This window comes from Engystomops pustulosus, chromosome 10 (assembly GCF_040894005.1).
Source record: "Engystomops pustulosus chromosome 10, aEngPut4.maternal, whole genome shotgun sequence".
In the NCBI taxonomy this organism is placed as follows: domain Eukaryota; kingdom Metazoa; phylum Chordata; class Amphibia; order Anura; family Leptodactylidae; genus Engystomops; species Engystomops pustulosus.
Genome location: NC_092420.1, coordinates 6,329,293 through 6,391,395, shown reverse-complemented (window position 1 = coordinate 6,391,395; position 62,103 = coordinate 6,329,293). Strand labels below are relative to the sequence as shown.

The 62,103-nt window shown below is 49.7% G+C and overlaps 3 protein-coding genes across 5 annotated transcripts; all 3 read right to left on the bottom strand.

Annotated features, from left to right (window-relative positions):
• Positions 1 to 1,876: 1,876 nt before the first annotated feature.
• IRAK2 (interleukin 1 receptor associated kinase 2) lies at positions 1,877 to 21,238 on the bottom strand. Of its 3 annotated transcripts, none has more exons than XM_072128866.1 (14): positions 21,214 to 21,238; positions 20,153 to 20,302; positions 11,842 to 12,021; positions 11,559 to 11,663; positions 11,392 to 11,477; positions 8,880 to 9,068; positions 8,728 to 8,792; positions 8,402 to 8,513; positions 5,735 to 5,844; positions 5,251 to 5,443; positions 4,598 to 4,660; positions 4,322 to 4,522; positions 3,846 to 4,245; positions 1,877 to 2,497 (listed from the first exon to the last, which is right to left on the bottom strand). In XM_072128866.1, exons 2-14 carry the CDS (start codon positions 20,268 to 20,270, stop codon positions 2,379 to 2,381), a joined length of 1,941 nt encoding a protein of 646 aa, XP_071984967.1. In that variant the 5' UTR covers positions 20,271 to 20,302; positions 21,214 to 21,238; the 3' UTR covers positions 1,877 to 2,378. The 3 variants fall into 3 exon arrangements, with proteins under 3 accessions (XP_071984967.1, XP_071984965.1, XP_071984966.1); XM_072128864.1 differs by lacking the exon at positions 21,214 to 21,238 and adding an exon at positions 21,011 to 21,191; XM_072128865.1 differs by lacking the exon at positions 21,214 to 21,238 and adding an exon at positions 20,871 to 21,011.
• A 1,263-nt stretch (positions 21,239 to 22,501) lies between these two features.
• VHL (von Hippel-Lindau tumor suppressor) lies at positions 22,502 to 26,634 on the bottom strand. The gene is made up of 3 exons (XM_072128867.1): positions 26,341 to 26,634; positions 26,007 to 26,129; positions 22,502 to 23,311 (listed from the first exon to the last, which is right to left on the bottom strand). The coding sequence occupies exons 1-3, from the start codon at positions 26,534 to 26,536 to the stop codon at positions 23,130 to 23,132; spliced, it is 501 nt and encodes a 166-aa protein (XP_071984968.1). The 5' UTR covers positions 26,537 to 26,634; the 3' UTR covers positions 22,502 to 23,129.
• Positions 26,635 to 34,430: 7,796 nt separating this feature from the next.
• Positions 34,431 to 40,085, bottom strand: THUMPD3 (THUMP domain 3 tRNA guanosine methyltransferase). The gene is made up of 10 exons (XM_072128076.1): positions 39,936 to 40,085; positions 39,472 to 39,712; positions 39,210 to 39,287; positions 37,960 to 38,406; positions 37,758 to 37,888; positions 37,124 to 37,193; positions 36,939 to 37,054; positions 36,045 to 36,152; positions 35,845 to 35,968; positions 34,431 to 35,525 (listed from the first exon to the last, which is right to left on the bottom strand). The coding sequence occupies exons 2-10, from the start codon at positions 39,694 to 39,696 to the stop codon at positions 35,346 to 35,348; spliced, it is 1,479 nt and encodes a 492-aa protein (XP_071984177.1). The 5' UTR covers positions 39,697 to 39,712; positions 39,936 to 40,085; the 3' UTR covers positions 34,431 to 35,345.
• Between the last annotated feature and the right edge of the window lie 22,018 nt (positions 40,086 to 62,103).

The window sequence follows — 62,103 nt, the reverse complement described above, 5'->3', positions numbered from 1 at the left end:
TAGCTGAGCTTCACTGCTGAGCATGTACATAAAGTGCAGCCACATCCATCTGATATGTAGCTGAGTTTCACTGCTGAGCATGTACATAAAGTGCAGCCACATCCATCTGATATGTAGCTGAGCTTCACTGCTGAGCATGTACATAAAGTGCAGCCACATCCATCTGATATGTAGCTGAGCTTCACTGCTGAGCATGTACATAAAGTGCAGCCACATCCATCTGATATGTAGCTGAGCTTCACTGCTGAGCATGTACATAAAGTGCAGCCACATGCATCTCAACTAAAGGGGGATCAGAGCACAAGACACGCTGAGAGGCCACATGCGGCTTGTGAAGCCATGAGTTGTGGTCCTCACCAAGCAGACAGTCACAGTTCTATGAGAACTTCCATCACTGATGTAACATACGGTAACTGATGGCAGAGCATTGGTGGTCGGGGAGCGGAGAGAAGCTGAGAAGCTCTCGCTGCTCCCCGGTCCTCTCCTCAGAACACAGGCCTCGGTCTCTGAAGCCAGAGCGCATGCACATGCGCAGAACCCAGGTTCACAGACGAGTGAAGATGCATTGGTGGGCAGAACGTAAGAGGCTACTGGGGCATGGGGTAGCCGCGCCCTGTAGCCTTAGCTCCGCTTACTCCAGTAGCCTCTTTAGATAATTTGCATATTGGGCAAATTAAAGTTTATTACAGTTATCGGCCACAGAAGAATTAGCCCTAAAAAGGGCTCTAGAACTGTACATTAGAGGAACCTACCTTAATAGGTAGATCCGTGGTGGTAGGTTTCCTTTAATCACATGTGGAAGTAACACTGCGGTTTAGCAAATGCAATGGAAACGCAATGTTACTACAACATGTGATCCCTGAAGCCTCAGGAATGCGTCAAAAATGCATCAAAAAATGCATTGTGTAAATGCGCCCTCAATCACGTCCCAGACAGTCCTCACACACGCAAAACACCAAACAAGCACTGGTCTCAGCAGCCTTATGTCCTATACCATTGAGGCCAGTGATTGCCTGCAGCCAATACACCACACCTGACTGCTGAAGACAACCACTGGTCTCAGCAGCCTTATGTCATTTACCATTGAGGCCAGTGATTGCCTGCAGCCAATACACCGCAGCTGACTGCTGAAGACAACCACTGGTCTCAGCAGCCTTATGTCATATACCATTGAGGCCAGTGATTGCCTACAGCCAATACACCACACCTGACTGCTGAAGACAGCCACTGGTCTCAGCAGCCTTATGTCCTATACCATTGAGGCCAGTGATTGCCTGCAGCCAATACACCACACCTGACTGCTGAAGACAACCACTGGTCTCAGCAGCCTTATGTCATATACTATTGAGGCCAGTGATTGGCTACAGCCAATACACCACACCTGACTGCTGAAGACAACCACTGGTCTCTGCAGCCTTATGTCATTTACCATTGAGGCCGGTGATTGCCTGCAGCCAATACACCACACCTGACTGCTGAAGACAACAACTGGTCTCAGCAGTCTTATGTCATATACCATTGAGGCCAGTGATTGCCTGCAGCCAATACACCACACCTGACTGCTGAAGACAACAACTGGTCTCAGCAGCCTTATATTGTATGTCAGTGGTTATTGGTGCTCCTTATGAGAGGAGCAGCAGTGCTGAAATGATAGGGGACAAATCAGGTGAATATAGACTCTTTAGATACTTTATCTCAAGTCTCAAATTGCGCACATTTTGCATTAAAATGGACAATCCCTTTAAGTGGACACAACAGCAACTACTCTAAACAGTCTTACCGATCTCTCTGCTGAATGATGTGACCACCCCATAAACGTATTCCAGGAACCTTTGCTCTATGACTTGTATCTACACGATGATCCAGTCATGGCAGAGACATTTCATTTTCTTTATTGTTCACAATATATAAAACTAATGATTAGATTATAAAACAATATACATTTATTTAGTTTTACTTAAGAAATATTAAAAATTCTGGAATATATACAAATAGCTGCACTGTGAACAGATGTGACTTGTTGTCCAGGGGGCGTCCTGGTGTCTGTGTAGGATGAGGCCCAAGATTTACTTATCACAAGATGTGGTTGTCGGAGTGGCCCACCACAGTACCAGAGGATCCTCCGGTGGGCTCATGTTCTCACCCAAAACCAAGACAACCCAATTTAACAGCTACTAGGAGTTTATGGTGGGTCAAAGGAACCCTACAACACTGGTTCTGCCTGAGAGCCCCAGCACCGTCACCTATTCTCAGTTCATGGCTGACGTGGAGGTGGTCTCTGATGAGGTAGTAAACGCTTGTCCCCTGGAAGGTAGTAGTGTTTCCATAGGAATACGTGTAAGCCATCAGTGTAAGCAGGAGAGGGACACACTGTCAGCTCAAGACGAGTCAAACAGAACCGAACTGTCCACCCTGTTCTCTGCATAAAGTCCAATGTTCTCCATTAGCTTCAACTTGGCTTCATTTACTTCAATTCCCCAAGATGGTTCGTTACTTTCTGGTAAATGGAGTTTAACACAAGAGAAATAATTATTTACACCCTCATCTCAATGGAGAGAGATAGATGTGAGATAGATAGATGGATATGAGATAGATAGATAGATATGAGATGAATAGATGTGAGATAGATAGATAGATATGAGATGAATAGATGTGAGATAGAGAGATAGATAGGAGATAGATAGATAGGAGATAGATAGATAGATAGATAGGAGATAGATAGATAGATAGATAGGAGATAGATAGGAGATAGATAGATAGGAGATAGATAGATAGATAGATAGATAGATATGCGATAGGAGATAGATAGATATGAGATAGATAGATAGATAGATAGATAGATAGATAGATAGATAGATAGATAGGAGATAGAGAGATAGATAGGAGATAGATAGATAGGAGATAGATAGATAGATAGATAGATAGATAGATAGATAGGAGATAGGAGATAGATACATAGATACATAGATAGATAGATAGATAGATAGATAGATAGATATGCGATAGGAGATAGATAGATATGAGATAGATAGATAGGAGATAGATAGATAGATAGATAGATAGATAGGAGATAGATACATAGATAGATAGATAGGAGATAGATAGATAGATAGATAGATAGGAGATAGATAGATAGATAGATAGATAGGAGATAGATACATAGATAGATAGATAGGAGATAGATAGATAGATAGATAGATAGATAGATAGATAGGAGATAGATAGGAGATAGATAGATAGATAGATAGATAGATAGATAGGAGATAGATAGGAGATAGATAGATAGATAGATAGGAGATAGATAGATAGATAGATAGATAGATAGATAGATAGATAGATAGATAGAGAGATAGATAGATAGATAGATAGATATGAGATAGATAGATAGATAGATAGATATGAGATAGATAGATAGATATGAGATAGATAGGAGATAGATAGATAGATTGATAGATAGATAGGAGATAGATAGATAGATAGATAGGAGATAGATGGATGGATAGATAGATAGATAGATAGATAGATAGATAGATATGAGATAGATAGATAGATAGGAGATAGATAGATAGATAGATAGATAGATAGATAGATAGGAGATAGATAGATAGATAGATAGATAGATAGATAGATAGATAGATAGAGAGATAGATAGATAGATAGATAGATAGATAGGAGATAGATAGATAGATAGATAGATAGATAGATAGATAGATAGATAGATAGGAGATAGATAGATAGATAGGAGATAGATAGATAGATAGATAGATAGATAGATAGATAGAGAGATAGATAGATAGATAGATAGATAGATATGAGATAGATATAAGATAGATAGATGAGTTTACCTGTAGGAGAATGTGACACCTCCTGGGGAATGTTCCCTGTAGATGTATAAGACTTGGCCGGATATCCAGCAGATGATGCTGCGGCCTCAGAAGATGTCGGCTCGGCCAGGTACCAGCTGTCTCCAGGATAGACGTCGAAGCTTCCGGACTCGTCCAGCTCACACGGACTCTTTTTGAAGACTTGATTCCGCGCTGAGCTGTACGTAGTCTCTGGGACGGATACGCTGGTCATGGAACGGGCCGCATTACAGGAACTGCTGGGCAGCTCCTCCACTTCTCTATGGGTGTAACTGAGGGACAAGGACTCGTCGCTCTCCTCGGGGATGTTTACACTGGACGTCGCCTCCTTGAGTTCCTTATCTGTGAACGCCTCCTGAGCTTTCTCCATCATCGCCATCACCTGTTATTGGGAGGAGGGTTATTGCTGAGTGCACATATAATGCAGTATAATGTACAGGATACTATTATAAGGCTACCTCTGATAATAACACTCTCTTCTTGGTCAGACACAGGCAGACGGCAGACGCCCAGTGTACGGCGGAGCTTCTTCCCAATCTCTCGAGTCTCTGATCGGAGTATTTCTGGCTGATGTCTCTCGCACACAGAAGATCCACTGACTCTGCTCCATGATGGTTCTTTAATTTCACCTGCTCGACCTCCGAGAGGATCAGATCTTTCTGGAGGGAACAGACAGCGTCTTATTAGATCAGAACTAGAACCTGTAACATGGAGCTGGACACGGATGTCCTTACCAGGTAGGTGGGGTCTCTGTCCTTGTCGGTGGGCTTCAGTCCTGTCAGAAGTTCGGCTAAAACCTGTGATATCACATGGGAAAATCATGGGCAGATTGAGAAAAATCCCTGTAATTGCATCTGATGGCCTGATAATCCACCTTACAAGTAAACTTTAGAATACTTTATTCATTGGCCCATTCTCATGATTGGTGAGGGTCCTAGTGGGAAGACCCCATCAGCATGTTATGCCCAATCATGTGGATAAGGGAATAACATTGCATTATGGGCCCCCAGTGCAGTTTCATGGTACATTCAATATGAGGCTAAGAGCCTTTACTGTGACATTGTAGCAAAATGATTGACAGGCGAGGACTGTGCTGCTGGTGGATTCAGCATTTGTAGTACAGGAAGAGACTTTCATACAACAATCTCACAGCTGAGGCTTTGTTACAATCATATCCAGTATAACCTGAAAGCTAAACACACTAACGGTACAGATCCTCCTCCGCTGGTTCTGCAGGTTTGCTTCAATGTATCAGTGTTAGGATTCATTCACACAATCCTATGGGTTTTTTTCCTGTTCTGTATATACAGCTATAAATACAGCAGGCCTTATGCAGGGAAAAGACTTGTACTCTGTAAAGTTCAGGAAGCAGAGACATTGCACTCACTACACCACAGGAGAAGATGTCGGTGTGTGCGGTGAGCTGGCCACTCCTCAGGTAGCTATCGGGTAGGTACGGCTGGAATCTCTGCAGCTCCTGGGTTTTCACGATGGTGTAATTGGGCGATCGGTCAGGACCGGGACGAGCCGTTGCGTGGCCCAACCTTGCAGTAAAGTTCTCATCCAGCAAGACGTTAGAACTGAAATGGGAAGACAAGGGGTTAAGGTAAGAACGTAGCGTCCTGTATCTAACTGTGACCCTTCTGAGGCCGTGCTCAGCCATCGGGGTGTGTGCTCGCACTAAGAGGCTTATCCAAAGATTTGGTAATCAAAAGGTTAATTATGGAGGAACTATAAAAGAGGAACCAAGACTGGACACATATGGTGCAGGATGTAATAACCTCCAGTATTACAGGGAGATGTCTACACAGGAGACGGGGAAGTCACACACCGAGGACGTCACACATACTCCGCACATACAGCGCACTCACCTCTTAATGTTACCGTGAAATATTCCAGCCTTGTGCAAGTGATCAACAGCGTCCAACAGACTAATAGCCATAGAAAGTCTCTTCTCCCAACCCAGGACACAAGATCCAGCCTGAACATATACAGAACAGAGAATACATCAACATGGGGGTCACTGTACATACACATTACTTATCCTGTACTGATCCTGAGTTACATCCTGTATTATACTCCAGAGCTGCACTCACTATTCTGCTGCTGGTGTAGTCACTGTGTACATACATGACATTACTTATCCTGTACTGATCCTGAGTTACATCCTGTATTATACCCCAGAGCTGCACTCACTATTCTGCTGCTGGTGCAGTCACTGTGTACATACATGACATTACTTATCCTGTACTGATCCTGAGTTACATCCTGTATTATACCCCAGAGCTGCACTCACTATTCTGCTGCTGGTGCAGTCACTGTACATACATGACATTACTTATCCTGTACTGATCCTGAGTTACATCCTGTATTATACCCCAGAGCTGCACTCACTATTCTGCTGCTGGTGCAGTCACTGTGTACATACATGACATTACTTATCCTGTACTGATCCTGAGTTACATCCTGTATTATACTCCAGAGCTGCACTCACTATTCTGCTGCTGGTGCAGTCACTGTGTACATACATGACACTACTTATCCTGTACTGATCCTGAGTTACATCCTGTATTATACTCCAGAGCTGCACTCACTATTCTGCTGCTGGTGCAGTCACTGTGTACATACATGACATTACTTATCCTGTACTGATCCTGAGTTACATCCTGTATTATACTCCAGAGCTGCACTCACTATTCTGCTGCTGGTGCAGTCACTGTGTACATACATGACATTACTTATCCTGTACTGATCCTGAGTTACATCCTGTATTATACTCCAGAGCTGCACTCACTATTCTGCTGCTGGTGCAGTCACTGTGTACATACATGACATTACTTATCCTGTACTGATCCTGAGTTACATCCTGTATTATACCCCAGAGCTGCACTCACTATTCTGCTGCTGGTGCAGTCACTGTGTACATACATGACATTACTTATCCTGTACTGATCCTGAGTTACATCCTGTATTATACTCCAGAGCTGCACTCACTATTCTGCTGCTGGAGCAGTCACTGTGTACATACATGACATTACTTATCCTGTACTGATCCTGAGTTACATCCTGTATTATACCCCAGAGCTGCACTCACTATTCTGCTGCTGGAGCAGTCACTGTGTACATACATGACATTACTTATCCTGTACTGATCCTGAGTTACATCCTGTATTATACCCCAGAGCTGCACTCACTATTCTGCTGCTGGTGCAGTCACTGTGTACATACATGACATTACTTATCCTGTACTGATCCTGAGTTACATCCTGTATTATACTCCAGAGCTAGACTCACTATTCTGCTGCTGGTGCAGTCACTGTGTACATACATGACATTACTTATCCTGTACTGATCCTGAGTTACATCCTGTATTATACTCCAGAGCTGCACTCACTATTCTGCTGCTGGTGCAGTCACTGTGTACATACATGACATTACTTATCCTGTACTGATCCTGAGTTACATCCTGTATTATACTCCAGAGCTGCACTCACTATTCTGCTGCTGGTGCAGTCACTGTGTACATACATGACATTACTTATCCTGTACTGATCCTGAGTTACATCTTGTATTATACTCCAGAGCTAGACTCACTATTCTGCTGCTGGTGCAGTCACTGTGTACATACATGACATTACTTATCCTGTACTGATCCTGAGTTACATCCTGTATTATACTCCAGAGCTGCACTCACTATTCTGCTGCTGGTGTAGTCACTGTGTACATACATGACATTACTTATCCTGTACTGATCCTGAGTTACATCCTGTATTATACCCCAGAGCTGCACTTACTATTCTGCTGCTGGTGCAGTCACTGTGTACATACATGACATTACTTATCCTGTACTGATCCTGAGTTACATTCTGTATTATACTCCAGAGCTGCACTCACTATTCTGCTGCTGGTGCAGTCACTGTACATACATGGCATTACTTATCCTGTACTGATCCTGAGTTACATCCTGTATTATACTCCAGAGCTGCACTCACTATTCTGCTGCTGGTGCAGTCACTGTGTACATACATGACATTACTTATCCTGTACTGATCCTGAGTTACATCCTGTATTATACTCCAGAGCTGCACTCACTATTCTGCTGCTGGTGCAGTCACTGTGTACATACATGACATTACTTATCCTGTACTGATCCTGAGTTACATCCAGTATTATACCCCAGAGCTGCACTCACTATTCTGCTGCTGGTGCAGTCACTGTGTACATACATGACATTACTTATCCTGTACTGATCCTGAGTTACATCCTGTATTATACTCCAGAGCTGCACATCCTTTATGGCAGAACATTCATATTTATGGAAAATATTTTTTAAATAAGGTATTTCATGGAAGTTAAACTCAGGAAGAAGAACAGGATGTGATAATGGAAAGTCCATGAAGCCGTCAGTAAATCCATGGACTGGGGGAAGGGATGGGGGGTGCACAGGTATCATGTATATATGATGTATGATTTGTCACCATAGATGGGTCACCCCATAAAGAAGAAGGGGAATTCCCTTTGTCCTTTGGGATCCTTACTTTTTGTAACACCACGTCCAGTGACCCTCCCGTCATGAAGCGGTGGATGAGGTGGTGGTGTCCGTCCTCTGTACAGAATCCCAGCAGCTTCAGCAGATTGGGGTGATGACATCTGTATGTGGGGACAATACCGTGAGACAGTGTGTCAGTGCTGAGGGTGCAGGTACATGGGCTCAGCTGAGCGCAGATCTTTCCTCTGCCAGTATTTTGTCACAATGTGTCAGTGCAGGTAACATGTTTTGAAGTTGAATTTCTTAAATACCTAAAGGTATTTGCTAAACTAGATACAGAGAATTTATTTGCATGGAGGGATCTCCTGCACTTACCGAAACCCGATCTGTGCCTCTTTTTCATAGAATGATTCTGTCTTATCAGACGGCTCAGCTCGCACCTATAGAAAGCACAGGTATGAGAACAGCGCCCCCTGAGGTGATGCAGAGAATTACACAGCAGAGGAGACTCCTGTAATAATATTCACCTCTTTTACCCTCTTTATGGCGTATACACAGTCACCTCTCCGGCCCATGAAGACATCAGCGAACTGCCCCCTGTGTATCCTCCTGCTCGCACTGAACCCCTCTGTCGCCTCCTCCAGCTGTTGTATCGTCCAGTGCTGACACGTGGTGTTCAATGACAAACTGTTCTCCTGCTGCGGAGTACGTAATACCTTCCATCACAGAGGAGGACAGTGTAAGCCCATATCACTACATACATATATATACAGGAGATCCCCAGGTTATACCGGCTGTACATATATCATTATATACAGGAGATCTCCAGGTTATACCGGCTGTACATATATCATTATATACAGGAGATCTCCAGGTTATACCAACTGTACATATATCATTATATACAGGAGATCCCCAGGTTATACCGGCTGTACATATATCATTATATACAGGAGATCCCCAGGTTATACCAGCTGTACATATATCATTATATACAGGAGATCCCCAGGTTATACCAACTGTACATATATCATTATATACAGGAGATCCCCAGGTTATACCGGCTGTACATATATCATTATATACAGGAGATCCCCAGGTTATACCGGCTGTACATATATCATTATATACAGGAGATCCCCAGGTTATACCGGCTGTACATATATCATTATATACAGGAGACCCCCAGGTTATACCGGCTGTACATATATCATTATATACAGGAGATCCCCAGGTTATACCGGCTGTACATATATCATTATATACAGGAGATCCCCAGGTTATACCGGCTGTACATATATCATTATATACAGGAGATCCCCAGGTTATACCGGCTGTACATATATCATTATATACAGGAGATCCCCAGGTTATACCGGCTGTACATATATCATTATATACAGGAGATCCCCAGGTTATACTGGCTGTACATATATCATTATATACAGGAGATCCCCAGGTTATACCGGCTGTACATATATCATTATATACAGGAGATCCCCAGGTTATACCGGCTGTACATATATCATTATATACAGGAGATCCCCAGGTTATACCGGCTGTACATATATCATTATATACAGGAGATCCCCAGGTTATACCGGCTGTACATATATCATTATATACAGGAGATCCCCAGGTTATACCGGCTGTACATATATCATTATATACAGGAGATCCCCAGGTTATACCGGCTGTACATATATCATTATATACAGGAGATCCCCAGGTTATACCGGCTGTACATATATCATTATATACAGGAGATCCCCAGGTTATACCGGCTGTACATATATCATTATATACAGGAGATCCCCAGGTTATACCGGCTGTACATATATCATTATATACAGGAGATCCCCAGGTTATACCGGCTGTACATATATCATTATATACAGGAGATCCCCAGGTTATACCGGCTGTACATATATCATTATATACAGGAGATCTCCAGGTTATACCGGCTGTACATATATCATTATATACAGGAGATCCCCAGGTTATACCGGCTGTACATATATCATTATATACAGGAGATCCCCGGGTTATACCGGCTGTACATATATCATTATATACAGGAGATCCCCGGGTTATACCGGCTGTACATATATCATTATATACAGGAGATCCCCAGGTTATACCGGCTGTACATATATCATTATATACAGGAGATCCCCAGGTTATACCGGCTGTACATATATCATTATATACAGGAGATCCCCAGGTTATACCAGCTGTACATATATCATTATATACAGGAGATCCCCAGGTTATACCAGCTGTACATATATCATTATATACAGGAGATCCCCAGGTTATACCGGCTGTACATATATCATTATATACAGGAGATCCCCAGGTTATACCGGCTGTACATATATCATTATATACAGGAGATCCCCAGGTTATACCGGCTGTACATATACCATTATATACAGGAGATCCCCAGGTTATACCGGCTGTACATATATCATTATATACAGGAGATCCCCAGGTTATACCAGCTGTACATGTATCATTATATACAGGAGATCCCCAGGTTATACCAGCTGTACATATATCATTATATACAGGAGATCCCCAGGTTATACCGGCTGTACATATATCATTATATACAGGAGATCCCCAGGTTATACCGGCTGTACATATATCATTATATACAGGAGATCCCCAGGTTATACCGGCTGTACATATATCATTATATACAGGAGATCCCCAGGTTATACCGGCTGTACATATATCATTATATACAGGAGATCCCCAGGTTATACCGGCTGTACATATATCATTATATACAGGAGATCCCAAGGTTATACCAGCTGTACATATATCAATATATACAGGAGATCCCCAGGTTATACCGGCTGTACATATATCATTATATACAGGAGATCCCCAGGTTATACCGGCTGTACATATATCATTATATACAGGAGATCCCCAGGTTATACCGGCTGTACATATATCATTATATACAGGAGATCCCCAGGTTATACCGGCTGTACATATATCATTATATACAGGAGATGTATAACTTACTGGGTCGGGGTAGGAGTCTGTTGATAGTGACCTCAGCAGCTCTGATGGGGGTTGTGGTGGGGAGGGGAGTGACGGAGCTTTAAAGTCTGTGACAGAGAGGACATAGTTAGTCCCGGCTGCTCCCCACATCACAGTCAGTATAATACATCACTCTCCATAGTTATTACCCGGCTCCTTTCTTGTGAGGCCGTTGTAGGTCCCGCAGTTTCTTTCTGCTCCTCCAGAATCCTGAGGATTACCCCTCCGCTCATCAGTCACAGGACTACAGGGGTCTGTGTGATACATTGTAATTGTCTTATTATTATTGTAAACATCACTTCTTATATTATATCAGCCTCCAAAACTTCTCTTTACTATGGATCTTATGAATCTAACGCCAGAGCTGCAGATAAGACTGACTGCTCTGTAATGGTAATGAATATACACCAAGACAGACAAATCACAACTTACACTGCCCCAGAATCTCCAGGGCGCGGAGGAGCTCCAGCTTCTGAAGAATGACCTCCAGGTCCTGCACAGTGGCCAACTTCTGCCCCCAGCTCCACAGCAGCTCCCGCGTGACGTAATCCCCTGATCGACGCCTCATATAGAAACGCTGTAGAGTTGTCTGGTCATTCATAACATGTGATGCTGATAACAGGGAATAGCAAATGCACAATAGTGAGTGCAGCTCTGGAGTATAATACAGGATGTAACTCAGGATCAGTACAGGATAAGTAATGTCATGTATGTACACAGTGACTGCACCAGCAGCAGAATAGTGAGTGCAGCTCTGGGGTATAATACAGGATGTAACTCAGGATCAGTACAGGATAAGTAATGTCATGTATGTACACAGTGACTGCACCAGCAGCAGAATAGTGAGTGCAGCTCTGGAGTATAATACAGGATGTAACTCAGGATCAGTACAGGATAAGTAATGTCATGTATGTACACAGTGACTGCACCAGCAGCAGAATAGTGAGTGCAGCTCTGGGGTATAATACAGGATGTAACTCAGGATCAGTACAGGATAAGTAATGTCATGTATGTGCACAGTGACTGCACCAGCAGCAGAATAGTGAGTGCAGCTCTGGAGTATAATACAGGATGTAACTCAGGATCAGTACAGGATAAGTAATGTCATGTATGTACACAGTGACTGCACCAGCAGCAGAATAGTAAGTGCAGCTCTGGAGTATAATACAGGATGTAACTCAGGATCAGTACAGGATAAGTAATGTCATGTATGTACACAGTGACTGCACCAGCAGCAGAATAGTGAGTGCAGCTCTGGAGTATAATACAGGATGTAACTCATGATCAGTACAGGATAAGTAATGTCATGTATGTACACAGTGACTGCACCAGCAGCAGAATAGTGAGTGCAGCTCTGGAGTATAATACAGGATGTAACTCAGGATCAGTACAGGATAAGTAATGTCATGTATGTACACAGTGACTGAACCAGCAGAATAGTGAGTGCAGCTCTGGAGTATAATACAGGATGTAACTCAGGATCAGTACAGGATAAGTAATGTCATGTATGTACACAGTGACTGCACCAGCAGCAGAATAGTTAGTGCAGCTCTGGAGTATAATATAGGATGTAACTCAGGATCAGTACAGGATAAGTAATGTCATGTATGTACACAGTGACTGCACCAGCAGCAGAATAGTGAGTGCAGCTCTGGGGTATAATACAGGATGTAACTCTGGATCAGTACAGGATAAGTAATGTCATGTATGTACACAGTGACTGCACCAGCAGCAGAATAGTGAGTGCAGCTCTGGAGTATAATACAGGATGTAACTCAGGATCAGTACAGGATAAGTAATGTCATGTATGTACACAGTGACTGCACCAGCAGCAGAACAGTGAGTGCAGCTCTGGGGTATAATACAGGATGTAACTCAGGATCAGTACAGGATAAGTAATGTCATGTATGTACACAGTGACTGCACCAGCAGCAGAATACTGAGTGCAGCTCTGGGGTATAATACAGGATGTAACTTAGGATCAGTACAGGATAAGTAATGTCATGTATGTACACAGTGACTGCACCAGCAGCAGAATAGTGAGTGCAGCTCTGGAGTATAATACAGGATGTAACTCAGGATCAGTACAGGATAAGTAATGTCATGTATGTACACAGTGACTGCACCAGCAGCAGAATAGTGAGTGCAGCTCTGGGGTATAATACAGGATGTAACTCAGGATCAGTACAGGATAAGTAATGTCATGTATGTACACAGTGACTGCACCAGCAGCAGAATAGTGAGTGCAGCTCTGGAGTATAATACAGGATGTAACTCAGGATCAGTACAGGATAAGTAATGTCATGTATGTACACAGTGACTGCACCAGCAGCAGAATAGTGAGTGCAGCTCTGGAGTATAATACAGGATGTAACTCAGGATCAGTACAGGATAAGTAATGTCATGTATGTACACAGTGACTGCGCCAGCAGCAGAATAGTGAGTGCAGTTCTGGGGTATAATACAGGATGTAACTCAGGATCAGTGCAGGATAAGTAATGTCATGTATGTACACAGTGACTGCACCAGCATCAGAATAGTGAGTGCAGCTCTGGAGCATAATACAGGATGTAACCCAGGATCAGTACAGGATAAGTAATGTCATGTATGTACACAGTGACTGCACCAGCAGCAGAATAGTGAGTGCAGCTCTGGAGTATAATACAGGATGTAACTCAGGATCAGTACAGGATAAGTAATGTCATGTATGTACACAGTGACTGCACCAGCAGTAGAATAGTGAGTGCAGCTCTGGAGTATAATACAGGATGTAACTCAGGATCAGTACAGGATAAGTAATGTCATGTATGTACACAGTGACTGCACCAGCAGCAGAATAGTGAGTGCAGCTCTGGGGTATAATACAGGATGTAACTCAGGATCACTACAGGATAAGTAATGTTATGTATGTACACAGTGACTGCACCAGCAGCAGAATAGTGAGTGCAGCTCTGGGATATAATACAGGATGTGACTCAGGGTCAGTACAGGATAAGTAATGTCATGTATGTACACAGTGACTGCACCAGCAGCAAAATAGTGAGTGGAGCTCCGGAGTATAATACAGGATGTAACTCAGGATCAGTACAGGATAAGTAATGTCATGTATGTACACAGTGACTGCACCAGCAGCAGAATAGTGAGTGCAGCTCTGGAGTATAATACAGGATGTAACTCAGGATCAGTACAGGATAAGTAATGTCATGTATGTACACAGTGACTGCACCAGCAGCAGAATAGTGAGTGCAGCTCTGGAGTATAATACATGATGTAACTCAGGATCAGTACAGGATAAGTAATGTCATGTATGTACACAGTGACTGCACCAGCAGCAGAATAGTGAGTGCAGCTCTGGGTTATAATACAGGATGTAACTCAGGATCAGTACAGGATAAGTAATGTCATGTATGTACACAGTGACTGCACCAGCAGCAGAATAGTGAGTGCAGCTCTGGAGTATAATACAGGATGTAACTCAGGATCAGTACAGGATAAGTAATGTCATGTATGTACACAGTGACTGCACCAGCAGAATAGTGAGTGCAGCTCTGGAGTATAATACAGGATGTAACTCAGGATCAATACAGGATAAGTAATGTCATGTATGTACACAGTGACTGCACCAGCAGCAGAATAGTGAGTGCAGCTCTGGAGTATAATACAGGATGTAACTCAGGATCAGTACAGGATAAGTAATCTCATGTATGTACACAGTGACTGCACCAGCAGCAGAATAGTGAGTGCAGCTCTGGAGTATAATACATGATGTAACTCAGGATCAGTACAGGATAAGTAATGTCATGTATGTACACAGTGACTGCACCAGCAGCAGAATAGTGAGTGCAGCTCTGGGTTACAATACAGGATGTAACTCAGGATCAGTACAGGATAAGTAATGTCATGTATGTACACAGTGACTGCACCAGCAGCAGAATAGTGAGTGCAGCTCTGGAGTATAATACAGGATGTAACTCAGGATCAGTACAGGATAAGTAATGTCATGTATGTACACAGTGACTGCACCAGCAGCAGAATAGTGAGTGCAGCTCTGGAGTATAATACAGGATGTAACTCAGGATCAGTACAGGATAAGTAATGTCATGTATGTACACAGTGACTGAACCAGCAGAATAGTGAGTGCAGCTCTGGAGTATAATACAGGATGTAACTCAGGATCAGTACAGGATAAGTAATGTCATGTATGTACACAGTGACTGCACCAGCAGCAGAATAGTAAGTGCAGCTCTGGAGTATAATATAGGATGTAACTCAGGATCAGTACAGGATAAGTAATGTCATGTATGTACACAGTGACTGCACCAGCAGCAGAATAGTAAGTGCAGCTCTGGAGTATAATACAGGATGTAACTCAGGATCAGTACAGGATAAGTAATGTCATGTATGTACACAGTGACTGCACCAGCAGCAGAATAGTGAGTGCAGCTCTGGAGTATAATACAGGATGTAACTCATGATCAGTACAGGATAAGTAATGTCATGTATGTACACAGTGACTGCACCAGCAGCAGAATAGTGAGTGCAGCTCTGGAGTATAATACAGGATGTAACTCAGGATCAGTACAGGATAAGTAATGTCATGTATGTACACAGTGACTGAACCAGCAGAATAGTGAGTGCAGCTCTGGAGTATAATACAGGATGTAACTCAGGATCAGTACAGGATAAGTAATGTCATGTATGTACACAGTGACTGCACCAGCAGCAGAATAGTAAGTGCAGCTCTGGAGTATAATATAGGATGTAACTCAGGATCAGTACAGGATAAGTAATGTCATGTATGTACACAGTGACTGCACCAGCAGCAGAATAGTGAGTGCAGCTCTGGGGTATAATACAGGATGTAACTCTGGATCAGTACAGGATAAGTAATGTCATGTATGTACACAGTGACTGCACCAGCAGCAGAATAGTGAGTGCAGCTCTGGAGTATAATACAGGATGTAACTCAGGATCAGTACAGGATAAGTAATGTCATGTATGTACACAGTGACTGCACCAGCAGCAGAACAGTGAGTGCAGCTCTGGGGTATAATACAGGATGTAACTCAGGATCAGTACAGGATAAGTAATGTCATGTATGTACACAGTGACTGCACCAGCAGCAGAATACTGAGTGCAGCTCTGGGGTATAATACAGGATGTAACTTAGGATCAGTACAGGATAAGTAATGTCATGTATGTACACAGTGACTGCACCAGCAGCAGAATAGTGAGTGCAGCTCTGGAGTATAATACAGGATGTAACTCAGGATCAGTACAGGATAAGTAATGTCATGTATGTACACAGTGACTGCACCAGCAGCAGAATAGTGAGTGCAGCTCTGGGGTATAATACAGGATGTAACTCAGGATCAGTACAGGATAAGTAATGTCATGTATGTACACAGTGACTGCACCAGCAGCAGAATAGTGAGTGCAGCTCTGGAGTATAATACAGGATGTAACTCAGGATCAGTACAGGATAAGTAATGTCATGTATGTACACAGTGACTGCACCAGCAGCAGAATAGTGAGTGCAGCTCTGGAGTATAATACAGGATGTAACTCAGGATCAGTACAGGATAAGTAATGTCATGTATGTACACAGTGACTGCGCCAGCAGCAGAATAGTGAGTGCAGTTCTGGGGTATAATACAGGATGTAACTCAGGATCAGTGCAGGATAAGTAATGTCATGTATGTACACAGTGACTGCACCAGCAGTAGAATAGTGAGTGCAGCTCTGGAGTATAATACAGGATGTAACTCAGGGTCAGTACAGGATAAGTAATGTCATGTATGTACACAGTGACTGCACCAGCAGCAGAATAGTGAGTGCAGCTCTGGAGTATAATACAGGATGTAACTCAGGGTCAGTACAGGATAAGTAATGTCATGTATGTACACAGTGACTGCACCAGCATCAGAATAGTGAGTGCAGCTCTGGAGCATAATACAGGATGTAACCCAGGATCAGTACAGGATAAGTAATGTCATGTATGTACACAGTGACTGCACCAGCAGCAGAATAGTGAGTGCAGCTCTGGAGTATAATACAGGATGTAACTCAGGATCAGTACAGGATAAGTAATGTCATGTATGTACACAGTGACTGCACCAGCAGTAGAATAGTGAGTGCAGCTCTGGAGTATAATACAGGATGTAACTCAGGATCAGTACAGGATAAGTAATGTCATGTATGTACACAGTGACTGCACCAGCAGCAGAATAGTGAGTGCAGCTCTGGGGTATAATACAGGATGTAACTCAGGATCACTACAGGATAAGTAATGTTATGTATGTACACAGTGACTGCACCAGCAGCAGAATAGTGAGTGCAGCTCTGGGATATAATACAGGATGTGACTCAGGGTCAGTACAGGATAAGTAATGTCATGTATGTACACAGTGACTGCACCAGCAGCAGAATAGTGAGTGCAGCTCTGGAGTATAATACAGGATGTAACTCAGGATCAGTACAGGATAAGTGATATCATGTATGTACACAGTGACTGCACTAGCAGCAGAATAGTGAGTGCAGCTCTGGAGTATAATACAGGATGTAACTCAGGATCAGTACAGGATAAGTAATGTCATGTATGTACACAGTGACTGCACCAGCAGCAAAATAGTGAGTGGAGCTCCGGAGTATAATACAGGATGTAACTCAGGATCAGTACAGGATAAGTAATGTCATGTATGTACACAGTGACTGCACCAGCAGCAGAATAGTGAGTGCAGCTCTGGAGTATAATACATGATGTAACTCAGGATCAGTACAGGATAAGTAATGTCATGTATGTACACAGTGACTGCACCAGCAGCAGAATAGTGAGTGCAGCTCTGGGTTATAATACAGGATGTAACTCAGGATCAGTACAGGATAAGTAATGTCATGTATGTACACAGTGACTGCACCAGCAGCAGAATAGTGAGTGCAGCTCTGGAGTATAATACAGGATGTAACTCAGGATCAGTACAGGATAAGTAATGTCATGTATGTACACAGTGACTGCACCAGCAGAATAGTGAGTGCAGCTCTGGAGTATAATACAGGATGTAACTCAGGATCAATACAGGATAAGTAATGTCATGTATGTACACAGTGACTGCACCAGCAGCAGAATAGTGAGTGCAGCTCTGGAGTATAATACAGGATGTAACTCAGGATCAGTACAGGATAAGTAATGTCATGTATGTACACAGTGACTGCACCAGCAGCAGAATAGTGAGTGTAGCTCTGGAGTATAATACAGGATGTAACTCAGGATCAGTACAGGATAAGTAATGTCATGTATGTACACAGTGACTGCACCAGCAGAATAGTGAGTGCAGCTCTGGAGTATAATACAGGATGTAACTCAGGATCAGTACATGATAAGTAATGTCATGTATGTACACAGTGACTGCACCAGCAGCAGAATAGTGAGTGCAGCTCTGGGGTATAATACAGGATGTAACTCAGGATCAGTACAGGATAAGTAATGTCATGTATGTACACAGTGACTGCACCAGCAGCAGAATAGTGAGTGCAGCTCTGGAGTATAATACAGGATGTAACTCAGGATCAGTACATGATAAGTAATGTCATGTATGTACACAGTGACTGCACCACCAGCAGAATAGTGAGTGCAGCTCTGGAGTATGATACAGGATGTAACTCAGGATCAGTACAGGATAAGTAATGTCATGTATGTACACAGTGACTGCACCAGCAGCAGAATAGTGAGTGCAGCTCTGGGGTATAATACAGGATGTAACTCAGGATCAGTACAGGATAAGTAATGTCATGTATGTACACAGTGACTGCACCAGCAGCAGAATAGTGAGTGCAGCTCTGGGGTATAATACAGGATGTAACTCAGGATCAGTACAGGATAAGTAATGTCATGTATGTACACAGTGACTGCACCAGCAGCAGAATAGTGAGTGCAGCTCTTGGGTATAATACAGGATGTAACTCAGGATCAGTACAGGATAAGTAATGTCATGTATGTACACAGTGACTGCACCAGCAGCAGAATAGTGAGTGCAGCTCTGGGGTATAATACAGGATGTAACTCAGGATCAGTACAGGATAAGTAATGTCATGTATGTACACAGTGACTGCAGCAGCAGCAGCAGAATAGTGAGTGCAGCTCTGGAGTATAATACAGGATGTAACTCAGGATCAGTACAGGATAAGTAATGTCATGTATGTACACAGTGACTGCACCAGCAGCAGAATAGTGAGTGCAGCTCTGGAGTATAATACAGGATGTAACTCAGGATCAGTACAGGATAAGTAATGTCATGTATGTACACAGTGACTACACCAGCAGCAGAATAGTGAGTGCAGCTCTGGAGTATAATACAGGATGTAACTCAGGATCAGTACAGGATAAGTATTGTCATGTATGTACACAGTGACTGCACCAGCAGCAGAATAGTGAGTGCAGCTCCAGAGTATAAGAGGATGTAATTCTCCAGAGCAGTGTGAGAGGTCACGTTGTTATTTCCATAGTCAGAGCTGGGATGTTGGATGTGATCCTCTGGTAATTACTATGGACTAGTTAAACCTTTGATGCTGCAGATATGAAATTACTAAATATAAGTAAAAAGTTTAGTAACTGAAGTGAAATACTTTCAGTGTTGTTGCACATGACGAGTAGATCAGTATTTGAGCTGAAATGTCGATTATCCCTTTAAGAACAGAAATGTTTTTCCTTAATCTTTACAAGACAGAACAAAACCTCAGCTCTTACCAAACCGCATCCACTCCCAGTCGCTCAGGGTGTCCACACAGCGGCAGAGATTGTCCAGGACTCTGGGGGAGATGTCGATGATCAGGGGGGACGGGCTGCTGCTCGGGGCACACGCCATGGTCACGGGTCACGGATAGAGCAGCGGGAAGTCTGTGAGGTCAAAAACATAAGAATTTCTCAGAGCAAAGGTTCTAACTACAATCCTCTGTGAGCGGAACATCCCAGAATCCCGACTGATACATTGTAACAAACTATCAGGATAGGAAAGTGAATATTTAGCCAATCGTCACAACTGGATACATTGTAGCGAACCCTCAAATGGCCCCTGAATGTATCCATGATAATGGAAGGATGACAGAAATACAGGGGTGCCCATGATATTCTTAATGGGACCCCAAAAACAAGAATTGGCACTCAGTGCTTACAGCTACATCACAGATCCGTAATTATATTCCGTCACAGTGTATCAGTCTGGAGTCTAGGATATGTACAGTAGCTCCATGAGGATTGTATAGACTGGATACAACTGTGACGATCCCTCAGCTGTGCAACATATTAGGTCCCTGGATTGTAATATACAGAACATATCCTTAGAATCAGACATCCGGCGCTGCCTGCTCATCCGCCATCAGAAACGTCACCCAGCTTTCCCTGACCCGGAACGTTAGCAGTGTGATGTGTAGCAGTCACTGGAAAAGTTCTTGTCAGCAGGACTTACATTTCTTCTGCCTCGGCTTTCCCTGGGTCTGTTAACCCTTACAGTGCTGCAGCCTCTGCTTCCCTTGTACGTTATTATCCGGTTCTTAAGAATAAAGCATCAGAACCACATGATCCATTTCCATGGGAGCCGTCACTTACCTGAAGCCGTCAGCTCGGAGAGGAGATGGGGTAATCGAAAGCTGGAGGGTTAGGTAATATCCGGGCAGAACAGCCGTCACTGTAATTCCCAGTGATTCATTGTGGGGTGTGCTCCAGGGGCTGCGCTATGGACGGGGAGGGAACAAGTCTATGCAGCCACCCCTAAACCTGCCCAGGAACCCCTCAGCTTCCTTCCTGTATACCTGAGTATATAGTATCTGCAGGGCGGGGGAGGGCAGAAGGCACAGAATGCAACACGACCAGTAGAGCAGGAAGCGAGGCACAACCTATGAACCGGGGAGGGCACACAGAAGGGGGTGCTGCAGGGTGGGCACATCCCAAAGGCTTAAAGGGGAACTCCTGCAGGACAACTGTCACATGGAAAACAAAACATAGCAAAAGTAAGACCCGAAACACATCAGACCCTCAATATATCCTGAACCGACTTATCCAAAGTAACACACGAAAATGTATTCAGATCCCATAATTAACACTGACCCGACCCCTCAATGAAACGTGCACCAAATTTAAAGGGAACCTGTCACCAGCCATCTCCTGTTCTATAGCACCTAGAAACCTGCTGCTGGTGTCATATTGAAGATAAGAATCTCATCTTTCAAAACATCTTTCATGTTTCATCTTTATAAAACAGGACATACTGTATGGGGAGTTAAAAAAAAAAAATAGGCGGGAACTGGGTCTGTATCTGCAACTGGCATTTCCAACTATGTTCTTAGCTGCCTGTAACTCTGGTTCTGTAGCTCACAAAGCCACAAGCCTAATGTGATGTCAGATCCTTATAATATCTTAGGTGACACTTCCCCTGCAACCACTAAACTTCACTCGTCTTATGTGAAAATGAGATGAGAAGAGTCATACTTGTCTGACTTTGGGCGCTTTTTGACTTTGTCCATTTTGATAAAGCTAAACAGGTGACAGTGCACATTAAATATGAAATTCTAGAAAGGACTTTGGATGCCCCACCTGAGGGGGCTGGGAGTTTAGTGGGGTAAAACCTGGTGACAGGTTCTCTTTATTCCACACCCTTAGTTTCAGCCCTCAAAATAATTCAGATCATAGACCCTAAAATTCAATCAGACTTCACATATCAGATTCTTTCAGATATTGGTGACCTAGAGAATCCCAATTCCCAGTTTTGTTACAATGTATCAGCTGAGTGCAGGCTCAGGATTGTCTGGACTGGATACAAGTGTAACTATGGAGTTATGTGAGTGCTAACAATTTGGGTTATAAAAGTATCAGATACATGCCCCTCCCCTCCCCCGCTGTGATATATCCTGTGCTCCTTTTTCCCTTTGATTCACGAATGGCAGATCTCCTGCAGAACTTTCCTCTGAACAGCGCTGATCTACGCAATGGATTTTCCTCATGAATATTTCCGAGACGGATATGTGACGTGTGAGCAGGGCCATAAAATAGGACCCTAATGAGCATGGTCAGTTTCTGTGGACACAGTGACATCATACAGGATCAGGGTAGATATTTTATTATAACATTGTATATACATCTCCATGTAAAAAAATCTGTACAAAATATATACAAGATGAGACCCGGCAGAGCCAAATCTACAGGAAAGAGTCTTGTTGTGGGGCTGAGGGGCCGAGCTCAGGCACCACTCCAGGAAAGCACAAGGGGCTTAATGTGACGCTGCAGCTCAGCAAAAGATATGACGGATGCTGTATGCTGCTCCTGAAATACTCTGTGCTGCTGGAGCTCCCTGCTCGACTAGCAGGACATAAAAGAGACTCCGGTAGATTAGGAAACATGATTATAGGGATCATGAAGTGTTGTGCATCTCCTGGCGACACTGAAGAACACAACGTGTACATGAAATAGCAGATAACGAATATTGGCTGACAGCAGAGAGCAATAGACAGTGTTAACCTGCAAAGGAAACATATTAAAAATAGATGGCAGATTCAAGCCGATTAAATGTACAAATCTCTGCTGATACTAAGTGTTGCTGCGATTCTCTCCTCCTCCACCTGCAGCCGCTCCTGCGCGGTGTTATAGGCCAGTATTGTCTGCGGGGGGCCCTCCTGCACCCCAGTATCAGCCGTCCAGAAGAGGAGTGACGCCTCCACCTGACCATAGCGGATCAGGAGTTCTCTAGTGTCGCCTGCTCCCTGAAGCGGACGGCCAGGCGCCGCAGATCCTGCTCGATATTTGGCCGGTCGTCCAGGTCGTCATAGAGGGAGGCCACGATCTCCAGTCTCCTGTAATCTTGTGGCTTCACCAGGCCACGGATCACCTGCAGGCAGCGCTCCTTCAGGCTGAACACTGCAAGAGAGAAACAAAGCGGAGCTCAGGGGGAGGAAGGCGAGGGACCCCGCACCCCGGCACCAAGGACAACTACAACAAATGAAGACGGATGAAGATCTGATGGCGACCCTCCGGGATGTATTGTATAGGAAGGGTCTTTGTCAGACAGGATGTTACACCATTATGGCAGAACCGTTATGTCTGACCTCGTGTTCTGGAAAACTCCACCATCAAATATACTCAGGTATCCTCAAAAGGGAATCTCCAGATTTCAAATGCTCCCTATGGCTCACACAGTAAAACAAGTCTACACCGCTAGCAACTTTACACAGCGCGTCCATTCACATCTATGAGCAGTCCCATGGATAAGAATCTGCCCTCCAGCTGTGCTTCAGGATCACGTGTGACCCCCGCAGTTTTAAAAAAATATATATTTGGAGATAAAATAGTGGGAAGACCCATTTCTTCCATAAAAGACATTTGTCTCTTATCCAGGGGATCAGTATCTGATTGTTAGGGGGTCCAGCAGGCGTTGAAAACATTAACTTGTAGGGTCCTCAGGTCCAGGAGGTGCTGCATACAGTCACTTGTAGGGTCCTCAGGTCCAGGAGGTGCTGCATACAGTCACTTGTAGGGTCCTCAGGTCCAGGAGGTGCTGCATACAGTCACTTGTAGGGTCCTCAGGTCCAGCAGGCGTTGTATACAGTCACTTGTAGGGTCCTCAGGTCCAGCAGGTGCTGCATACAGTCACTTGTAGGGTCCTCAGGTCCAGGAGGTGCGGCATACAGTCACTTGTAGCGTCCTCAGGTCCAGCAGGTGCTGCATACAGTCACTTGTAGGGTCCTCGGGTCCAGGAGGTGCGGCATACAGTCACTTGTAGGGTCCTCAGGTCCAGCAGGTGCTGCATACAGTCACTTGTAGGGTCCTCAGGTCCAGGAGGTGCGGCATACAGTCACTTGTAGGGTCCTCAGGTCCAGGAGGTGCGGCATACAGTCACTTGTAGGGTCCTCAGGTCCAGGAGGTGCGGCATACAGTCACTTGTTGGGTCCTGGAGTCCAGCAGGTGCTGCATACAGTCACTTGTAGGGTCCTCAGGTCCAGCAGGCGCTGTATACAGTCACTTGTCCAGCTTTCAGTTTGGGGCACTGGGTTGGAGGCTTTTGCTCCCCCTCCCTCCAGCAGTCAGACGCTGGGGGAGTTTCCCCTTAGATGCCCCAGCAGGGGCAGGCCTGCGGTGTCACCAGGCGGGGGCAGTCCTGCGGTGTCACCAGGCGGGGGCAGTATTACCTGGCAGGGGCAGTCCTGCGGTGTCACCAGGCGGGGGCAGTCCTGCGGTGTCAGCAGGCGGGGGCAGTATTACCTGGCAGGGGCAGTCCTGCGGTGTCACCAGGCGGGGGCAGTATTACCGGGCGGGGGCAGTCCTGCGGTGTCACCAGGCGGGAGCAGTATTACCTGGCGGGGGCAGTCCTGCGGTGTCACCAGGCGGGGGCAGTATTACCTGGCGGGGGCAGTATTACCTGGCGGGGGCAGTCCGGCAGTATTACCTGGCGGGGGCAGTATTACCGGGCGGGGGCAGTCCTGCGGTGTCAGCAGGCGGGGGCAGTATTACCTGGCGGGGGCAGTCCTGCGGTGTCAGCAGGCAGGGGCAGTATTACCTGGCGGGGGCAGTCCTGCGGGGTCAGCAGGCGGGGGCAGTATTACCTGGCGGGGGCAGTATTACCTGGCAGGGGCAGTCCTGCGGTGTCACCAGGCGGGGGCAGTATTACCTGGCAGCGGCAGTCCTGCGGTGTCACCAGGCAGGGGCAGTATCACCAGGCGGGGGCAGTATTACCAGGCGGGGGCAGTATTACCTGGCGGGGGCAGTCCTGCGGTGTCACCAGGCGGGGGCAGTATTACAGGCGGGGGCAGTCCTGCGGTGTCACCAGGCGGGGGCAGTATTACCTGGCAGGGGCAGTCCTGCGGTGTCACCAGGCGGGGGCAGTATTACCAGGCGGGGGCAGTATTACCAGGCGGGGGCAGTATTACCTGGCGGGGGCAGTATTACCTGGCGGGGGCAGTATTACCGGGCGGGGGCAGTATTACCGGGCGGGGGCAGTATTACCGGGCGGGGGCAGTATTACCGGGCGGGGGCAGTATTACCGGGCGGGGGCAGTATTACCTGGCGGGGGCAGTATTACCTGGCGGGGGCAGTATTACCTGGCGGGGGCAGTATTACCTGGCGGGGGCAGTATTACCTGGCGGGGGCAGTATTACCGGGCGGGGGCAGTATTACCGGGCGGGGGCAGTATTACCTGGCGGGGGCAGTATTACCTGGCGGGGGCAGTATTACCTGGCAGGGGCAGTATTACCTGGCAGGGGCAGTATTACCTGGCAGGGGCAGTATTACCAGGCGGGGGCAGTATTACCTGGCGGGGGCAGTATTACCAGGCGGGGGCAGTATTACCAGGCGGGGGCAGTATTACCTGGCGGGGGCAGTATTACCTGGCAGGGGCAGTATTACCTGGCGGGGGCAGTATTACCAGGCGGGGTAGGTCCTGCGGTGTCACCAGGCGGGGGCAGTATTACCTGGCGGGGGCAGTATTACCAGGCGGGGTAGGTCCTGCGGTGTCACCAGGCGGGGGCAGTATTACCTGGCGGGGGCAGTATTACCAGGCGGGGTAGGTCCTGCGGTGTCACCAGGCGGGGGCAGTATTACCTGGCGGGGGCAGTATTACCTGGCAGGCAGATGTTCACCATGGCCGGCTGCCCGCTGGCGTTCGGGGAGGGGATGTAGATGTCCTTCGTGTTGGCGGTCAGCGCCACATTCGTCTCCACTTCACGGAACAACCAAATGTGACCTGAGGACAAGGGGAAGAGACGCGGATGAGGGGACAATGTACAGGAGGGGACAATGTACACGGGGGTTGACGACTCTGCTTGCTGTCAGTGAATACACTCCCATCAGCCTTGTACAGCTGCAGTGCTCGGGACAGTGTGTCAGTGCACCCCTGCCGTCTCCACTCACTGGCAGCAAGCAGAGTTATGGCGGTAGTGGAAGCCGCTGCGTACCCAGGTAGGTGCTCATCCTGCGGCCGGTGCCCGGGGCTATGGCGGGGTAGGGCTGCGGCCTCCCCTGGAAGTTCACCCACAGCGGCTGCACGGTGCGGGGGCTGCGGTTACAGAACACAACCTGGACCAGCTGCCGGCTGTTCACCGAGCGGAGCTGAGGGAGGCCATTGGGCGGCGGCGGAGCTTCCTGCGGCATCCCGAGGCTTCACCACTGTCAGCTAGGCCGCAAACTGCTACCACGGCAACCGCCGGCGGCGTCACGTGCGCGCGAGCCGTCCTGTCACGTGACGGCCGGGAGGCGAACGGCATTGTGGGAGATGTAGTTCTACAGCGGAGCCGCACCATAAAGCGCAGGTGACTCAGTGTGAACAATGCGCAAAGGATCCTCAACAATTTCATTTAAAAAAAAAAAAGAAATCATCCTGGTAAAATAAAATTTCATACGTAACAAAGCAAGAAACAATTATACAAAAATAGAAATTTACGGCGACCCTGACATGAGGTAAAAGGGAATGTGGACCCTCCCGGGTTATATCATGTACTCCGGAGCTGCATTCACAATTCTGCAGACTTCAGAGCAGAAATCCCCCGCACTCCTGCTGCTCCAGTGTCTGCTCTGCTGCTGATGAGCTGTGATTATCTAGCACCATGTAAGATGAGATAGAGGTTACACAGTGTAGTAGTCTCCGGAGCTGCACTCACACTTCTGCTGGCTTCAGAGCAGAACTCTCCCGGCATCCCCTGCTGCTCCAGTGTCTGCTCTGCTGATGATTAGTGATCTATATATAAATATTTTCCTTCATCACATTCTCACTCCCTCACTTCTTCACCTACACTTTGACTCACGTTTCACTCCATGGGTCACTCTCACATATTTTGTTTTAATTTACTGTGACTCCTTAACCTCACTGTTTTTCACATATCTGGTCACACTTTACACATTCCTAGTCCCCTTCACTTCACTCTTTTCTTCTTCTTTTTCTCTTTCTTTTTCTTCTCCTTCTCTTATTCTCTCATCCCTTCTCTCTTTATCTTCTATGCTTCTTTTTCACTCATGTTTAACACATTCACAATTGTTCACACATACACTCTTGCTCCCCACCCTATTCACCTTTCACTATCATTTTGTTTTGGTATCTATTTCATTGGTATGTCACTATTTCACGTCTATTTTGACCTTTAATTAGCAAAACGCATCTACTTACTTACTGCTTTTTATTCCAGGATCATATATTATATAATTATAAGGTCCAGTATGATTCTCATCCTCCTTTTACCTGGTGGACCATCGCTTCCTTCACTTCTCTACAGGATTCCTCTCTTCCTCCTGTTTCCGCATGTCAGGTCATCCATGCTGTAGCATCTATTCAAGTCATCCGGGTTCCTCTCCATGGCCCTCTAGGGGTTTCTCCCAGTCTCCATTGAGGATCTGCCTGTATATATAAAAAATTGTGCAATTGTATAATGACATAGGGATATGGATACCTGTATATAGCTATTCATCTGTGTGGTCGGCTTTGTATGAGTGTATGTGTGTGTACATGGGCCCATGTATGTGTGTGTGTCTGTAAGCGTGTCCATTCGATCAATTATTTTTTCACATTTATAGGTATATATTGTAATAATATGTTTTTTCTATGGCATATAGGTATTTTTGGTTTTAATATATACATCTATGCAGGGAAGTGGGTTTGATTTAATATTCTTGTTAATATTTTTGTAAATGGTTTTTCTTTTCTTTTTCACTATTGTTTACATTTGCACTGATGCACTTTATATATGTATTTCCTACCTCAGATGTTATGGTAGTCATCACTATAATTATAATCACCTTTACCTTACTTTTTCATACACACGCTGCTCCAGGCACTTTGCCGTGCGCCGGTCTATTGGTCACATGACTTGTCGTCATGTGACTCGGCATTATGCCGGTTATTCACAATGTGTTCACGGCATGGGACATCGCCATCTTTGGGTCACATGACCGCATGTCATGTGACTAGCGTATATGACACGCACACATGCGCACCGGACCGGATATGACATCACGCGCCATAATGGTAACTTGGCGCTCCACACCTGGTATCGTCCACCTGTTCAGGTATTTATACCCAGCGACTCCCACACACCAATTACCCCTGAGGAAGCCACTGCGAGTGGCGATACGCGTGGGGCTCTCCCAGCCCCTTTCCCTCCATGCCTGGTAATTATGCTGATCACATTGACTACACTCTCTCATCATAGATATTTGGTTTGATCGTATACTACTTGGTATATAGTTGCTATTGGACGGGCTGAGGGTTTTGGGGCTGGGTAGGGAGGGTTTGTCCTTTCATGGACCGTATCATGGGTCCTAACCTCCCTTAGGTTTTTGTATAGAGGATTTATTCCTTTTTTAAATGTTTTTATTGGTCTTTTGGTTTGGTGTGTCATTTCTATGTTTTGTCTATATTGAATAAAGATTTCTTATATTTTGGAATAGCACATGTTTCCTTTTGCATATTTGTATCTAGTTTTTCATGTGCCCAGCTTGCTACCTTTGTGTAGTTCCCCCTCATTAACTTTGATTAGTGATTATCTAGCACCATGTAAGATGAGATAGAGGTTACACCCTGTAGTAGTCTCCGGAGCTGCGCTCACAATTCTGATGGCTTCAGAGCAGAACTCTTTCGGCACCCCCTGCTGCTCCAGTGTCTGCTGTGCAGTAAAGTGATGTCCTCATGTGTGAACGTGACCTTACACCTCGCCCTTTCTTAGAAGTCCGGGCCCTGTCATTCCCTGAAGGGAGTTTCCTGATCTCTGCGGCTCCTGAGAATTTCACCGACGTCTCAGTCTGCATCATGGATTACATCAGGACTTCCCTACGTTACAGCAATAACCTGAGACTCGCCTAAAATCATGACAACTGCCCCCCCACCCCCCAAGGTGTCATGGAGGGGGAGGGGCACTGAATCAGGCAGATTATAACCCCCTGGTGCTGTGGTCACCATCATCCATGGCATCTAAGGGGTCAGAATGCTGAAATCAAGTGTCACAGATGACATGCCGCGCCCTCTATATATGAGGTCTGCTGTAGCCTGGGACTTGTAGTACCACAGCCGTGATGTCATAGTCAGGACGGTACTGATCCGCACAGATTCTCATGTAAGTTATAATTACTGCCCCCGATTATTTTCATATTATTTTCTGCAGGAAAATCCTCATCATCTTCTCACAAAATTAGAGATTTGACATTAATTACAGAGGAGGAACATGGAAACCCGAGCGCGACCGACCCGCAGCCTCTAATGATCGGGTTCTTGGATGATGAAGCCGTTCTATCAGGTTCTGTACCGAAGCATCGGCTCATTCACACCGAAATGAGAACACTGCCCATCCAGAGCCGCCTGGTTCATAGCTAGAATGTAGAAACAACAGGGAACACTTTCATGTAACGAAATCAGTAGAGCAGCAAAGAATGGAAGTGCAGCTACACCCCCACAGTGTGCGAGGTGACATGTGGGCTCTTAGGTGGATATTATGAGCTTAAAGGGAACCTGTCAGCAGGTGAGACCATACAGACTGCAGCCTAATGTATGTAGTTAGTAGCAGCAGGCAGGGTCGGCTCCAGGTTTTAGTAGGCCCCTGGGCGACACAACCTCATGGGGCCCCTTTGCAATGTACTCACATGGTGACAACTTCAGAAAGTAAAGAATCTCTAGTTCCTTAATTTATTCCCTAGTTTATCATCTTAAACAGCCCCCTGATGGTTATTTTATACTCAACCCCATGCAGTCCCTATGGATTCATTATGTACAATCTTATGTGCACCCCCCTCCCCCCCAGCACTTACCCAGGTATGCCCAGTGCTGGCACCAGGACTGTGATATATGGATTTATATTCCAGGATTGTAGCTTCTCCATGTGCACTGGGGGTGTGTCCTCACACTGCTGTGCTCTGTACCCTCTGCAGTCAGTGAAAGGTATTGTCCCTGGAGTAGCAGCAGGACTGTGATATAGGGATTTATAATTGAAGATTTTAGCTTCTTCCCCTGCACTGAGTGCGGGTCCTCAGAATGTTGTTAGTAGCAGCAGGACTGTGATATATGGATTTATATACCAGGATTGTATGTGCACTGGGGAGTGTCCTCACACTGCTGTGCTCTGGACTTTCAGTAGCCATTGTTAGGTATTATCCCTCGAGAGATATATAGGTGGTTTGGGCAATAGTCTGGGTCCGGAGCCTTCTAGGGGTCCATGGCCTCCCAAACTCCCCACCAACTTTTATACTCAGTTGTAACTTTCCTGCAGGTTCCCATAAGACGTCACTCACTTTAATTTCATAAAAATCTGTCAGGAGCCGCAACAGACAAAACAGAAACGACGCAACCTGAAGGTGCAGGAATATCCAACACACGGGAACAACACAAAACCTCCGCCCCACACTGAAGAGAACACTGACTGTATCAGCTGTGACATCACAGGAAAATACCAACAGAAAGGGGCAAGTCCAGAATAACATCCTGTATTATACTCCAGAGCTGCACTCACTATTCTGCTGCTGGTGCAGTCACTGTGTACATACATGACATTACTTATCCTGTACTGATCCTGAGTTACATCCTGTATTATACCCCAGAGCTGCACTCACTATTCTGCTGCTGGTGCAGTCACTGTGTACATACATGACATTACTTATCCTGTACTGATCCTGAGTTACATCCTGTATTATACCCCAGAGCTGCACTTACTATTCTGCTGCTGGTGCAGTCACTGTGTACATACATGACATTACTTATCCTTCACTGATCCTGAGTTACATCCTGTATTATACCCCAGAGCTGCACTCACTATTCTGCTGCTGGTGCAGTCACTGTGTACATACATGACATTACTTATCCTGTACTGATCCTGAGTTACATCCTGTATTATACCCCAGAGCTGCACTCACTATTCTGCTGCTGGTGCAGTCACTGTGTACATACATGACATTACTTATCCTGTACTGATCCTGAGTTACATCCTGTATTATACCCCAGAGCTGCACTCACTATTCTGCTGCTGGTGCAGTCACTGTGTACATACATGACATTACTTATCCTGTACTGATCCTGAGTTACATCCTGTATTATACTCCAGAGCTGCACTCACTATTCTGCTGCTGGTGCAGTCACTGTGTACATACATGACATTACTTATCCTGTACTGATCCTGAGTTACATCCTGTATTATACTCCAGAGCTGCACTCACTATTCTGCTGCTGGTGCAGTCACTGTGTACATACATGACATTACTTATCCTGTACTGACCCTGAGTTACATCCTGTATTATACTCCAGAGCTGCACTCACTATTCTGCTGCTGGTGCAGTCACTGTGTACATACATGACATTACTTATCCTGTACTGATCCTGAGTTACATCCTGTATTATACCCCAGAGCTGCACTCACTATTCTGCTGCTGGTGCAGTCACTGTGCACATACATGACATTACTTATCCTGTACTGATCCTGAGTTACATCCTGTATTATACTCCAGAGCTGCACTCACTATTCTGCTGCTGGTGCAGTCACTGTGTACATACATGACATTACTTATCCTGTACTGATCCTGAGTTACATCCTGTATTATACCCCAGAGGTGCACTCACTATTCTGCTGCTGGTGCAGTCACTGTGTACATACATGACATTACTTATCCTGTACTGATCCTGAGTTACATCCTGTATTATACCCCAGAGCTGCACTCACTATTCTGCTGCTGGTGCAGTCACTGTGTACATACATGACATTACTTATCCTGTACTGATCCTGAGTCACATCCTGTATTATATCCCAGAGCTGCACTCACTATTCTGCTGCTGGTGCAGTCACTGTGTACATACATGACATTACTTATCCTGTACTGATCCTGAGTTACATCCTGTATTATACTCCAGAGCTGCACTCACTATTCTGCTGCTGGTGCAGTCACTGTGTACATACATGACATTACTTATCCTGTACTGATCCTGAGTTACATCCTGTATTATACCCCAGAGCTGCACTCACTATTCTGCTGCTGGTGCAGTCACTGTGTACATACATGACATTACTTATCCTGTACTGATCCCGAGTTACATCCTGTATTATACTCCAGAGCTGCACTCACTATTCTGCTGCTGGAGCAGTCACTGTGTACATACATGACATTACTTATCCTGTACTGATCCTGAGTTACATCCTGTAATATACCCCAGAGCTGCACTCACTATTCTGCTGCTGGTGCAGTCACTGTGTATATACATGACATTACTTATCCTGTACTGATCCTGAGTTAGATCCTGTATTATACCCCAGAGCTGCACTCACTATTCTGCTGCTGGTGCAGTCACTGTGTACATACATGACATTACTTATCCTGTACTGATCCTGAGTTATATCCTGTATTATACCCCAGAGCTGCACTCACTATTCTGCTGCTGGTGCAGTCACTGTGTACATACATGACATTACTTATCCTGTACTGATCCTGAGTTACATCCTGTATTATACTCCAGAGCTGCACTCACTATTCTGCTGCTGGTGCAGTCACTGTGTACATACATGACATTACTTATCCTGTACTGATCCTGAGTTACATCCTGTATTATACTCCAGAGCTGCACTCACTATTCTTCTGCTGGTGCAGTCACTGTGTACATACATGACATTACTTATCCTGTACTGATCCTGAGTTACATCCTGTATTATACCCCAGAGCTGCACTCACTATTCTGCTGCTGGTGCAGTCACTATGTACATACATGACATTACTTATCCTGTACTGATCCTGAGTTACATCCTGTATTATACTCCAGAGCTGCACTCACTATTCTGCTGCTGGTGCAGTCACTGTGTACATACATGACATTACTTATCCTGTACTGATCCTGAGTTACATCCTGTATTATACCCCAGAGCTGCACTCACTATTCTGCTGCTGGTGCAGTCACTGTACATACATGACATTACTTATCCTGTACTGATCCTGAGTTACATCCTGTATTATACCCCAGAGCTGCACTCACTATTCTGCTGCTGGTGCAGTCACTGCGTACATACATGACATTACTTATCCTGTACTGATCCTGAGTTACATCCTGTATTATACTCCAGAGCTGCACTCACTATTCTGCTGCTGGTGCAGTCACTGTGTACATACATGACATTACTTATCCTGTACTGATCCTGAGTTACATCCTGTATTATACCCCAGAGCTGCACTCACTATTCTGCTGCTGGTGCAGTCACTGTACATACATGACATTACTTATCCTGTACTGATCCTGAGTTACATCCTGTATTATACCCCAGAGCTGCACTCACTATTCTGCTGCTGGTGCAGTCACTGTGTACATACATGACATTACTTATCCTGTACTGATCCTGAGTTACATCCTGTATTATACCCCAGAGCTGCACTCACTATTCTGCTGCTGGTGCAGTCACTGTGTACATACATGACATTACTTATCCTGTACTGATCCTGAGTTACATCCTGTATTATACCCCAGAGCTGCACTCACTATTCTGCTGCTGGTGCAGTCACTGTGTACATACATGACATTACTTATCCTGTACTGATCCTGAGTTACATCCTGTATTATACCCCAGAGCTGCACTCACTATTCTGCTGCTGGTGCAGTCACTGTGTACATACATGACATTACTTATCCTGTACTGATCCTGAGTTACATCCTGTATTATACCCCAGAGCTGCACTCACTATTCTGCTGCTGGTGCAGTCACTGTGTACATACATGACATTACTTATCCTGTACTGATCCTGAGTTACATCCTGTATTATACCCCAGAGCTGCACTCACTATTCTGCTGGTTTTGGGATGCACATTATTACTGTATGTATATTTAGATGTAGTGACTCAGTGTTTGATCTTCCGGTTTCTATATGATTTCTTCTCTTGTGTAATGTCTGTGTTATATAATATTTTTGGATGACTTCTGTTACAAGCTGAGAACAAGTGTCCTGATATATATACCCGGAGTAAAGACTGAAACAAGTCAAACACTGAGTAAATGTGACAAGGAAATAACGTGACACGAGGGGACGACGCGTTTCCTGCTCAGTCTAAGGATTTAACAAAAAACTTTATTCCAGGTAACAAACTATGAAAACCTCTGATCCTTATTACATCATCACCGACACCTCTGATGTCACTGCTACAGGATTCTAATAGGGAAACCATCAGCAGGTGCGACCACACAGCCAGTGTTATGTATTGTCCCTGCATAGATGTGATCACACTTAGATACAGCAGTACAGCTCTACGGCAGCTTAGATACAGTGGGCACTTGTCAATGTGACTACACAACTATGTTATATATATATATAATCTGTAGTATTATATTCTTTTAGTAGCAGCGGACTGTGAAATATGGATTTTTATTGCACGGCTGTAGCTTCTCAAAAGTGCCCTGGCGGGTGTGTCCTCACACTGCTGTGCTCTGTGCTGATCCACTTTTCAACCACATGCCTGCTAAAAAGCTTTTGGTCAAATCAAATGCATCTGCACAGAGCACAGCAGTGTGAGGACACGACCCAATGCAATCGGAGAAGGTAATATCCATATATAACAGCCCTGCTGCTACTAACAAGACGCACATTTCTCCAGGTGCTGACAGGTTCCCTTTATCTCCAAGGTTATTGATGCATTTGTAAGGACTGGGGGCTGTACTTCCTAGAGTTGGATCCTGGCTCCTTCCTGTGTTGCTCCCAGTTACAGACTCTACCGATTAGTAAAGCTGGAGCGCCCCTTTAAGGCTCAGCCTCTGCCGTTTATAGATATGGCACAAAAACCTACAAATCATTTAGAAAAACAAAACCATTGAACAACCTCCGGACTCACAAACCACAGAACCGGACGGAGCAGCGCTGATCCAGTGTTACAAAAACCAACATTAAAAACCTAAGATTTGTAAATGACCTAAAAGGTGAAACAGTAGAATCAGAAGCAGCGCAGAGGAGCCCGGGTGTCCCTCCCCCATTACTCCTCTTTGGCAGGCGAGATGGGACTCAGGGGCTGGTTCTCTTCCAGTCTCTCGCTGGAGGAGTCAGAGAAGTCCAGGGTGGTCCTCTTCAGGAGGTAAACGCCGGCGTGCAGACCCCCAATATTCACCCAAACCGTGTGCATCTTCCTCCACAGGTGCCCGGCCTTAGCCAAAGCCTGGAAGAGACAAAGCAGGAAAGATAGAACCAGTACATGTCCCTGATCTAGGGGAGTCATCCACCAACGGGGGGGGGAGGCCGAGGCGACGGGGAAGAGACAGAGGGAGGGGGAAGGCTTAGGCGGAGGGGAATAGACAGAGGGAGGGGGAGGCCGAGGCCGGCGGGGAAGAGACAGAGGGAGGGGGAGGCCGAGGCCGGCGGGGAAGAGACAGAGGGAGGGGGAAGGCTTAGGCGGAGGGGAATAGACAGAGGGAGGGGGAGGCCGCTGGAAGACTAGGCCATGTACTGTGACAGAGGGATCGGGAGAGGATTTGCACCTTGATGAAGCACTTCCTGTCATGAGTGAGGAGTACGGCTCGTCCGGTTCCGGCCCGGCACACGCGGCTCATCTCTCGGAGACAGGCCGGGTACAGGTCCCAGTTCTTCTTCTTTGATCCGATTCTGTGTGGATGACAAACATGTGATGTGACGGCTGAACAGAGGCTCCGCCCCCCCTGAGGGTGCAGCGACCTCTCACCTCTTCCCGAATGGCATGTCCGTGATTATAACGTCCACGCTCCCGCTCCTCAGGGGCAGGTGGGAGATGTCCCAGTGGGTGGTGTCTATCGGGAGCCCCTGGGGGGCGCTGCACAGACATAAAACAAGAGGGGACACAACCAATCAGAGAGTCCTTCTTATAGTCACACAGAACATTCCTCCTCTGCTCCTGGTGGTCACCCGGCTCTCCTCCAGTCCTGAGCACCTGCACCGTACAGCGACGGCCATTGAGGGAACATTAATCCCTTAGAGACCGCGGGTCACCGACTATAAAGCTTGTCCAGAGATAACACCAAACTATTTGTACTTCGCTTTATAGGACTAGTTTTAGTTTTAACATTTTTATAACATTATCTGACAAATGACTAAAAATGTGAAAAAATAATCAGTAGTAAAACTGAATGAGCTTTTACCAAAAGATGTAACAAATATGTACAGCGTCATCCCACCCCTCCCTCAGATGCAGAGGGTGCATGTACATTCTGCCTTCAGCTGACAGGTAGTATCTCCTGAACCCCGGCACCTAGAAACACAATGTTGTCATATTACATACGAGAACCTCCCCTTTGATATGATATAAGGATTGTGTATTGAAGCTTCACAGACCCGGAAGGAAATCTTATTTTTTGCTTCATCTTGGAGTGGATCTCTCTGGTTCTGTGACGCTTCCATACACAATCCTTAAATCATATCAAAGGGGAGGTTCTGGTATGTAATATGACAGCATTGTGTTTCTAGGTGCCAGGGTTCAGGAGATTTTGGCCTCCTTCATGATGTTTATAAACGTCCTTTCTGCGAGGGGCATGTGCAAGGGGTTAATGGCAGCCATACTGATCACCACCCAGCTTTCCCGGAGGCAGAATCACACAGTTACCTGTCTGCGCTCTGCTGCTTCCTCAGTAGGGAGAGGATGTTGCTGGAGGTTCTGTTCACTGCGTTCATGTTGTTGTCCCCAGCGATGAAGAAACAACCGGGCCACTCGCTGACACCCTGCGGGAAAACAGATGGATCACTCCAAGCCCCTCCCCTATGTCACAATCCCCTCCATTTCCAATATACCTCTATAGGGATCGCCCCGGTGCCGCACATTGGATCAATGACCACATCTGATGGTTCCAGGTCACAAAGTCTGAAGGGAAAAGGAAAAGGTGTTCAGCCCGAATCTAATGCAAGAAACCATCAGCAGGAGTGACCATACAGACTGCTGCCAGTGCTATGTATAGTCCATGTGTGATCAGACCTTTGTGTATGGTGTTAGTAGCAGCACGACTGTGATATATGGATTGATTCCAGTATTGAACCTGTACACTGGAGGCATGTCCTCACACTGCTGTGCTCTGTGCACTCTGCAGCCAGTGTTAGGCACTGTCCCGGCAGAGCTATGTAATCAGAGCTTTGTGTATGTTGATAGTAGCAGCAGGACTGTGATATATGGTTTTGTATTCCAGGATTGTATCTTCGCCAAGTGCTCTGGGGGCGTGTCCTCACACTGCTGTGCTCTGTTTACTGAGCTCCTCCACAGCCTCTCTGCTCTGAGTGAATACTGTGGTATTCCACCAAAAGGCTGCTACAGCTTTTACTCAGGGTAGAGGGGCGGGACTCAGAAGCAGCTCAATGCAGAGAGCTCAGAGCACAGCTGTGTGAGGGCAGCCATCTTTAACACCATTATGTTACAGTGAGTGTGGCAGATCACCTGAGCATCCCGTAAGCCAGAGTGGAGCGGAGTGTAGTCGGCCCGAAGTGAGTGATGTTCCTGCGGTGGAGACTCTCCTCGGTCAGGGCGATCCCCACCAGCATTTCGTTGTAGCTGATGTTGAGGAGGACCTGGGGGAGAGCGGGAGGTGTAGAGACCTGTGGATTTACCTAGATAAAGGCCCCGCACATCGGTCACTTACCTCCACATCAAAGTTGGTCATGTCCGCCTTCCACTGGAAGTGCTCCTGCACTGCTCCCCCGAAGTCCCGGGCTGCCTCATTGGAGGTGAAGCTGTGTTTGTCTCCGGCCCGGTTGCAGGTGACCCGGAACTTTAGGACCTTGCTGACATCATCGGTGGCGTCGTTACCCTCGGGGTCACTGCTTGTTGTGTCACTCGGAGCAGGAGCGGACCCCAAGCTGCCCCCCACCTGATTGTCCAGGGTCTGACCTGCAGGGGGCGCCGGTGGCTCCTCTGCTGCTGCGTCCTCTGCACCCGCTGCCTCCCCCTGCTTCTTCTCTTTCCCGCAGCCGCTCGTCTTCTTCCTCTTCTTCTTCTTCTTCAGGTTGTTGTTCAGCTCCCACGTCTGCAGAGCTTTGTCCCAGGAAATTTTGGCAGCCAATTCCTGGAAATCCAGAAGTGCCGCTTCCTGCAGAGACACGGCGGGATATTAAAGGGGGCGTCTATGAGTACAAGAACATGACTGCGGTCCGGACAGAACAGCGCCACCTCTGTCACAGCTAGTGAATTGTATAGAAGTCAATGTGAGCTGCAATACCAGACACAGCCTGTGGACAGATGGTGGCGCAATGTACAACAAGGTGCAACAAGACATTCCCCGAACTCTGCAAACTTTACAATAAAACTCAACGAGAGTCTTAAAGAAGATAATATCAAATCTGAGGCCAAACCCCTTAAAGGAAATCTTCCATCAGATTCCATCCTGACAAACCAGGGACATTACTCATAGATCCAGACACTGGGACTGCGGTATCTTCTAATATTTGTTATCCATGGCCTCCTTCCTGATAAAATCAACTTTTAAAATTATGCTAATGAGCCATAAGGGCTCTGGGGGTGTTACCAGAGCCCCTCTAGGCTGTAGCTTCACAGACTGTTACACTGTGCAGGAGTACGGGGTGGGGGAGTGGTGTAACAGTCTAGGAAGTTACAGTTTAGAGGGACTAATTAGCATAATTGTACTAGTTGATTTTAGAAGGAAGGAGGCCATAGATAACAGATATAAGAAGATACCACAGTCCCGGGATCTATGGGTAATGTCCCTGGTTTATCAGGATGGATCGTGATGGGAGATTTCCTTTCAGTTGCTGCTGTTCCTCCTCCCACAGATCCATAGACACAGTTTAAGGGGAGGAGCCTCAGTAATGGACTTCCCCTTGAAGACATGTTCAGAATTTTCTAGCAGCGACCTCCTGCGTGTCATGAACTCACCTTGACTTCCTTGAAGGGGAAATCCGTGAATTCTTGTACCACAACGAAAAGATTGTCCACCGACCTGAGGCGATGAACCTGGAGGAGAGCAGAGTGTCCTGTTAGAGCGCTGTTCAGACTGTGACACTGTAACGTGGTGTATGATACTCCCCTCCCGTCTGACATGAAATGACCCCTGATCCCCGGGGGTCACGTATCTGATGGCAGGGGGTCCTGCACTATCCCCAGCTCTGGGCCCCTGTGCACAGTCCGGGGGCCGCACCTGAGCCAGTGAGTCCGGGCTGATCTGGAAGTAGATCTTCCCTCGGTCTTTGCTGATCTTACACGGACGCCGCAGCTTCTCCTCCACCTCTGCGGCCGCCGTGAACTCAAACCCAGTGGGCACAGTGGCCCCAACAGTCACCAGGGAGCTCTCAGGGGCCACGGGGCTGGGGTCCTCTAGCGTCACCTCCGCCAGGACGTCCACCACCAGATCCTCCTCAGACATGGCGGCAGCGCAGACTCTGGTGAGATAGAAAACACAGGATTATACACCACAGGCCGAACCTGTCAGAAGCTGCCAATCACAGCGCAGCTCTTATGTCCACCGAGAAGAATAAGAAGCGAAAGCTCCACTGTGATTGGAGAATGTAATTATAAGTAACGACATAAACTGCCTCATCACCCCCCATCATACAGCAGCCCCCCAGATCCCGGGGTGTCCTGTAATCCCCCCATTACACGCACATCACACACTGAACTAGACCCGGGGCGATACCGCACACTCCTCAGCGTGCGCCACAGGGAGCCGCCATGACACATCGATGACTCGGCGATCCGCTGCCAGGGCTGCGGGACACAGATAGAAGCGATGCGGGAGACGGGTGAGCACTAGGTGGCGCTGCTTCCCGGTCACTAATCCGTGTAGTTATATCACAGAGACACCAGGGGGCGCCGCAAGAGGAGAAGAGAGAAACTGCAGCCAGGAACCTGCCGAGCCCTAACCCTGCTGTGCCTGTGTGATACTGAGCTGTGTATCTAATCCTATCCTGTGTGATACTGAGCTGTGTATCTAATCTTATCCTGTGTGATACTGAGCTGTGTATCTAATCCTATCCTGTGTGATACTGTCTGCTGAGCTGTGTATTTAATCCTATTCTGTGTGATACTGAGCTGTGTATCTAATCTTATCCTGTGTGATACTGAGCTGTGTATCTAATCTCATCCTGTGTGATACAGTCTGCTGAGCTGTGTATCTAATCCTATCCTGTGTGATACTGAGCTGTGTATTTAATCCTATTCTGTGTGATACTGAGCTGTGTATCTAATCCTATCCTGTGTGATACTGAGCTGTGTATCTAATCCTATCCTGTGTGATACTGAGCTGTGTATCTAATCCTATCCTGTGTGATACTGAGCTGTGTATCTAATCCTATCCTGTGTGATACTGAGCTGTGTATCTAATCCTATCCTGTGTGATACAGTCTGCTGAATTGTGTATCTGCTGGCACCCCCCAGTGCACGGATCGGATGTGTGTGACTATGGCGCCCCCCGCAGTGCACGGATCGGATGTGTGTGACTATGGCGCCCCCCAGTGCACGGATCGGATGTGTGTGACTATGGCGCCCCCCAGTGCACGGAGCGGACGTGTGTGACTATGGCGCCCCCCGCAGTGCACGGATCGGATGTGTGTGACTATGGCACCCCCCAGTGCACGGATCGGATGTGTGTGACTATGGCGCCCCCCGCAGTGCACGGATCGGATGTGTGTGACTATGGCGCCCCCCAGTGCACGGAGCGGACGTGTGTGACTATGGCGCCCCCCAGTGCACGGATCGGATGTGTGTGACTATGGCGCCCCCCAGTGCACGGATCGGACGTGTGTGACTATGGCGCCCCCCAGTGCACGGATCGGATGTGTGTGACTATGGCGCCCCCCAGTGCACGGATCGGATGTGTGTGACTATGGCGCCCCCCAGTGCACGGATCGGATGTGTGTGACTATGGCGCCCCCCAGTGCACGGATCGGATGTGTGTGACTATGGCGCCCCCCAGTGCACGGAGCGGACGTGTGTGACTATGGCGCCCCCCAGTGCACGGATCGGATGTGTGTGACTATGGCGCCCCCCAGTGCACGGATCGGATGTGTGTGACTATGGCGCCCCCCAGTGCACGGATCGGATGTGTGTGACTATGGCGCCCCCCAGTGCACGGATCAGATGTGTGTGACTATGGCGCCCCCCAGTGCACGGATCGGACGTGTGTGACTATGGCGCCCCCCAGTGCACGGAGCGGATGTGTGTGACTATGGCGCCCCCCCAGTGCACGGATCGGACGTGTGTGACTATGGCGCCCCCCAGTGCACGGATCGGATGTGTGTGACTATGGCGCCCCCCAGTGCACGGATCGGATGTGTGTGACTATGGCGCCCCCCAGTGCACGGATCGGATGTGTGTGACTATGGCGCCCCCCAGTGCACGGATCGGATGTGTGTGACTATGGCGCCCCCCAGTGCACGGAGCGGATGTGTGTGACTATGGCGCCCCCCCAGTGCACGGATCGGACGTGTGTGACTATGGCGCCCCCCAGTGCACGGAGCGGATGTGTGTGACTATGGCGCCCCCCCAGTGCACGGATCGGACGTGTGTGACTATGGCGCCCCCCAGTGCACGGAGCGGATGTGTGTGACTATGGCGCCCCCCAGTGCACGGATCGGATGTGTGTGACTATGGCGCCCCCCAGTGCACGGAGCGGATGTGTGTGACTATGGCGCCCCCCAGTGCACGGATCGGATGTGTGTGACTATGGCGCCCCCCCAGTGCACGGATCGGACGTGTGTGACTATGGCGCCCCCCAGTGCACGGATCGGACGTGTGTGACTATGGCGCCCCCCAGTGCACGGATCGGACGTGTGTGACTATGGCGCCCCCCAGTGCACGGAGTGGATGTGTGTGACTATGGCGCCCCCCCAGTGCACGGATCGGACGTGTGTGACTATGGCGCCCCCCAGTGCACGGAGCGGACGTGTGTGGGATGTGAGACCCCTGCGTGTGACGCGGCTCCTCTCTCCCCCTCAGCTGGAATGTGGTAATGAGCGCGGGTCACAATGCCGCCATTATCCCGATGTCATCAGAGGATGGAAGGAATGCCGCATACCGCCATACAATGCGTCTTATACATACAACCGCCATATGGGGTGAAGCCAGGATATCATCTGCTCCAACCAATCACTAGTTCATTTTTTGGTTCCATGTTCCAATTGTTCCAATGATCCCCCTTCCTAATAACCTGGCAGCTTCCTTCCAGATACAGCGCCCCCCCTGTATACAGGTTGTATGTGGTATTGTAGCGCGGTCCTGCAGTACCAGACACGACCTATGGGCAGGGGTGGAGCTTTAGAAGAATGTGTCCATGTTTTTCCAATCCTGGACGACCCCTTTCAGTGGAAGCTTTCTGCTGGTGACACTGGAGGAGTCTGGTCAGTGACCTCGTCTCCTGCAAGACACCTTAAAGGGGATGTATAATGGGGTGTAATGTATCAACTGCTGCGACCCCCACTGAATCTGAAAATTGAGTCTACCCCTCATCCCCACCAGGGGCGCTCTCTCATCTCAACCACTCCCCCCGCACGTTTATGCAGACTTTGGGGGTCCCTGCAGACGGACCCTAACATATCAGCCCCCTTCACAAGTTTCCATCATTTTTGATCTCTTTTCTTGCTGTCAGTGAATAGAAACATTATTTTAGCCTCATTATTTTAACAGCTGAGGGTTTGTTACAGTTGCATCCAGTCTAGACAATCCTCTGGGAGGTGAATGCGTCTCTCCTGATGCAGATGTCACGTCTTGCCCGCATTCCTGCGCCCGCAGCTGGACAGGAGACAAGTGGGGGGCATTCACCTCCGGGGGGCGTAACACTGAGCAGATGGGGAGCAGATGTGTCCTAATGCCCGGGTACACACAAGACATGAGGGGGTGAGGGACAGGGCAGAGAAGGGGTACAATAGTAGGGGGTCTTGGTAGTAATAGGTTAGCAGTGCAGTCTCCATAGTGCAGAGGTCTCGCCCTGGTGCCTCTTTTAGGTGACCCCAGTATTGTGTGTGGCACATAGTAGGACGGACCCTGCTACAGATTTAGGATGTTCCACTTTTAGCTGTAACGTTCTCTTTCAAGGATGAATCGTGGACCTCGGCTCGTGGCTTGTAAAAGATCACAGGCAGCGCAGGAAAAGCTGCATGTTAACCGTTTCCATCCCACACAGGCCCAAATCTGCACCATGAATGTTGTATTAGACCGCTGCCCCTGCACCCCAACCTGTGCACCCCTATACTACAACCCCCACAGCATGTGCACCCCTATACTACAACCCCCACCTGTGCACCCCTATACTACAACCCCAACACCACAGCCTGTGCACCCCTATACTACAACCCCCACAGCCTGTGCACCCCTATACTACATCCCCCACAGCCTGTGCACCCCTATACTACAACCCCCACAGCCTGTGCACCCCTATACTACAGGCCCCCACAAATTGTGCACCCCTATACTGCAACCCCCACAGCCTGTGCACCCCTATACTACAGGCCCCCACAAATTGTGCACCCCTATACTGCAACCCCCACAGCCTGTGCACCCCTATACTGCAACCCCCACAGCCTGTGCACCCCTATACTACATCCCCCACAGCCTGTGCACCCCTATACTACAACCCCCACAGCCTGTGCACCCCTATACTACAACCCCCACCTGTGCACCCCTATACTACAACCCCAACACCACAGCCTGTGCACCCCTATACTACAACCCCCACAGCCTGTGCACCCCTATACTACATCCCCCACAGCCTGTGCACCCCTATACTACAACCCCCACAGCCTGTGCACCCCTATACTACATCCCCCACAGCCTGTGCACCCCTATACTACAACCCCCACAGCCTGTGCACCCCTATACTACATCCCCCACAGCCTGTGCACCCCTATACTACAACACCCACAGCCTGTGCACCCCTATACTACAGGCCCCCACAAATTGTGCACCCCTATACTGCAACCCCCACAGCCTGTGCACCCCTATACTACAACCCCCACAGCCTGTGCACCCCTATACTACATCCCCCACAGCCTGTGCACCCCTATACTACAGGCCCCCACAGCCTGTGCACCCCTATACTACAACCCCCACAGCCTGTGCACCCCTATACTACAACCACCACAGCCTGTGCACCCCTATACTACATCCCCCACAGCCTGTGCACCCCTATACTACAACCACCACAGCCTGTGCACCCCTATACTACAACCCCCACAGCCTGTGCACCCCTATACTACAACCACCACAGCCTGTGCACCCCTATACTACAACCCCCACAGCCTGTGCACCCCTATACTACATCCCCCACAGCCTGTGCACCCCTATACTACAACCCCCACAGCCTGTGCACCCCTATACTACATCCCCCACAGCCTGTGCACCCCTATACTACAACCCCCACAGCCTGTGCACCCCTATACTACATCCCCCACAGCCTGTGCACCCCTATACTACAACACCCACAGCCTGTGCACCCCTATACTACAGGCCCCCACAAATTGTGCACCCCTATACTGCAACCCCCACAGCCTGTGCACCCCTATACTACAACCCCCACAGCCTGTGCACCCCTATACTACATCCCCCACAGCCTGTGCACCCCTATACTACAGGCCCCCACAGCCTGTGCACCCCTATACTACAACCCCCACAGCCTGTGCACCCCTATACTACAACCACCACAGCCTGTGCACCCCTATACTACATCCCCCACAGCCTGTGCACCCCTATACTACAACCACCACAGCCTGTGCACCCCTATACTACAACCCCCACAGCCTGTGCACCCCTATACTACAACCACCATACCCCAATACTGCAACCTCTGCACTGCTCCCACCCTGGACCATAATCTCTGCACCCCAATACCACAACCCCTGCACCCCTATCCCAGGACCTCTAACCCCTATATTACACCCTGACTGTAGGACCCCATCATACAGCCGCCTAAACTTGTAGTGTAAGTGAAGGGGTGGGAGCCGTCACAGCTGCACCCGGGCCTCGTAATTTCGGGTCTCATTATTATTGGGGTGCGCTTAAGGAGTCACATTAACATCAACAAGATTTCACCTGTGAGAGATTTTCAGTTCTCATCCACTGACAGCAAGCAGAGATGTCTGTACCGCTAAGGAAATTAGAGAATAGAAAGTGCAGAGGTTTCCGTCTCCTGGACCTTAAGATTTCACACATTTGGTGGCCGGGGGTCTGCGAGGGGTTTAGTTATGTGCCTGGGGGGCCATGTATGCAGCCCCCCCCCCCCCCCTGCAGAGCTCCATCATCAGGAAAGTTACTGCATCTCAGCAGCTGGAAGTAAAGAGGATTCTAACACTTGAGTGAATCCCTAAGCAGCGGAGGCCGATCCCCCCACTCCATGTGGGACCCTGATTCATGTGATAATGGGGAGGGGGCGCGGGGGGAGAAGCGGCAGACAATAGGGACACTAAGTGCTCAATACTGCACAATCACAACTTCCCAGGCCCCTGCCCTGCCCTGCAGGCATATCAATGAGGAGCGAGGAGGGGGCAGGGAAGCAGGGGGGGCACTGGACTCATGTACTCATCACTGATGGGGGGACACTGGACATGCTGCAGGTGCTGCCATATACTCAGCACTGATGGGGGGACACTGGACACGCTGCAGGTGCCACCATATACTCAGCACTGATGGGGGGACACTGGACACGCTGCAGGTGCCGCCATATACTCAGCACTGATGGGGGGACACTGGACACGCTGCAGGTGCCACCATACACTCAGCACTGATGGGGGGGACACTGGACACGCTGCAGGTGCCGCCATACACTCAGCACTGATGGGGGGACACTGGACAGGCTACAGGTGCTGCCATATACTCAGCACTGATGGGGGGGACACTGGACACGCTGCAGGTGCCGCCATATACTCAGCACTTATGGGGGGGACACTGGACACGCTGCAGGTACCACCATATACTCAGCACTGATGGGGGGGACACTGGACACGCTGCAGGTGCCGCCATATACTCAGCACTTATGGGGGGGACACTGGACACGCTGCAGGTGCCGCCATATACTCAGCACTGATGGGGGGACACTGGACACGCTGCAGGTGCCACCATACACTCAGCACTGATGGGGGGGACACTGGACACGCTGCAGGTGCCGCCATACACTCAGCACTGATGGGGGGACACTGGACAGGCTACAGGTGCTGCCATATACTCAGCACTGATGGGGGGGACACTGGACACGCTGCAGGTGCCGCCATATACTCAGCACTTATGGGGGGGACACTGGACACGCTGCAGGTACCACCATATACTCAGCACTGATGGGGGGGACACTGGACACGCTGCAGGTGCCGCCATATACTCAGCACTTATGGGGGGGACACTGGACACGCTGCAGGTGCCGCCATATACTCAGCACTGATGGGGGGACACTGGACACGCTGCAGGTGCCACCATACACTCAGCACTGATGGGGGGGACACTGGACACGCTGCAGGTGCCGCCATACACTCAGCACTGATGGGGGGACACTGGACAGGCTACAGGTGCTGCCATATACTCAGCACTGATGGGGGGGACACTGGACACGCTGCAGGTGCCGCCATATACTCAGCACTTATGGGGGGGACACTGGACACGCTGCAGGTACCACCATATACTCAGCACTGATGGGGGGGACACTGGACACGCTGCAGGTGCCGCCATATACTCAGCACTTATGGGGGGGACACTGGACACGCTGCAGGTGCCGCCATATACTCAGCACTGATGGGGGGGACACTGGACACGCTGCAGGTGCTGCCATATACTCAGCACTGATGCGGGGGACACTGGACACGCTGCAGGTGCCGCCATATACTCAGCACTGATGGGGGGGACACTGGACACGATGCAGGTGCCACCATATACTCAGCACTGATGGGGGGGGGACACTGGACACGCTGCAGGTGCTGCCATATACTCAGCACTGATGGGGGGGACACTGGACACGCTGCAGGTGCTGCCATATACTCAGCACTGATGGGGGGGACACTGGACACACTGCAGGTGCTGCCATATACTCAGCACTGATGGGGGGGACACTGGACACGCTGCAGGTGCTGCCATATACTCAGTACTGATGGGGGGGACACTGGACACGCTGCAGGTGCCGCTATATACTCAGCACTGATGGGGGGGGGGGGACACTGGACAGGCTACAGGTGCTGCCATATACTCAGTACTGATGGGGGGGACACTGGACACGCTGCAGGTGCCACCATACACTCAGCACTGATGGGGGGGACACTGGACACGCTGCAGGTGCCGCCATACACTCAGCACTGATGGGGGGGACACTGGACACGCTGCAGGTGCCGCCATATACTCAGCACTGATGGGGGGGACACTGGACACGCTGCAGGTACCACCATACACTCAGCACTGATGGGGGGACACTGGACACGCTGCAGGTGCCGCCATACACTCAGCACTGATGGGGGGGACACTGGACACGCTGCAGGTGCCGCCATACACTCAGCACTGATGGGGGGGACACTGGACACGCTGCAGGTGCCACCATACACTCAGCACTGATGGGGGGGACACTGGACACACTGCAGGTGCCGCCATACACTCAGCACTGATGGGGGGGACACTGGACACGCTGCAGGTGCCGCCATACACTCAGCACTGATGGGGGGACACTGGACACGCTGCAGGTGCCGCCATACACTCAGCACTGATGGGGGGGACACTGGACACGCTGCAGGTGCCGCCATACACTCAGCACTGATGGGGGGACACTGGACACGCTGCAGGTGCCGCCATACACTCAGCACTGATGGGGGGGGACACTGGACACGCTGCAGGTGCTGCCATATACTCAGCACTGATGGGGGGGGCACTGGACTCATGTACTCAGCACTGATGGGGGGGACACTGGACACGCTGCAGGTGCTGCCATATACTCAGCACTCATGGGGGGACACTGGACACGCTGCAGGTGCCACCATATACTCAGCACTGATGGGGGGGGGACACTGGACACGCTGCAGGTGCTGCCATATACTCAGCACTGATGGGGGGGACACTGGACACGCTGCAGGTGCTGCCATATACTCAGCACTGATGGGGGGGACACTGGACACACTGCAGGTGCTGCCATATACTCAGCACTGATGGGGGGGACACTGGACACGCTGCAGGTGCTGCCATATACTCAGTACTGATGGGGGGGACACTGGACACGCTGCAGGTGCCGCTATATACTCAGCACTGATGGGGGGGGGGGACACTGGACAGGCTACAGGTGCTGCCATATACTCAGTACTGATGGGGGGGACACTGGACACGCTGCAGGTGCCACCATACACTCAGCACTGATGGGGGGGACACTGGACACGCTGCAGGTGCCGCCATACACTCAGCACTGATGGGGGGGACACTGGACACGCTGCAGGTGCCGCCATATACTCAGCACTGATGGGGGGGACACTGGACACGCTGCAGGTACCACCATACACTCAGCACTGATGGGGGGACACTGGACACGCTGCAGGTGCCGCCATACACTCAGCACTGATGGGGGGGACACTGGACACGCTGCAGGTGCCGCCATACATTCAGCACTGATGGGGGGGACACTGGACACGCTGCAGGTGCCACCATACACTCAGCACTGATGGGGGGGACACTGGACACACTGCAGGTGCCGCCATACACTCAGCACTGATGGGGGGGACACTGGACACGCTGCAGGTGCCGCCATACACTCAGCACTGATGGGGGGACACTGGACACGCTGCAGGTGCCGCCATACACTCAGCACTGATGGGGGGGACACTGGACACGCTGCAGGTGCCGCCATACACTCAGCACTGATGGGGGGACACTGGACACGCTGCAGGTGCCGCCATACACTCAGCACTGATGGGGGGGACACTGGACACGCTGCAGGTGCTGCCATATACTCAGCACTGATGGGGGGGGGGGGCACTGGACTCATGTACTCAGCACTGATGGGGGGGACACTGGACACGCTGCAGGTGCTGCCATATACTCAGCACTCATGGGGGGACACTGGACACGCTGCAGGTGCCACCATATACTCAGCACTGATGGGGGGGACACTGGACACGCTGCAGGTGCCGCCATATACTCAGCACTGATGGGGGGACACTGGACACGCTGCAGGTGCCGCCATATACTCAGCACTGATGGGGGGACACTGGACAGGCTACAGGTGCTGCCATATACTCAGCACTGATGGGGGGGACACTAGACACGCTGCAGGTGCCGCCATATACTCAGCACTGATGGGGGGGACACTGGACACGCTGCAGGTGCCGCCATATACTCAGCACTGATGGGGGGGACACTGGAAACGCTGCAGGTACCACCATACACTCAGCACTGATGGGGGGACACTGGACACGCTGCAGGTGCCGCCATACACTCAGCACTGATGGGGGGGACACTGGACACGCTGCAGGTGCCGCCATACACTCAGCACTGATGGGGGGGACACTGGACACGCTGCAGGTGCCACCATACACTCAGCACTGATGGGGGGGACACTGGACACACTGCAGGTGCCGCCATACACTCAGCACTGATGGGGGGGACACTGGACACGCTGCAGGTGCCGCCATACACTCATCACTGATGGGGGGACACTGGACACGCTGCAGGTGCCGCCATACACTCAGCACTGATGGGGGGGACACTGGACACGCTGCAGGTGCCGCCATACACTCTGCACTGATGGGGGGGGACACTGGACACGCTGCAGGTGCCGCCATACACTCAGCACTGATGGGGGGGACACTGGACACGCTGCAGGTGCCGCCATACACTCAGCACTGATGGGGGGACACTGGACACGCTGCAGGTGCCGCCATACCCTCAGCACTGATGGGGGGGACACTGGACACGCTGCAGGTGCCGCCATACACTCAGCACTGATGGGGGGACACTGGACACGCTGCAGGTGCTGCCATATACTCAGCACTGATGGGGGGGACACTGGACACGCTGCAGGTGCTGCCATATACTCAGCACTGATGGGGGGGACACTGGACACGCTGCAGGTGCCGCTATACACTTAGCACTGATGGGGGGACACTGGACACGCTGTAGGTGCTGCCATATACTCAGCACTGATGGGGGGGACACTGGACACGCTGCAGGTGCCGCCATATACTCAGTACTGATGGGGGGGACACTGGACACGCTGCAGGTGCCGCTATATACTCAGCACTGATGGGGGGTGACACTGGACAGGCTACAGGTGCTGCCATATACTCAGCACTCATGGGGGGGACACTGGACACGCTGCAGGTGCCGCCATATACTCAGTACTGATGGGGGGGACACTGGACACGCTGCAGGTGCCGCCATACACTTAGCACTGATGGGGGGACACTGGACACGCTGCAGGTGCTGCCATATACTCAGTACTGATGGGGGAGACACTGGACACGCTGCAGGTGCCGCTATATACTCAGCACTGATGGGGGGGGGGACACTGGACAGGCTACAGGTGCTGCCATATACTCAGCACTGATGGGGGGGACACTGGACACGCTGCAGGTGCCGCCATATACTCAATACTGATGGGGGGGACACTGGACACGCTGCAGGTGCTGCCATATACTCAGCACTGATGGGGGGGACACTGGACATGCTGCAGGTGCCACCATATACTCAGCACTGATGGGGGGACACTGGACACGCTGCAGGTGCCGCCATATACTCAGCACTGATGGGGGGGACACTGGACACGCTGCAGGTGCCGCCATACACTCAGCACTGATGGGGGGGACACTGGACACGCTGCAGGTACCACCATATACTCAGCACTGATGGGGGGGACACTGGACACGCTGCAGGTACCACCATATACTCAGCACTGATGGGGGGGACACTGGACACGCTGCAGGTACCACCATATACTTAGCACTGATGGGGGGGACACTGGACACGCTGCAGGTGCCGCCATACACTCAGCACTGATGGGGGGACACTGGACACGCTGCAGGTGCTGCCATATACTCAGCACTGATGGGGGGGACACTGGACACGCTGCAGGTGCTGCCATATACTCAGCACTGATGGGGGGGACACTGGACACGCTGCAGGTGCCGCTATACACTTAGCACTGATGGGGGGACACTGGACACGCTGTAGGTGCTGCCATATACTCAGCACTGATGGGGGGGACACTGGACACGCTGCAGGTGCCGCCATATACTCAGTACTGATGGGGGGGACACTGGACACGCTGCAGGTGCCGCTATATACTCAGCACTGATGGGGGGTGACACTGGACAGGCTACAGGTGCTGCCATATACTCAGCACTCATGGGGGGGACACTGGACACGCTGCAGGTGCCGCCATATACTCAGTACTGATGGGGGGGACACTGGACACGCTGCAGGTGCCGCCATACACTTAGCACTGATGGGGGGACACTGGACACGCTGCAGGTGCTGCCATATACTCAGTACTGATGGGGGAGACACTGGACACGCTGCAGGTGCCGCTATATACTCAGCACTGATGGGGGGGGGGACACTGGACAGGCTACAGGTGCTGCCATATACTCAGCACTGATGGGGGGGACACTGGACACGCTGCAGGTGCCGCCATATACTCAATACTGATGGGGGGGACACTGGACACGCTGCAGGTGCTGCCATATACTCAGCACTGATGGGGGGGACACTGGACATGCTGCAGGTGCCACCATATACTCAGCACTGATGGGGGGACACTGGACACGCTGCAGGTGCCGCCATATACTCAGCACTGATGGGGGGGACACTGGACACGCTGCAGGTGCCGCCATACACTCAGCACTGATGGGGGGGACACTGGACACGCTGCAGGTACCACCATATACTCAGCACTGATGGGGGGGACACTGGACACGCTGCAGGTACCACCATATACTCAGCACTGATGGGGGGGACACTGGACACGCTGCAGGTACCACCATATACTTAGCACTGATGGGGGGGACACTGGACACGCTGCAGGTGCCGCCATATACTCAGCACTGATGGGGGGGACACTGGACACGCTGCAGGTGCCGCCATACACTCAGCACTGATGGGGGGGACACTGGACACGCTGCAGGTACCACCATATACTCAGCACTGATGGGGGGGACACTGGACACGCTGCAGGTACCACCATATACTCAGCACTGATGGGGGGGACACTGGACACGCTGCAGGTACCACCATATACTTAGCACTGATGGGGGGGACACTGGACACGCTGCAGGTGCCGCCATACACTCAGCACTGATGGGGGGGACACTGGACACCCTGCAGCTGCCCCTCTCCTCCTGAGCATTCACCCCCCGCCCGAGGCTTTAACGACTTATTATTGCAGAGGAGAACAGAAAGCGCACCCTGTATCCTCCACGCTGCCTCATATCACCCCCAGCCAGGGGAGGCTTAGATACACAGCTCAGACAGTATCACACATTATAGGATTAGATACAGCAGCCCTACAGGTGCACTGTAAGTGATGGCTTTTGAGACCCAGTATCACTGATTAACCCCTTGTGGTCTGGGGCCCTCTCCTGTTAGACTGTTTCTCTCACTTGATCCGTCTCCAGGCCTTGTCCTAAATTCAGAAACCCCAGGAAACATCTGCAGCCTCTGGACGACTCTCGCTCATTCACCGGCTCTGCTGGAAATTCCACTTTACGCTCACTCACACTCCAAGATAAACAGTCACTCAGCTGACGTACAGCCCCGATACCCCAACCGCCCGCCCCTTTAATAACACACACACTGCACAATATACATATATATACACAGCTCACACCGTATCACACAGGAGAGGATTAGATACACAGCTCTGCAGACAGTATCACACAGGATAGGATTAGATACACAGCTCCCACCATATCACACAGGATAGGATTAGATACACAGCTCACACCGTATCACACAGGATAGGATTAGATACACAGCTCTGAAGACAGTATCACACAGGATAGGATTAGATACACAGCTCTGAAGACAGTATCACACAGGATAGGATTAGATACACAGCTCTGAAGACAGTATCACACAGGATAGGATTAGATACACAGCTCAGCAGACAGTATCACACAGGATAGGATTAGATACACAGCTCTGCAGACAGTACCACACATGATAGGATTAGATACACAGCTCAGCAGCCAGTATCACACAGGATGGGATTAGATACACAGCTCTGCAGACAGTATCACACATGATGGGATTAGATACACAGCTCAGCAGACAGTATAACACAGGATAGGATTAGATACACAGCTCAGCAGTCAGTATCACACAGGATAGGATTAGATACACAGCTCAGCAGTCAGTATAGCACATGATAGGATTAGATACACAGCTCAGCAGTCAGTATCACACAGGATAGGATTAGATACACAGCCCAGCAGACAGTATCACACAGGATAGGATTAGATACACAGCTCAGCAGTCAGTATCACACATGATAGGATTAGATACACAGCTCAGCAGTCAGTATCACACAGGATAGGATTAGATACACAGCTCAGCAGACAGTATCACACATGATAGGATTAGATACACAGCTCAGCAGTCAGTATCACACAGGATAGGATTAGATACACAGCCCAGCAGACAGTATCACACAGGATAGGATTAGATACACAGCCCAGCAGTCAGTATCACACAGGATAGGATTAGATACACAGCTCAGCAGTCAGTATAGCACATGATAGGATTAGATACACAGCTCAGCAGTCAGTATCACACAGGATAGGATTAGATACACAGCCCAGCAGACAGTATCACACAGGATAGGATTAGATACACAGCTCAGCAGTCAGTATCACACATGATAGGATTAGATACACAGCTCAGCAGTCAGTATCACACAGGATAGGATTAGATACACAGCTCAGCAGTCAGTATCACACATGATAGGATTAGATACACAGCTCAGCAGTCAGTATCACACATGATAGGCTCAGCAGTCAGTATCACACATGATAGGATTAGATACACAGCTCAGCAGTCAGTATCACACAGGATAGGATTAGATACACAGCTCAGCAGTCAGTATCACACATGATAGGATTAGATACACAGCTCAGCAGTCAGTATCACACATGATAGGATTAGATACACAGCTCAGCAGACAGTATCACACAGGATAGGATTAGATACACAGCTCAGCAGACAGTATCACACACATGATGGGATTAGATACACAGCTCAGCAGACAGTATCACACAGGATAGGATTAGATACACAGCTCAGCAGTCAGTATCACACATGATAGGATTAGATACACAGCTCAGCAGTCAGTATCACACATGATAGGATTAGATACACAGCCCAGCGGTCAGTATCACACATGATAGGATTAGATATACAGCTCAGCAGTCAGTATCAGACAGGATAGGATTAGATACACAGCTCAGCAGACAGTATAGCACATGATAGGATTAGATACACGGCTCAGCAGACAGTATCACACAGGATAGGATTAGATACACAGCTCAGCAGACAGTATCACACAGGATAGGATTAGATACACAGCTCAGCAGACAGTATCACACAGGATAGGATTAGATACACAGCCCAGCGGTCAGTATCACACAGGATAGGATTAGATACACAGCCCAGCAGTCAGTATCAGACAGGATAGGATTAGATACACAGCCCAGCAGTCAGTATCAGACAGGATAGGATTAGATACACAGCTCAGCAGACAGTATCACACAGGATAGGATTAGATACACAGCTCAGCAGACAGTATAGCACATGATAGGATTAGATACACAGCTCAGCAGACAGTATCACACAGGATAGGATTAGATACACAGCCCAGCGGTCAGTATCACACATGATAGGATTAGATACACAGCCCAGCAGTCAGTATCAGACAGGATAGGATTAGATACACAGCTCAGCAGACAGTATAGCACATGATAGGATTAGATACACAGCTCAGCAGACAGTATCACACAGGATAGGATTAGATACACAGCCCAGCGGTCAGTATCACACAGGATAGGATTAGATACACAGCCCAGCAGTCAGTATCAGACAGGATAGGATTAGATACACAGCTCAGCAGACAGTATCACACAGGATAGGATTAGATACACAGCCCAGCGGTCAGTATCACACAGGATAGGATTAGATACACAGCCCAGCAGTCAGTATCAGACAGGATAGGATTAGATACACAGCCCAGCAGTCAGTATCAGACAGGATAGGATTAGATACCCGGTTTACAAATGGGTCCTGTGAATACATCTCTTTGGGGTCTGAGACCCTTCCCCAGAAAGACACATGATAAATTTCATTCTGCTTTCAGCCACCACTAGGGGGCGCACATTACATCTGGATGTCCTTCAGTAATAAATCTCTGTGCAGGCAGCGCCCTCCAGTGGCGGCTTCTGGCAGGATTGTTGCTCTGCCCTTATGGTTATATACAGGACTGCAGGGGATTTGGAGCAGTGTATCAGTGTCAGAGACTTTATATTATTAAATGATTCCTCCCATTTAGTAGGGATAAAGGATGGATACCCTTTAATAATACAGCCCTCTGCTTGCTGTCAGTGAATAGAGACGTGGTGTGAATGGAGCCAGACACTTTCTAGTCTGAGAAGTATCAGGCGGCGGCAGACTGGTCCGGGTGCCAATCTGGGCCTGATTCATATGAGCGCGGGTGGCAGAGAGTGAGCAGCCGCTGAGCGTGGAGGATCTGCCAGGAACAACATTGCTGCAAATCGTCCGAATACAGACAGAGAACAAGGTGACACTAGCATGGAGTAATGCAGACTTGGGGTGCAATACAGACTGGGGGAGCAATACAGACTGGGGGGGGGTGCAATACAGACTGGGGGGGAGCAATACAGACTGGGGGGGTGCAATACAGACTGGGGGAGCAATACAGACTGAGGGGGGGGAAGAATACAGACTGGGGGAGCAATACAGACTGGGGGGGTGCAATACAGACTGGGGGAGCAATACAGACTGGGGGGGGGAGTAATACAGACTGGGGGGGAGTAATACAGACTGGGGGAGCAATACAGACTGGGGGGGTGCAATACAGACTGGGGGGGAGTAATACAGACTGGGGGAGCAATACAGACTGGGGGGGTGCAATACAGACTGGGGGAGCAATACAGACTGGGGGGGGGAGTAATACAGACTGGGGGAGCAATACAGACTGGGGGGGTGCAATACAGACTGGGGGAGCAATACAGACTGGGGGGGGAGTAATACAGACTGGGGGAGCAATACAGACTGGGGGAGCAATGCAGACTGGGGGGGGGAGTAATACAGACTGGGGGAGCAATACAGACTGGGGGGGGGAGTAATACAGACTGGGGGAGCAATACAGACTGGGGGGGAGCAATACAGACTGGGGGGGGGGTGCAATACAGACTGGGGGGGAGCAATACAGACTGGGGGAGCAATACAGACTGGGGGGGGGAGCAATACAGACTGGGGGAGCAATACAGACTGGGGAGCAATACAGACTGGGGGGGAGCAATACAGACTGGGGAGCAATACAGACTGGGGGGGGAGTAATACAGACTGGGGGAGCAATACAGACTGGGGGAGCAATGCAGACTGGGGGGGGCAATACAGACTGGGGGGGGGAGTAATACAGACTGGGGGAGCAATACAGACTGGGGGGGGAGTAATACAGACTGGGGGGGGTGCAATACAGACTGGGGAGCAATACAGACTGGGGGAGCAATACAGACTGGGGAGCAATACAGACTGGGGGAGCAATACAGACTGGGGGGGGTGCAATACAGACTGGGGGAGCAATACAGACTGGGGGGGGGAGCAATACAGACTGGGGGGGGGGGAGCAATACAGACTGGAGGAGTAATACAGACTGGGGGGGGGGCGCAATACAGACTGGGGGAGCAATACAGACTGGGGGGGAGCAATACAGACTGGGGGGGAGCAATACAGACTGGGGGGGGTGCAATACAGACTGGGGGAGAAATACAGACTGGGGGAGCAATACAGACTGGGGGAGCAATACAGACTGGGGGGGAGCAATACAGACTGGAGGAGCAATACAGACTGGGGGGGAGCAATACAGACTGGGGGGGAGCAATACAGACTGGGGGAGCAATACAGACTGGGGGGGGAGTAATACAGACTGGGGGAGCAATACCGACTGGGGGAGCAATGCAGACTGGGGGAGGGCAATACAGACTGGGGGGGCCAATACAGACTCGGGGGGGGGCAATACAGACTGGGGGGTGCAATACAGACTGGGGGAGTAATACAGACTGGGGGGGGAGCAATACAGACTGGGGGAGCAATACAGACTGGGGGAGCAATACAGACTGGGGGAGAAATACAGACTGGGGGAGTAATACAGACTGGGGGAGCAATACAGACTGGGGGAGCAATACAGACTGGGGGAGAAATACAGACTGGGGGAGTAATACAGACTGGGGGAGCAATACAGACTGGGGGAGCAATACAGACTGGAGGAGCAATACAGACTGGGGGGGGCAATACAGACTGGGGGGGAGCAATACAGACTGGGGGAGCAATACAGACTGGGGGAGCAATACAGACTGGGGGAGAAATACAGACTGGGGGAGTAATACAGACTGGGGGAGCAATACAGACTGGAGGAGCAATACAGACTGGGGGGGAGCAATACAGACTGGGGGAGCAATACAGACTGGAGGAGCAATACAGACTGGGGGGGGGCAATACAGACTGGGGGGGAGCAATACAGACTGGGGGGTGCAATACAGACTGGGGGAGCAATACAGACTGGGGGAGCAATACAGACTGGGGAGCAATACAGACTGGGGGGAGAAATACAGACTGGGGGAGTAATACAGACTGGGGGGAGCAATACAGACTGGGGGAGCAATACAGACTGGGGGGAGCAATACAGACTGGAGGAGCAATACAGACTGGAGGAGCAATACAGACTGGGGGAGCAATACAGACTGGGGGAGCAATACAGACTGGAGGAGCAATACAGACTGGGGGAGCAATACAGACTGGGGGAGCAATACAGACTGGAAGAGCAATACAGACTGGGGGAGCAATACAGACTGGGGGGGAGCAATACAGACTGGGGGGGAGCAATACAGACTGGAGGAGCAATACAGACTGGGGGGGGGCAATACAGACTGGGGGGGGGGGAATACAGACTGGGGGAGCAATACAGACTGGAGGAGCAATACAGACTGGGGGAGCAATACAGACTGGGGGGGGGCAATACAGACTGGGGGGGAGCAATACAGACTGGAGGAGCAATACAGACTGGGGGAGCAATACAGACTGGGGGAGCAATACAGACTGGGGGAGCAATACAGACTGGAGGAGCAATACAGACTGGGGGGGAGCAATACAGACTGGGGAGGAGCAATACAGACTGGGGGGGGGCAATACAGACTGGAGGAGCAATACAGACTGGAGGAGCAATACAGACTGGGGGAGCAATACAGACTGGAGGAGCAATACAGACTGGGGGAGCAATACAGACTGGGGGGGAGCAATAAAGACTGGGGGAGCAATACAGACTGGGGGGGGGGAGTAATACAGACTGGGGGAGCAATACAGACTGGGGGGGTGCAATACAGACTGGGGGAGCAATACAGACTGGGGGGGGGAGCAATACAGACTGGGGGAGCAATACAGACTGGAGGAGCAATACAGACTGGGGGAGCAATACAGACTGGGGGGGAGCAATACAGACTGGGGGAGCAATACAGACTGGGGGGGGGGAGTAATACAGACTGGGGGAGCAATACAGACTGGGGGGGTGCAATACAGACTGGGGGAGCAATACAGACTGGGGGGGGGAGTAATACAGACTGGGGGAGCAATACAGACTGGGGGGGTGCAATACAGACTGGGGGAGCAATACAGACTGGGGGGGGAGTAATACAGACTGGGGGAGCAATACAGACTGGGGGAGCAATGCAGACTGGGGGGGGGGAGTAATACAGACTGGGGGAGCAATACAGACTGGGGGGGGAGTAATACAGACTGGGGGGGGAGTAATACAGACTGGGGAGCAATACAGACTGGGGGAGCAATACAGACTGGGGAGCAATACAGACTGGGGGAGCAATACAGACTGGGGGGGGGTGCAATACAGACTGGGGGAGCAATACAGACTGGGGGAGCAATACAGACTGGGGGGGGGAGCAATGCAGACTGGGGGGGGGGGAGCAATACAGACTGGAGGAGTAATACAGACTGGGGGGGGGGGGCGCAATACAGACTGGGGGAGCAATACAGACTGGGGGGGAGCAATACAGACTGGGGGGGAGCAATACAGACTGGGGGGGAGCAATACAGACTGGGGGGGGGAGTAATACAGACTGGGGGAGCAATACAGACTGGGGGAGCAATACAGACTGGGGGGGGGTGCAATACAGACTGGGGGTGCAATACAGACTGGGGGAGCAATACAGACTGGGGGAGCAATACAGACTGGGGGGGGGAGCAATACAGACTGGGGGGGGGAGCAATACAGACTGGAGGAGTAATACAGACTGGGGGGGGCGCAATACAGACTGGGGGAGCAATACAGACTGGGGGGGAGCAATACAGACTGGGGGGGAGCAATACAGACTGGAGGAGCAATACAGACTGGGGGGGGGAGCAATACAGACTGGGGGGAGCAATACAGACTGGGGGAGCAATACAGACTGGGGGGGGTGCAATACAGACTGGGGGAGAAATACAGACTGGGGGAGCAATACAGACTGGGGGGGAGCAATACAGACTGGAGGAGCAATACAGACTGGGGGAGCAATACAGACTGGGGGGGAGCAATACAGACTGGGGAGCAATACAGACTGGGGGGGGAGTAATACAGACTGGGGGAGCAATACCGACTGGGGGAGCAATGCAGACTGGGGGAGGGCAATACAGACTGGGGGGGGGGCAATACAGACTCGGGGGGGGGGCAATACAGACTGGGGGGTGCAATACAGACTGGGGGAGTAATACAGACTGGGGGGGGGGAGCAATACAGACTGGGTGAGTAATACAGACTGGAGGAGCAATACAGACTGGGGGAACAATACAGACTGGGGGAGCAATACAGACTGGGGGAGAAATACAGACTGGGGGAGTAATACAGACTGGGGGAGCAATACAGACTGGGGGAGCAATACAGACTGGAGGAGCAATACAGACTGGGGGGGGGCAATACAGACTGGGGGGGGAGCAATACAGACTGGGGGTGCAATACAGACTGGGGGAGCAATACAGACTGGGGGAGCAATACAGACTGGGGAGCAATACAGACTGGGGGGAGAAATACAGACTGGGGGAGTAATACAGACTGGGGGGAGCAATACAGACTGGGGGAGCAATACAGACTGGGGGAGCAATACAGACTGGGGGAGCAATACAGACTGGAGGAGCAATACAGACTGGGGGAGCAATACAGACTGGGGGAGCAATACAGACTGGAGGAGCAATACAGACTGGAGGAGCAATACAGACTGGGGGAGCAATACAGACTGGAGGAGCAATACAGACTGGGGGGGAGCAATACAGACTGGGGGAGCAATACAGACTGGAGGAGCAATACAGACTGGGGGGGAGCAATACAGACTGGGGGAGCAATACAGACTGGGGGAGCAATACAGACTGGGGAGCAATACAGACTGGGGGAGCAATACAGACTGGGGGGGAGCAATACAGACTGGGGGAGCAATACAGACTGGGGGGGGAGTAATACAGACTGGGGGAGCAATACAGACTGGGGGGGAGCAATACAGACTGGAGGAGCAATACAGACTGGGGGGGAGCAATACAGACTGGAGGAGCAATACAGACTGGGGGGGAGCAATACAGACTGGAGGAGCAATACAGACTGGAGGAGCAATACAGACTGGGGGAGCAATACAGACTGGAGGAGCAATACAGGCTGGGGGAGAAATACAGACTGGGGGGGAGCAATACAGACTGGGGGAGCAATACAGACTGGGGGGGGAGTAATACAGACTGGGGGAGCAATACAGACTGGGGGGGTGCAATACAGACTGGGGGAGCAATACAGACTGGAGGAGCAATACAGACTGGGGGGGAGCAATACAGACTGGAGGAGCAATACAGACTGGAGGAGCAATACAGACTGGGGGGGAGCAATAAAGACTGGGGGAGCAATACAGACTGGGGGGGGGAGTAATACAGACTGGGGGGGAGCAATACAGACTGGGGAGCAATACAGACTGGGGGAGCAATACAGACTGGGGGAGCAATACAGACTGGAGGAGCAATACAGACTGGAGGAGCAATACAGACTGGGGGAGAAATACAGACTGGGGGGGAGCAATACAGACTGGGGGAGCAATACAGACTGGGGGGGAGCAATACAGACTGGGGGAGCAATACAGACTGGGGGGGGAGTAATACAGACTGGGGGAGCAATACAGACTGGGGGGGTGCAATACAGACTGGGGGAGCAATACAGACTGGGGGGGGGAGTAATACAGACTGGGGGAGCAATACAGACTGGGGGGGTGCAATACAGACTGGGGGAGCAATACAGACTGGGGGGGGGAGTAATACAGACTGGGGGAGCAATACAGACTGGGGGAGCAATACAGACTGGAGGAGCAATACAGACTGGGGGAGTAATACAGACTGGGGGGGAGCAATACAGACTGGGGGAGCAATACAGACTGGGGGGGGGAGTAATACAGACTGGGGGAGCAATACAGACTGGGGGGGTGCAATACAGACTGGGGGAGCAATACAGACTGGGGGGGGGGAGTAATACAGACTGGGGGAGCAATACTGACTGGGGGGGTGCAATACAGACTGGGGGAGCAATACAGAC

What these genes read in the sequence shown, in the direction of transcription:
- IRAK2 (XM_072128866.1), bottom strand. Translation starts at nt 20,270, where the DNA reads ATGGCGTGTGCCCCGAGCAGCAGCCCGTCCCCCCTGATCATCGACATC. An exon ending in GAGGCACAGATCGGGTTTCG is followed by an intron (nt 8,514 to 8,727) that starts GTAAGTGCAGGA and finishes CCCCACATACAG; the next exon opens with ATGTCATCACCCCAATCTGC. An exon ending in AGAGAGTGTTATTATCAGAG is followed by an intron (nt 4,246 to 4,321) that starts GTAGCCTTATAA and finishes TCCCAATAACAG; the next exon opens with GTGATGGCGATGATGGAGAA.
- VHL (XM_072128867.1), bottom strand. Translation starts at nt 26,536, where the DNA reads ATGCCGCAGGAAGCTCCGCCGCCGCCCAATGGCCTCCCTCAGCTCCGC. An exon ending in CAGGATGAGCACCTACCTGG is followed by an intron (nt 26,130 to 26,340) that starts GTACGCAGCGGC and finishes CCTTGTCCTCAG; the next exon opens with GTCACATTTGGTTGTTCCGT. An exon ending in GGTGAACATCTGCCTGCCAG is followed by an intron (nt 23,312 to 26,006) that starts GTAATACTGCCC and finishes TCTCTCTTGCAG; the next exon opens with TGTTCAGCCTGAAGGAGCGC.
- THUMPD3 (XM_072128076.1), bottom strand. Translation starts at nt 39,696, where the DNA reads ATGTCTGAGGAGGATCTGGTGGTGGACGTCCTGGCGGAGGTGACGCTA. An exon ending in CCGGGGCGATCCCTATAGAG is followed by an intron (nt 37,055 to 37,123) that starts GTATATTGGAAA and finishes GTTTTCCCGCAG; the next exon opens with GGTGTCAGCGAGTGGCCCGG. An exon ending in AAGCAGCAGAGCGCAGACAG is followed by an intron (nt 36,153 to 36,938) that starts GTAACTGTGTGA and finishes ATGTCTGTGCAG; the next exon opens with CGCCCCCCAGGGGCTCCCGA.